At 31.9% G+C, this 60,948-nt stretch overlaps 5 protein-coding genes across 6 annotated transcripts in view; 2 read left to right on the plus strand and 3 right to left on the minus strand.

Annotated features, from left to right (window-relative positions):
• The window catches only part of LOC142618090 (protein RETICULATA-RELATED 4, chloroplastic-like), a 4,324-nt gene extending 3,061 nt beyond the window's left edge, over positions 1-1,263 (minus strand). The window contains exon 1 of the mRNA XM_075791086.1: positions 398-1,263. Coding sequence (XP_075647201.1) covers positions 398-982 — 585 coding nt within the window. The 5' untranslated portion in view covers positions 983-1,263. The remainder of the gene's footprint in view (positions 1-397) is intronic.
• A 6,420-nt stretch (positions 1,264-7,683) lies between these two features.
• LOC142617600 (large ribosomal subunit protein uL1c) lies at positions 7,684-14,061 on the plus strand. Of its 2 annotated transcripts, XM_075790507.1 has the most exons (9): positions 7,684-7,705; positions 8,005-8,098; positions 8,302-8,752; positions 10,025-10,204; positions 10,318-10,372; positions 11,095-11,222; positions 12,330-12,413; positions 13,469-13,594; positions 13,690-14,061. In XM_075790507.1, the coding sequence occupies exons 3-9, from the start codon at positions 8,369-8,371 to the stop codon at positions 13,825-13,827; spliced, it is 1,095 nt and encodes a 364-aa protein (XP_075646622.1). In that variant the 5' UTR covers positions 7,684-7,705; positions 8,005-8,098; positions 8,302-8,368; the 3' UTR covers positions 13,828-14,061. The 2 variants fall into 2 exon arrangements, with proteins under 2 accessions (XP_075646622.1, XP_075646621.1); XM_075790506.1 differs by lacking the exons at positions 7,684-7,705; positions 8,005-8,098 and having other exon boundaries at positions 8,260-8,752.
• A 19,468-nt stretch (positions 14,062-33,529) lies between these two features.
• Positions 33,530-34,156, minus strand: LOC142615196 (putative defensin-like protein 184). The gene is made up of 2 exons (XM_075787903.1): positions 34,065-34,156; positions 33,530-33,795 (listed from the first exon to the last, which is right to left on the minus strand). Exons 1-2 carry the CDS (start codon positions 34,117-34,119, stop codon positions 33,623-33,625), a joined length of 228 nt encoding a protein of 75 aa, XP_075644018.1. The 5' UTR covers positions 34,120-34,156; the 3' UTR covers positions 33,530-33,622.
• Positions 34,157-36,094: 1,938 nt separating this feature from the next.
• LOC142617601 (structural maintenance of chromosomes protein 5) lies at positions 36,095-53,633 on the minus strand. The gene is made up of 30 exons (XM_075790508.1): positions 53,424-53,633; positions 51,780-51,957; positions 51,539-51,692; positions 49,739-49,812; positions 48,517-48,666; positions 48,311-48,415; positions 48,085-48,230; positions 47,223-47,334; positions 46,960-47,115; positions 46,401-46,522; positions 46,184-46,328; positions 46,040-46,105; positions 44,424-44,552; positions 44,188-44,286; positions 43,873-44,038; positions 43,632-43,777; positions 43,407-43,470; positions 43,195-43,319; positions 42,950-43,027; positions 41,636-41,708; positions 40,418-40,521; positions 40,142-40,258; positions 39,983-40,060; positions 38,917-39,016; positions 38,670-38,724; positions 37,524-37,572; positions 37,355-37,442; positions 37,198-37,270; positions 36,471-36,574; positions 36,095-36,386 (listed from the first exon to the last, which is right to left on the minus strand). Exons 1-30 carry the CDS (start codon positions 53,459-53,461, stop codon positions 36,325-36,327), a joined length of 3,156 nt encoding a protein of 1,051 aa, XP_075646623.1. The 5' UTR covers positions 53,462-53,633; the 3' UTR covers positions 36,095-36,324.
• A 3,458-nt stretch (positions 53,634-57,091) lies between these two features.
• LOC142617555 (RNA polymerase sigma factor sigD, chloroplastic) lies at positions 57,092-60,507 on the plus strand. Its single transcript, XM_075790461.1, has 5 exons — positions 57,092-57,569; positions 57,894-58,124; positions 58,199-58,339; positions 59,094-59,294; positions 60,067-60,507. The coding sequence occupies exons 1-5, from the start codon at positions 57,132-57,134 to the stop codon at positions 60,346-60,348; spliced, it is 1,293 nt and encodes a 430-aa protein (XP_075646576.1). The 5' UTR covers positions 57,092-57,131; the 3' UTR covers positions 60,349-60,507.
• Positions 60,508-60,948: the final 441 nt, after the last annotated feature.

Below are 60,948 nucleotides of genomic sequence, written 5' to 3' on the forward strand. Positions count from 1 at the left end.
AAATTTCATTCATTCTTTCCGATTAAATGATTGAATTCATTGTTTTCTATTATTAACTTTTTAAATAAGAGGTAGAATTGAGACGAGGTTTGAACTTTGGACCATTTGATACCATAATAAATTACTAATTATCTTAGCCTTTTCATGTGAAAGATTAGAAAAAGGTTAGAACTCAAGACCACTCACTCCTTTCTATGATAAATTACGTATTGTCTAAAGGTTTACTTTGCTAAAAACCATGAATTTAATCATATAACTATTATTCTAATAGCTTTTGGAACAGGTTCTAATTTATTAGAACACGACAAAGAAAGCTAGAATCTATCATTGGTGGGTATAAAAACAAGCAAAAGAGAATGGTAGAGCAGTGTGAAGAAGCAGAAACAAAAGCAAAAACCTTGGTGAAGATGCCAACACCACACTCTATGGCAACCTTTGTCAAGAAAAGGTCATCAGCAAGCAAACGCTCCTTAAACCCACCAAACTGAAGCAACCATCGGAACAATACCGACTTTTCGAGCTCAAAGTACCTCTTAACAATCGACCCAGGTAGCCTTCCAGCCTCGATAGCCGCAGCCAAGTCCTTTGGCACAGTCTCCACTGACCTACCAGCCTCTAACAAGGCCATCACAGCCTCTTCTTTATTCCTTTCCTTGTCACCATCATCACTATTACCATTGTTATTATCATCATTACCACTATCTCCACCTCCTCCTCCTCCTCCTCCTTCTCCACCGCCTATGCCGCCGCCTCCGCCGGTGTTGAAGGTGGAGTGAGTGATGGTGGTGGGACGCTTGTGAAAGGTGGTGAAAGTAATGAGAGAAGGAGTGAAGAGGCGTGAAGTAGTGGTGGTGGTGGTGGTGGTGGGGAAGCGGTGGGTTGTGATGGTGAAGGTTTGAGGTGAAGAGGGATGATAGTGGTGAGATGGGGAGGAGGGAAGAGTGAAAGGGTTGGTGGAGAAGTTGGAGAAAGTGACAGCCATGAGAGAGAGAGAGAGAGAGTTGAAGGAAGTTTGGTGTTTTTTTAGAGAGAGAGTTTGAAGGGAGTTGGTGTTTTTTTTTTTTTTTTTTGGATTTGTTTGGTGGTGAAGAGGGGGTAGATGATGGGGGTGTGATGAATAAAATAATGGCAGAGAGAAAGAGATGGATAGAAGTAGAAGAAGAGACTGACAGTCGCCACACACTTACAAGCAGGTACGTGGAGTCTTTGGAGCTTGGACACTATCTAGTTTCTAGTCAGACCGTTAACTGGTAATTTTGGTGGGAGTTTTTTTTCTAGATCAAGGGATTATATACTATCCGTTAAAATAAAATTTTTAAAAAAAAATCTCTTCAATCTTTTCATATATTTCTTTTTTGAACTTGAATTTTAAAAATTTAACTGTTAAATTTCATTTCCTTACATTCTTAACATGCATATTAAATTTCGTTCAAATTTAATATTATTTATTATTCAATCAACAAACTTATAAAATTTGAAATTTTTTAATATTTGTTTGATGACATAACAATTAATCTTTGAACTTCTTGAAATTTTACAAGCATGAAAGATATAATAAGAACATATAATTCAACAGTTAGATTTTCAAAATTCACACTCAATATAAAGATATATGAGAAGTTTGAAGGGTTTCTCTCTAAACTAATTTGAAGAAAAATTTTGTTTATTGGCATAATAGTATTTAGAGTAAAGGATATGAATTTCAAAGTTTTAGTTAAAGTTATTTGTTTCAATAATATAAACTAACTTCTTCTTTGTATGTTACCATAAAATTTACAATGAGTCCATTTAGCTTTGCATTAACTAAAGTTTTTTATTTTTTTGTGTCACAAAAGTTTTGTAATTTAACTTATATTTCTTGTTATTTTCAATAGGAACTTTTTGAACCCGTATTCAAGCACCACAAGTATGGAAAACACTCATATTTCCCTCAAATTTTAGGGGTCTGTTTATTTAAACCAATTAAAATAATATATAATTTTGTTTTAAAGAATTAGGGATATTCTCCAACTTCATGCTAGTTTAGATTATTACATGCTGATAAGAAAATTTTATCACTCTAAAGTTTCACAACACATGTGAATGATTGCACCTAAGTATTTAGGTGTTGGAATTTAATTTAGAAACATAATATACTATACTTAAAAAGAATTATACTTAATTTTTACTTTTTCAACAAATTTGGCGAAGAAGATTTTAGTAGTTTGTCATTAAGACTTTTCAACGGAGATCCACATGTACAAAAGATTGGTAAAATTAGACATGTACATGTGGATAACATTAATTCCCACTAATTAAAATTTTTTTTTCTTCCTATTTAATTCAATTGAAATATTAATCGCATGGTTACAGAGAAAAGAATTTGAATGACAACAATTGCCTCAAAACAGACTAAAGATTAGAGAATATAAATGAACTATCAATGAAGATGGGACCCAATCACCCCATGACATGTTAAATTTGAAATTTAGAACAAGAAAACAAATCTCTTAATAAAAGTTGCATTCAGATTTCCACAAACTTGTAAATGACTTTGTGCCCCCTTCTTCAATAGAAGCCACAGAAATTTCAGAATTTAATAAGGACCATTATCTCATACAAGCCATTCGCTGCAAAACAAAACATGGGTCCATTATTCACAACTGGAAAGTGTTAAAATTTTAGTTTGGACTGTGGAGCTTTTCCTACTACAAGGAATGAGCGTGTAGGAATTGTTTTGCCAAATTAGTGACCAGTGATTAAGGGTGTGTGGCACGCACCATATAGAGGAATAGAATCTCTTGAAAAAAAAAAAAAAAAAAAAAACTTGGAATCTAAACCTATAGATAGATACTGAGACGAACTAAAGGAAAATAGGAATTTTTACGAACACATATTCGAAAGTAGGCTGTCTCGCTTTCAAAAAAAAAAGTAGGCCGTCTTATTACAAAGATTACCTTCTTCTTCTTTTTTCTTTTTTTTCTTTTTTACAAAATGTCTGGTTGAGAAGTGTCTTTAGAGTATTTGTTAATGAATCATTTTATAAAAATTTTGATATTAATATTTAGGAGGAAATCTATAAAACTGTAAAAAAAACAAATAGTGTTTTTCTCATATTCTATAATATTTTCCAAAGAAATGCCCTTATGTCTGATAACAAAATCCATTTTTTCCATTATTAAGTGCACTGAAATAAATTGAAATGGTCCAAATTAGACCAATGTGGACTAAGTAGATCGAATTGGACCGAATTATACTAAAATGGACTAAAATAGACCGAAGTGGACTTAGACCAAAAAGAACCAAAAAGAAAAAAGTAAACCAATTTAGACCGAATTAGACCAAAATAGACCAAATTGAACCGAGTTAAATTCTATCGTATTTAGATATTAATAAAAAATAAAAATAAAAATAAAAACCTCAATGCAAGCAAGCACGTTGAGGTTTTGGAGTGGGCATGTTTTTGAAACATTTTAGCAAACTAATATCTCGAGTTTGTTAAACTCGATTTCAGCGAACGAAATCGAGTCTCACGCACTCGATTTTGATGCTCTGAAAGGCTGATGTGGAGATTTTTATACACGTAGAACTCAAGTCTCATGCACTCGATTTAGTTTTACTGATTTGAGAAACAAAAAAGAAAAATAAAGAAAGAAGAACGAAGCAGAAAGAAGGAAAAGAAAAAGAGGAAGAAGAAGAAGAAGAGACCCATAGCAAAACCTAACCCACTCTATGAAGTGACCTACAAAACCAAATCCACCCCTCTATTGTCATCTCTAATTGCAAAACCAAACCCACTTGCAAAAAAATCTTTCTTCTTCCTCTCTGTGTTCTCTAGATCAAATGTGTAATATTTTATATTTCTTCTCCAAAGCATAAATCGAGTGTATTAAACTCGAGATCCACATGTACAAAAGATCCACATTAGCCTCTGCCAAAGCATAAATCAAGTGTATTAGACTCGATTTCCTTAGTTGAAATCGAGTCTAACAAACTCGAAATGTTAGTTTGCTAAAATGTTTTAAAAATATGCTAACTAACGAGATTGTTGCTAAAATGATGCTAAATGGAATAAAAATCTCATTCTCAATTGTTAAACTCTAATCATATTCATTTCATTTCTCCGGAGGAAGACCAAGTGAGGCAATTCATTCAGCAAGTATTGCCAATTGGCTCCAAGATATCAGTTAATGCCTACAGTTTCCGAGGCACTAGATGATTGGAGTAATTTGAATTTTGAATGTCTTTGTTTAAACTTTGAAATACTAGAAAGTATTAATTGAATGACAAAAACTTTTTCACAATGCATCATAATATTAAAGAATATATAATAATAATATTAATAAAAAATAGCAAATAATCTATATATATATATATATATATATATATATATATATATATATATATATATATATATATATATACTGTGCAATATTTCATTAATTTTTCAATTATGTAATCCATCATGCTCACTAGGACATATCGCAAGGTTCAAATAAGTTCAAAAATCACAGACTTAAATGGCTCTTCAGGCCTCTACAACTTACAAAATTTGAATCCCTTTGAATCTAAGTGTATTCTTTAGTAGCTGTTTAAGGATACCGGGCAGTATTTTCTTCTCTTTTCTTACTTTCTTTGAATTCTAACAGATTTTTCTCATTAATTCTATTCTAATTTACTGTTGCTGAATGCCTTCTCACTGTTGGCTACTTCTCCCTTTTATAGTGTCTCTCTAGGGTTTCCGGGATACCACTAATTCCCCCCTTTTGCATCCCTAGGTACCAGAACCAATGTTGTGCCAGCAACATTGGTAGTTGGTCTCTTCCTTATTTCTCATAATTTTATTCTTTTGGTGTTTCTTCCTCAAAAGTTTCCTGCTACCTTTCCATCCCAGTATGTCTTGAAGAGTTGACCTTGAGTTTTTCTGCTTTCAAGGCTTCTAGTTCCCACTTTTTTCAAACTCAGCTTTTGGCTGCCTTTCCCCTTGTCATTTTTCCCAAGTGAGCTGATTCCTTCCTACTAAGTTGAAAGTTTCCCAGCCACTTCCCTTCATGGTTTTTCTTTCTAGGTTCCCCGAAGTACCAGCCCCTTGTTCATGAATTGTTGGTTCCCAAGTTTTTTGATTCCTTTCTGCATCATTGGGTGTTGATAGGGACATATCTGTTCTCGTTCCTTGTGTTTCTTAGCATCCCCTTTGAACTGTCTTAATCCAACTCTGACTTTGCTGCACGTCCCGAACATCCTGAGCTCCTGGCAGTCCCCAGGTATCCCGGCCCAGTTCTCACCACTGGCCTCCTTAGCGATTTTCTGACTTTGGCGAGCTGGGCTTTTCCTCTTCCCTTCATTTCATGGGTTCTAAGGCTCATCTTTTCGCGGGTTTGGGTTCCTCTTCAAAACCTTAATGGATTTTGGGCCTATCATCTTTTTCCTTTATTGCAGGCTCAAGTATTATTTTATTTTTATAGAGTTCAATCTTCTATGCCATCTTGGACCTTGGTGTAACTTCGTGACTTTTTAGACCTCAACAATGTGTGTGTGTGTGTGTGCGCGCGCAAAGTTTAAAGAAAGTTCAATTAGAATTTGAAATTAGAATCCAATTTTGCGTCATGTGTCCACTTAAGTTTTTTAATCTTTGTGCTAAGTGAGTTAATGAGTGCAAAATACTAAGAGTCTAATATTAATAAACTATGAAATTAAAAAAAAAAAAAACTAATCACATACACTCAATAAAAATCATCACACAACAAAGATCATCACACATTCTATCTTATTAAAAATTATTAAAAAAATTATTATAAGTAGTATTAAATTGAGGTAAGAATTTTAATATGTGACTAATTACATTTACTTTAAAAAAATTTGACTAATTATTTATATTTTTATAATAGAAATGTGTTTAATTTTAAACATATCTATATGTATGCATATGTTACATGCTTTTAAAAAAAAAATTGGCTAATAATTTATATTTTTATAATAAAAATGGTGTTTAATTTTAAATGTTTCCATGCGTTTGCATGAGTTATATATTAGTAATAATAAATGTGTTGTAAACACCGCACACCATTGGTGCGATGGTCACTCTACAGGTATAAGTGTTTGTTGGGGGGGGGATAAGGGCTGAGGTTCAAATCTCCAAGAAGGAGCTTCATACACATATACACTTAGATTATGTTAAAGTAGAATTTGAAACTTGTATAAAATAAATAAATAAAATAATAAGAGTGTTGTACTTGGCGAGACAAATATTAAAATGGTTTTTAAAAGATAATCAATTTTATGGTTTGTAGGACTATGCCAACCATTTGAAATCTTATTAAAAAATAACACAAATTTTAAAAACACATAAATGTAAACTAGAGATTAGATATTTCATATACAATCTTATCATTTTGTAAAAAATTTGGCGAAATTTTATAGGGGCACACTTTGTTACATTTCTTTAATTTAACATAAACTCTAAATTTATTTACAAATTTCTTTTAGATTTAACACTTCAGGTTTCCATATATTAAAACAAAACAAAGCAAAATAAAATAAAATTTAATTATTCTAATATTTGAACCCCAATTGAGCAAAGAAAAAATTATTGGAATAACCTTTTATATATTCAGATTTAGTGCTCAATAAAAAATCTTATTATTACACGTAAATATTATTCAAACTTAATCAGTTTTAATAATACACATTGAATTGTGCATGTATAGATGAATCAGGTTAGATGGTTTATTCAATCGAACGCAATCCATCACATGTCTAGAAACCAACACAACCTACACGGATCAAGTTGAGTTAGGGTGGTGGGTTGTGCGTAGATGTTTCATTTCTTGTAAAAAAAATTAAACTTTCATCAACTATTAAATCAAATTTTCAATAATTCATTACAATTTACATAATATTTCTTTAATTGTATTCTGTGTCTGTTTGAATACCGCTTATTTTGTTGAAAACTGAAATTGAAAACATTATAAAAAAAAAATTACTGTTCATTGGTCGGGTACTGTTCATTGGCCTAAAACTCGCAGGAAACGCAAATGCACGCCCTTTCAGCCGGATCCAAACGCTGCTTCTATATTCATAAAAATTAAACTCAAAATACCAAAAAAATCAAACTAAAATAAAAATAATAAAATAAACGTATATATACAGTGAGTTGGGTTGGGTGAAATGGGTTGAGCAAATCATCTACCAGAACTCAACCCAATTCGAGATTCAAAATAAAATTTCAAGTCAACCGAAATTTACCAACCTGTAAAACCAACCCGACATATTAGGATGAATTTATTTCGATATTAGTGGGTTGGACGAAGACCAATCTTTACTTTTTCATTCAAAAAAATTTCTAAGTAATTATTTTTCACAAAATCAAACACGCTATAAAAGAATTAATTATTATGTTTGGTCTAGTAATTTATCCTTATTTTTTATTAGTTATTTAATTATTATTTGTTATATACTTCAAATAATTAATAAAAAAATATTTACGATTGTCCTTTCATACATTTTTCCAATAATTATTTCCCATAAAACAAACCCACAAAAAATATTAATTTTTAATTTAACTTTACCGATTTACCCTTTTAAAAATTACGAGTAAATTTCACAAACATACTTTGAAGATTGGGTTAATATCAAAATAGTTCAAAACAAAATTGATCAATTTAGTCCTTTTAACCCTAACCCTATTTAGCCCTCCGTTACTCATCTTTCTTTTTCTCTCAAACGTGTAAGTCTCTCTCTCTCTCTCTCTCTCTGATCCTTCTGTGTTCCAGTGGCCGTTGGATCAATCCCACCATAGAAGCCCACATCATAAAATACCCAAAGAAACTCTGGATTGCATGCACCCCCAGTTGGGGTTGTTTTTCTTTGGCTATCCATTTGTTGTGGGTTTGGCTGGGGGGTTTTTTGAATTTGTTGATGCCGGCGTGGCCTGTCGTTGCTTGTTCTAGTTTTGTAGATGGGTTTTGTTGATAGTTTTTGTGGGTTTTGCTGATGCCATTGTTATTGTTTTTGCTGGGTCTGTAGGTTTAGCTACTGGGTTTGTTTTACTAAGCATGTAACGGGCGTTACAAGCCGTTTGAGGATAAGGACTGATTGGTACTATTTCCCAAAACCTCGGGTATGTTTGTAAAGTTTACCCAAAAATTATTTATCTTAATGAAAAATTTGCGAATAGCACATAATAACAACGGTCTAGAATCCACAAAGGAAAAGCTCTGCTACACACGCTGACACTACACAAGTGAACACCTCTTATCTTTCTCTCTCTCCATTTTTTTTTATATGGATAGATAGATAAGCACAGGCTTCTTTCATTCCCAGAACACAACAAACAGAACAGAGAGAGAGAGAGAGAGAGAGACAGAGAGCTCTCCAAAGCCAGAACACCATGGCTACTACATGTTCTACTGCACCTTCATCCCTGATGCTAACACATGTTGCCTCATCAGTACACCCACAAGACCTCACTCCTTCCCTTCTCTCCTTCAAGCCCAAATCACTCTGCACCGCTTTTTGTGTCCACCCTCTGGTGTTGAGGCCTAGAGAGAGACGAACAAGTAGGTGGGTCAATGTGAATTTGAACAAGGAAGGTAAAACTGGTGGATTTTACCATCGTGTTGTGGTTGCTGCTGCTGCTGTGGCTGCAGAGGTGGCTGAGGATGTGGAGGAGAAAGAAGGAGTGGAAGGGGTTGATGGGTCTTCTGCTGTTGGTACTGTTACTGTCACAAAGCCAAAGAAAGGGAAGGCTGCATTGCCTTTGAAGAGAGATAGGGTATGTGTAACAAAATAAAGTTTTGAGCTTTTTGTGGTTTTGTTGGTTTTTTTTTTTTTTTTTTGTTTTGTTTGTGTGTGCGTTTTGATTAGTGGGTTTTGCTTGGTTTAGGTTTTTGTTACTGCAATGGGATTTTAATTTCAGAAATTATTGCCTCTTTATACAGACGGAGTATGCCTTATGTTTTTTCTTTTTATTTTTGGTGAAATGTTAGGTCTAATGATTTTGTTGTTGTTGTCATGAATTATGTGTTATTTAGTATTTTGATTGATGGGCTTTGCTTGATTAGCCTCTGGCTTAACTTTTCTGAATAGAGGCATAGTTTTTTTTATTTTTTGTTACCATGTTGTTTGCTAGCTGATTTAGTTTTTAAAGTTGTGAATTGATTGAGTGATTAGGGTGTATATGAACGTCCTGAGGAAATCGGTGCTTATGTACAATAATCACTTGAAATTATGATATGTTGAAACATGGCAGCCATTAGTAGGATTTGTCATCAAAACGTGGCCATGGTTGATGTGTGTTGCTATCAACCATCTTTGTTGCCTGTGAACTATGTAGAGAGACAAGGTTCCATAAGCTCATCCACTTCCCTTCTTATTCTTCATTTCATTTGTTTCCCATAAATTGTGTCTGTATTGAGTGATTTCATAATTTTCATTGTTGAGTAATTTTTTTTTTTGGTTATATTAACTATTATTTATTTTTTCAATTTAAATAGGTTTCCAGAGTTAATTGTTTGATTCATTTATATTATACTTCCATGAGTCATTTACTCAATTTTGACAGTGATACTCTCGTTTGGGATTTTTAACAAATTTTCCCTGCATATATATATATATATATATATATATATATATATATATATATATATATATTTGCACCTTCTGATAAGTAAGTTTTGGTCCAATAGGGAAGGGGAAGGGGAGATCGGAACTATTTTCCTCCACTTCATGAAGTGTGGCCCTCAATTGATTGTGTTTTCCCTTTGGAGTTTTTTCCCTGCTTCCTTTCAATCTACTTTGCTCATATGAGTTGTTTCATTTTAAATTACGCTTCATTAGATCTAGCTTTGGTCTTAAATTCTAGTTGTTTTCTCTCTTTTTGGGTTAGAAAATTCCACTTGCAAGAAAATCTCCTGATTGTTTCTATTAATACGTAGTTTGATTGACGTGATCATATTTGTTGTTAGATGTAGTCTCCCAATGTCATATGCCTTTCCTACTTACCAGATTTTCCAAGAACCTAAACTTGTTTTGTTGTAAATGTCAGAGGAGGTCTAAGAGATTCTTGGAAATTCAAAAATTAAGGGAAAACAAAAAAGAGTATGACCTGAAGACAGCAGTATCGTTGCTAAAACAAATGGCCAGTACAAAGTTCGTGGAATCAGTTGAAGCTCATTTTCGCCTAAACATTGACCCAAAATATAATGACCAACAGCTGAGGGCAACTGTGAGTTTTCTATTCTTATGTTGATTATGGGAAAGTATGTTACTGGTCACTTAAACTTGTGTTTTGGCACCTCATTTTCTCCTTTTCTTTCTTCTTTTTAAACTTTATTTTAGGTAAGCCTGCCCAAGGGAACTGGACAGACTGTTAAAGTTGCTGTACTTACTCAAGGTCATTACTTTTCTCAATTTCCATTCTCATATCTATTTCTGCTGTATTGAAGATAAGTAGTTTATCGTTGTGATTTTCTCATTAGTACAATCTTTTTCTGATAAGTGAAAAAAAGGTTTTCCTGTTGTGGGGATATGTGTGAAAGGAAATGAATTGATTTGGGCACCACTAAGATAAACTTAGAATTTATGGATTGCTAACTTTTGAAGTATTGAACATAGTAGTAGTGGACAATTACCTTGCAAAATATTTCTGTTTTCATGGTTGTCAACAGGTCATATCATGCCTGATATTGTGATTTACATTTTTCAAAGTCTACCAACTTAGGTTCTTCTTCTCTCTCTCTCTCTCTTTTATTTTTGTGTGGAAAATTCTTGTTGCCTATACTTTTTACCATTCAGTTTTTCTTTCTTATCTATACATATCTTTTTCTTCTAGGAGACAAATAGTGTGTTACTAGTCGTTGGGAAATTATTTTATATGTGAATATATACCCATAGAAAGAGATATTGGATTAAGTCTGTTGAATATAATGAGAGAATTTGTTACTGGACAAGTAGTATGTTAAGAGAAATTCCTTATAGAGTTTTTTTCCCTTTTAATAAACTATAAAACTTTAGATTGTGCCAATTCTTGTTGCGGTATGCTTTTGATACCTATTGTTGTTGCTATTTCCTTTTTGTGTTATCTGGCTCTTCTTAAAGTACACTTAATATCTACAGGTGAGAAGTTTGATGAAGCAAAAAATGCGGGAGCTGATTTGGTTGGGGGAGAGGACCTGATAGAACAAATAAAAGGAGGATTTATGGAATTTGACAAATTAATTGCTTCTCCGGATATGATGCCTAAGGTGTAGCTCTGATTACATTGTTCTAGTTAGTTATGTTAATTGCTGTTTTACATGTGAAATATTCAGAAAACAAAAATTTCTTACTAATTTCTTTTTCAAAGTAACTAAGAGGAAATTTTTTCATCTTATTTAAATGAAAATCAGTAAATAGCCTGATAATAATTTCACTTGTAAGTATTTATGGGGATTAGATGAACATCATGATCCTTTTGATATGTGTATGCAGTATGCTTCTGTAACTTTTTGTAACTTAAGTTTTGTAACTCCCCCCAACTCTCTAACCTCTCTATGAGCCCACCTTCTCCCCCCCCCCCTTTGGTGGGTTACTGTTACATTATACTGTCTCTTTTGCCAAAACTTTGCTATCACAATTGTAAAAAAAGTCATATTTAATGTACAAAGCTCCCACATGTGCGGGGTTTGGGAAAGTTGAGTTGTATACAGCCTTACCCCCATTTTTTTTGGAAGATGCTTATTCCCAGACTTAAACTCGCAACCTAGCACTTTTGTTGGAAGGCACTTGCTATTGCATGAAGACTTGACCTCTTTTGCTATCACAGTTGCAACACCAATTTTTTTAATTACCTACTCTACAATAAAATGGGAATTCTATAGTTTTCTTCTCCAATACTAAATTGCCCCTGGCACATTACCATTTAGCGACTTTATAATTTCTTGTCCAGTGGTTATGGCATCCTTTGTGATGCCTCATGTCTGTGGTTCGAACCCCACTTCCTCTTCCCCCACTATCTAGCTATCTCAAAAATTTCTTGTACTGTTCTTTTTTTGGTAAGTGTCTTGTTGTTAAGGCTAGGTAATGAATGCTTGTTAGGATGGTAGATTATATTGTTATAGTAAGTACTAAGGTGTTCATTACTAATTATTAGCAATATAAAAAAAAATGTTAAACACCACCACCACCTTTCCTTTTCTCTTTCTTTAGTTCAGTCAACTAGATTCTTGCTTAATTCTTTATGATGATTGAATCTGAATTCTTTGTGAATTTGTTTTGTTATTATGTATGTGTTTAATTTGAAAGTCCTATTCTGGCTAGAGAACATAATGACATAGCTGATTTCACTTACATTGCCTTGCTGTTTATATCAGGTTGCAAGCCTTGGAAAGATTCTGGGACCCCGAGGGCTGATGCCAAATCCGAAAGCCGGTACCGTTACACCTAATATACCTCAGGTATGGTCTAAATATTTTTGCTTTCATTTTCTTTTGGAAAATTATGACCAGAGTCTTTGTTTGGTTGCTATTTGCAAGAGGGTGCTCCTAATTATCATGACCTTTTTATTGGTCTTAGATAGATAACATTGTTCTTTCCATCTAGTGACCTTACATGGCTAGCTATGATGATTAAAATTTGAAACCTCAATTAAGTAAATTAATCAGGTGGACTTCTGTGAGTGCTAGACCACACAAGGGTGCAAATGTGCTGTTATGGATGATGATATTGATGGTCCGTGATGAAAGTTGTTGGTTGATCATGTCAATTTCGGTAGTTGTGGATGTGAGGCTGATGATAAAGGATTTGAATGGAGGCCATGGTTGATTGAAGATGGTTAAGTTTTCCAACTAAATGCTCGGTGCTAATAAAAATGGCTAACATTCTGTGTTTTTGTTTATGAATTCCCAATGGCAAAAGGTGCCCCTTTTGAGTTTAAATGGTTCCCCAAATAAGGGACAGTATTATCCCTGTATTCCAAAGTGCTATTTCTATCATAAACCAAGCGACTATTTCTACTTACTGAACTTGCAACCAACATATGTTTTTTTTTTTTTTTGATTAGACAACCAACATATGTTGGAAGTATTGAAACTTAGATAGGGAATTGAAATGTAATTTTCACATTTCTGTTTACATTTGCATTTATTTTCTGATTTCGGACCTTTAACTGGTATTTAACAATTTTCTATAATGTCCTCATTAATGTATGTTTACATGCATATGGAAGCAAGTCTCTAACAAAGTGAGAATAATGGAATGGAAAGGAAATTGGAATCATCTGTAATTTGCACGACATAATAAAGTATGTGCGTGAATGGCATGATAAGAACAATGTAATTGTGCCAAAATGGAGAGTAAAAAGAAAAAAACAACCAAGTTGATCAAAATCTCTGACATTACAAATTTTTTCTTGCTTGTGAAAAAGCAGCATCACAAATGATATGGGTTGTTTATTAGCTTACAATTATAAATTTAACTAAATGAAGGTAGTTCATTCTATCATCTATTTCAGGCTATATCAGAATTCAAGCAGGGGAAAGTTGAATACAGAGCAGACAAAACTGGGATTGTTCACTTACCTTTTGGAAAAGCTGACTTTCCTGAAGAAGACCTTGTTGTTAACTTGCTTGCTGCAGTAGTATGTTCTTCCTCTTCTTCCCTGTACTCCATTTGTGTATGAAATGCATTTACTCATCATACACATTTCATTTATTTGTTTCCCTTATCTGACAGAAATCAGTAGAATCCAACAAGCCATCAGGTGCAAAAGGTGTATACTGGAAAAGTGCACATATTTGCTCATCAATGGGGCCTTCTATTCGGTTAAATATAAGGGAGATGCTTGATTATAAGCCTCCATCAATGGTTTAAAGAACACTATACTTTGTAAATGTTGTCTTCATTGTTTAATCAGCCCCCTAGGTGACTGTCAGATCTTGCCAATGTTTAGTAAAGATGGTAGGAGAGCAACTAATATGAAACGAGGGAGACTATGATGGCTTGGAACTGTCACATAAATGTTCTCACACAATAGTCTTCTTCTACACTGACCTGGAAAGCCCTTGTATGGTTGTTGTGATCAATATTATCAAATTTGCTATCTTATTTTGTTTTGCAATCTGGAATTTTTATTAGCATAGAGCATCTACGAAAATTGTGTTTCTTATTTGGGGACTTTGGCATAGATTAGGAAGAACTTCAACCCAGAACAACACAATTCACATGGTCTTCATGCTCTTAACTATTGCTCGGTTATGTTCCCTTCTCTTGCCAATCGGTGCCCACTGTGTTCGATTCAAAGGACTTATTAGCTCAAGCGTCACATATTCTGAGTTTGAATGAAAGGATTGGTTAGCTATAGCTAAAGTATCCCAACATTAACTTTTCCAACATCAGAGTCAAACTTGGATTGGGTTGAATGTAGTTTGCCCAAGTCGCATCTTAAGGGAAGTGATATAATTTCTAGTATCATTGATTTGTTTTCTATAGCATTTGATCTTCTATTAGTTGAAGTTGTGATTTTACTGTGAAATTGGCGGTATATCAAAGACTTGCCCACAAAAAAGAAAGGTGTACCTCACATGGTTGTGGAGCGCACACACCATGAGAGGGGGAAGAATATGTATCTCCAATACATGAGATAGATAATTATTGAGTTTGTGTACTAGCTGAGGAAGGTGAATGAATAGTAACTTGCTTTTGCGTTCAAAGTAAAGAAGCATAATATAGGACACTTGTTGCACTCTGTGGAGATAGAAAGATATCTTAAACTCAACTGAATATTGAGTTTATGACAACTCAAAAGTCGCAAATGACATTCCCAATAGTCATTTTTCCCCCTTTCTTCTCAATATTCCCAAATCCAAAAAAAGCCAGAAATTTTTTTTTTTGGCGGGTTCCATATCCAAAACTCCACAGCTTTTTTCCATTCTTTTCTACAATCCTTTAAACAAATAATTTAAGTTCATTCAGTCATTGTCTCCCCCCCCCCCCCCCTCCTTCATTACTAGTTTTAAGTGTTAGTCCTAATCTCATCTTAAAATAATAAGATAATTTTCTAACAAAATAAACTCAATACAATATTTAAATTTTCTAATTTAAACTATCTATATTTGTTATTTGAAAGTGTTTTAAATTTTTCAAGAAAACATAATGTATTTTACATTAAATTAATATATAAAGCGATTATTTTGTAAAAAAATGTTAATGTGGGGTTGGAATTTGTTTCTAGTTTTTTTTACAAATGGTTCATGTTCTATCTATCTTGTATGACCTAAAGAGAAAGCAAATATAAGTAAATCTATCACTTATATAAGAAAACAAATTCAAGACTTTAATAATACAAGAAAAATGAATTTTATCAAGAACCTACCAACATTAGGTTGAGATTGTAACATAATTATTAATGAAACAGCTCCTCTTTTTTCAAAATCCTCTCATCCCAAAGTATCACCAAAGTGGACTAAATGGACCGAAATGGACTAAAATAGACTAAAGCAGACCGAAATGGATTGAGTTGACCAAATGTTATACTGATGTGGCTCAACATGAGTGTAACTACAATAAATAATACGTTTTAGTTATTATAAAATAGAATTAAACTATCTACATTTGTTATTTGAAAGTGTGTGTTATTTTTTTTTAATTTTGCAAATTTTTTTTCAAGGAAACATAATGTATTTTACATTAAATTAATATATAAAGCGATTATTTTGTAAATAATGTTAATTTGAGGTTGGAATTTGTTTCTAGTGTTTTTTACAAATGGTTCATATTTGATATGTCTTGTATGACCTAAAGATAAAGCAGATATAAATAAATCTATCACTTATATAAAAAAACAAACACAAGACTTTAATAATACAAGAAAATTGTAATTTTATCAAGAATTTATCAACATTAGGATGAGATTGTAACATAATTATTAATGATGCAGCTCCTCTTTTTACAAAATCCTCTCCTCCCAAAGTATCACTAAAGTATACTAAATAGACTGAATGGATCGAAGTGAACCAAAATAGACTAAAGTATATTGAAATGGACTGAGTTGACCAAATGTTATACTGATGTAGCTCAATATGAACGTAGTAATAATAAATAATACACTTTAACTATTATATAAATAAAATAAATTCATGGTGGGGTTTCATTAGTCATTAACTCATGGATTTTCCTCCCCTTAAACCCTCATTTTCCGTCTCCATTAGTGGTGGAGTCAAGAGTTTGGCTTGGGGGGGCCAAATTGTGGTATACATAAATCGGTCTAGATAAATTCAAAACATATACATACTCAATTAGATTAATAAGAACTCGCCATCTTCCTAATCTTTTTTTTTTTTTTTCTTTTTTCTAAATGAACATAATCTTTGTAAACTCTAATGAGTATATTCAAGTTATGTCGCATCGGTTGTTACCCTCAACCTTTAATTGTTTTGCTTTTATCATGAGAACCATTTCCTCACCTATAAAGTCACAATAAACATTTAATTAATCATAAAGCAGCTTGATTAAGTTATGATTTTGGTTTTTCACTCAAAAAAAAAAACTAATATAACATATTAGTAATAATTTTTTTAAAAAAAATTATATGACAAATATATATGCACTTGATTGATTTTATCAATATTAAGATTTTTTTTTTTTCCTTTTGGGTGTTTGAGAATGGGGAGAAATGTAGGGCTTGGAATCACTTACAAAGGGGAAATAAATCATAAAAGTTAATTTTTTAAATATTTAATACAGCTAATCACTAGGAGAAGAAGAACACAGCAAAAGGTAGAGAGCTTTGCCATCTCTGAGTTGAAGTACGAGGATTAAGCAATTCCATACTCTTTTATAGGGCATTTGGGAACCATACAATCCTTATTTCCACCAAAACCAAATTTCATGTTATGATGCAATTATGAAGCAATAGTCCTTCCATTTATTGTTGTTAATTATGAATTTATAGTCTATCCTTATATTATAATGAAAAATTAATCACAAAGTAATTGTCCTTCCTTATATTATAATGGAAAATTAATCACAAAGTAATTGTCCTTCCTTATATTAGTTATGTAATAATCTATTAATTAATGCAGGGCTTTACTTTCAAAAAAATAAATGAGTAATACTAGGGACACACCCAAATTCACACCCAGCTTAGGTTTTAGCTCTTAACTGGAATTTAACACTTTCACATAAATCACATAAGTAAGGTGTAGATTTGAGTGTGGATTGGAGTGTATCCCCTAGCATTACTCTAATTAAAAAAAAGCAAAGAATACATGAGTGGTATTGATCCCTTAAAGGTCAAAATGAGTGCTTTTGATCCTTATTAATTGCTTAATCTGCCCCTTAGGTGACTGTCGGATGTTGCCAATGTATAGTAAAATGGTAGGAGAGTAACTAATACGAAAAGAGAGAGATATGATGGCTTTGCCTTGGTTGAAACTTTCGCATAAAAAATAGGTGTAACCCACATGATTGTGGAGCACACACACCATAAGAGGGGAAGAATGTATATCTCCAATGTATGAGATAGTTATCGGGTTTTTTTTGGAGGGGGGTGGTTTAGAGGGGGACTTCACAAGATATATGCGTCATCCCTTTATGTGCATAGTCAGTGGAGCATTATTATTAATTTTTAAATTAACGGGTATCTAGCACTCTTTCAATACCTGACTATTTTATAGATGTGCATAATTTGTAGGACTTTATTTTTGTGTAGGCCCACTCTTAAATTCAGGTTGTTTGTGTATTGGCTGTGGAAAGTGAATGAATAGTAACTTGTTTTTGCATTTAAAGTAAAGAAGCATATATGATAGGATAGGACACCCGTTGCACTGCGGAGAAACAAAGTTATCATAAACTCAACTGAATACTGACTAGAGCGTATAAAATGTGTTAAATTGTTGATTTACATGTACATACAATAGCATTTAACAAAATAATCCACATTATTCCAAAGAATTTTTGAGCATAACATTCTCAGAGAAAATGAGTTTTTGTCATTTTTTTTTTAAATATCCAACATTTTACCTTATTTATGAAACTATTTAGAGAAATGCCCTTACTTTGAAACTCGATTTTTGGACAATCGAGTTATAGCGAACTGAAAATTAAAAAAAAAAAAAAAATTTCCAGAACTCGAGTTCCATGTAAAGTACTTGAGTTAATGGAACTTGAGTTCGTTGAAAAAATTCAAGTGGAACTCGAGTACTTCACATGGTACTCGAGTTCCAAAAAAAAAAAAAAATTCTATACATTTGAAACTCAATTTTTAGAAAATAGAGTTTCAAAACATGGCATTTTCCTAATTAGTTTCAGACATGGGGCATTTTGCTAGAAAATTTGTGAGAAAGGGGTAAAAGCCCATTTTGGCCTAACATTCTCAATAGTCATTTTTTCATTTTTTTTCTTTTCTTAATATTCCCAAATACATTTCACAAATACAAAAATAAGCTAGATTTTTCAATTTTTCTAATAAGACTCATCTTCTATATGTTTTGTATAACCTAAAGAGAAAGCAGATATAAGTAAATCTATCACCTATATTAGAAAACAAATACATGACTTTAATAACATAAGAAAAATGTAATTTTATCAAGAACCTTATAACATTAGGTTGAGATTGTAACATAATTATCAATGAAGCAACTCCTCTTTTTACCAAAATCTCTCCTCCCAAAATATCACCAAAGTGGACTAAATGGACTAGATGAACCAAAGTGGACCAAAATAAACCAAAGTAGACTGAAATAAACCGAATTAATCAAGTGCTACACTAACGTGACTGAACATGAGCATAGTAACAAAAAAAATTTACACTTTAGATTTATATAAGTTAAATAAATTTGAGGTCACTAGTCATTAACTCATGGATTTTTTTTCCTCCTTAAACTCTCTTTTTTCATCTCCATTGTTAATTTCGAGATGATATCTCATACACCAGGCAAGCACAAAACTGTCATGTTAATTTTAGTGTTAACAGTTATCACAAAAAATGTGTATTTCACTTCTTCTTCTTTTTTTTCTTTTTTTTTTCTGGGTGGTTTTATGACTAAGTTGTGGAATACCAAAAAAACGTGTTATCACAAAAGAATCACATTGTTGGGTTTTTTTTTTTTTTTTGGTTTTTATAAAATGTATGGCAAACTTTGATTGGTGGAGTATATTGTGATGCTCTTATTGTGGTTTTCTCATGAAAAAAAAAAAAAAAGGACTTCCAAGTATCTTTTTGCTAATGGAATTTTTGAAGCACGTCTCTTGTTCTCTCTCTTTTTTGGGGCAAACTAGATTTAGTGGAACGCAGCAGAAAACAAGATTTTTATTTCAATTCTCCCATCCCATAAAAACCAAATAATCACGACTAGATGCTTGGTAGATAGGAAGAGTCAAAATCCACGAGCTGCGCATATATCATACAAATCATTCATATATATCTTGAGGAAGAAGAAGAAGATAACTCATATAAATCATTCTTAAACTTTGACATAAATAATCCATAACCATAACCATAGAATTCAATTTATTTTAATACCAATATTTTCAGTACATTTTGCATCATCAACATGGGTACACACAAAAGCATTGCTTAAGAACAGAAGGTGCAGTGACTAAGGGCTTGTTTAGATCACTATGATTTTGAGTGATATCACTCCGTTTTCATCACTGAATTTCCAAAATATGTGGGTCCTACTGAAATTATTTTGTTTGGCTTGGTTTTTGGGCGATATTTCCATCACTCAAAACTCAAAAATTTGAGTGATGGATGATGGAAATTGAAAACAGAATTTTGGTGTTTTCAGTTTCTGAAATATGAGTTACGGTAGCAAAAAGTGAGTTATGTGACCAAACAATAATTTTAGAGTTTTTGAGATAAAGTGAGGTCTGGATTATAAGTTATGAGTTTTGAGTTTGAGTTATTAAAACTGAGTCATGGCCAAACCAAACAAGCCCTAAGTCACACATTCCCATACCCTTGAATTGGTTTTGACAATCCGCCCGGCATTGGTCATCACCCTTACAATTCCAAGTTTTGTTGCATTGTTTTGCTTCTATCATGGGAACCACTTCCTCACCTACAAAGTCACAATAGACATTGAAAGAATCACAAAGCAGCTTGATTAAGTTAAGACTTTGGTTTTTCAATAAATATACTAATATAGCATATTAGTAATGATTTTAAAAAAAACTTAATATGACACATCTGCACTTGATTGATTTTATCAATATTAAGATTTTTTTTTTCCCTTTCGGGTGTGTGAGAATTGGGAGAAATGTAAGGCTTGAAATTACTGGAAAAGGAGAAATAAATAATAAAAGTTTAAATTTTGAAGTATTTACGTACAGCTGATTACGAGGAGTAGAAGAACATAGCAAAAGGTAGAGAGTTTTGCCATCGCTGAGTTGAAGTAGGAAAATTATGCAATTCTACACTCTTTTATAGGGCATTTGGGAACTGCACCATCCTTATTTCCACTAAAACCATATTTCATAGAGATTTGGCTTACTTTAAATATTTTTTTAATTAGAATTTCCTTTTGTTTTAATGAGAAACTGTCATATCATCCACTAACTAAATAAAAGGTGGAGATTAAAACCCACTATCACTTGCCATTATGTATTTAAAACAAAAGAGACCTCTATTTAATTAAAAAAGTACTAAAGGTAAGTTAAATCCATTACAAAACAATAGTCCATCCATTTATTGTTATTAATTATGAATAAATAGTCTATCCTTATATTAAAATGGAACATTAATTATGAAGCAATGGTCCTTCCTTATATTAATTGTGAAGTAATAGTCTATTAATTAATGTAGGGCTTTACTTCCAAAAAATAAATAAGTAATGCTAGGGAAACACTCCAACCCACACTTAAATTTACACCCTGCTTATGTGTCAACCTCTGATTGGATTTTAATAGTTTCACATGGATCCACCCCTTGTGTATTTAAAATAAAAGGAGACCTCCAGTAAAAAAGTATTGGAAGAAAGTCAAACTCAATACGAAGCAATAGTCCTTCCATTTATTGTTATTAATTATGAATTAATAGTCTGTCCTTATATTATAATGGAACATTAATTATGAAGTAATGTTCCTTCCTTACATTAATTGTGAAGTAATAGTCTATAAATTAATGTAGGGCTTTACTTCCAAAAAATAAATAAGTAATGCTAGGCACATACTCCAACCCACACTTAAATTCACATCCTGCTTATGTGTTAACCCCTGATTGGATTCCAACAGTTTCACATGGATCCACAACTTGTACTTGAAAATGTTGAAATCTAATCAAGAGTTAACACATAAGTAAGGTGTAGATTTGGGTGTGGGTTGGAGTGTATCCCTAGCATTTCTCTCAATAGAAATAAATAAACAAAAAAGCCAAGAATAAGTGAGTGATATTTATCCCTTTAGTTTAGGGTTTTGAATATTTGAGATATTGAGATATATTTTAGTTTTGAATGATTATTTGTGATACAGTTACTTATTACTTCTGAGTTTTATATTAAAAAAATTATTTTTTTGGTTTTTCATAGTTTAGATAAATTTGGTTAATACTAAAATTTAAATATATTCTTTTGCTTTGATAAAATATGTGGGTCAACACGCTAACTCATATAGTGTAATAAACAGGTTGTGATAGAATTGATGAATTTTGACCCATTTAATAAAAGTATTGGATTAATGTTGACTCATATAGTCATATACTCATAAGTAAACATGACACGAACCCTACACACACAAATTACCACCCCTAACGCAAAGTGATTGTCCTTCCTTATATTATTATAAATCATGAAGTAGTAGTCTTTCTTTATATTGTTATTAATTAATGTAGGGCTTTACTTTTCAAAAAAGAAAAAAGAAAAACCAAGAAGTAAGTGTAACTTATTAATCTCTTAAGTTTCAAACATTAGTGCTATTGATCCTTCTGTTTTTCTTTTTTCATTTTTTGGGGTGGTTTTATGACAACAAAAATCTTCAAATGTATTTCACATTTTTTTTGGGGTATATTATAACCAGTGATATACAAGACTCTACCATTTATTATATATCTAATATAATTTTTAACATAAGTAAAGCAAAGCCTCTTCTAAAACTCTACCATTTGTTATTCTTGGATCACTCACTACTACACGTAACGTGACACACAATTATTGGTGCATGTCGATATATTTGACATGTCTCAGTAATTTATTCAAGAAGTCAAAAAACAATAATATTGTACATGAGTTCAAATTTGATATGGATTGGGTTTAGTAAAACGATATTTTACACCCACCAATAATAGAATGCCACATAAAATGTTTTAAACTTAAGTAATAGATTGGTTCACACCAAATTCTGTACCTCTAGTTTTGGGGATACACATTATACACACACTATTAATAATAGAATTCCCTCTTTAGGTTAATTTCAACTTTTTACGTACTAAAATACCCTCACACAAATTCTTAAACTCTTCAAAATACCTCTATTTTTTAGTTAAATAATTTTAAATTAAAAACACAAATTGGTTAAAAGAGTAATTTATTGTTCTTACGTTTTAGACTTTTTCCTTTATTTTCTCCATTCGGCTTAAAACTTAAGACACGATCTCTATTTCATTTTTAAGCATTATTCCACATTACCTTACCTCTTTCTTTATAAAAAAAAGAGCATTATCGTATAATGAGTCTAGTATATAATTATATATATATATAATTAGATTGATTATAAACTATTTAAGGAAAGGAAAAAGATACCTTTACAATGGCAAAAAGAAGATATAATTACATGCCAAAAAATAATAATAATAAGGATCATTTTATACGCAACCATCTGAGATGGTACAAAAAAGTGTTCCTTCGGATGGATACAATAGCTGCCCTAAATTTTCTTTAAACAAAAAATCCTTATGTGAGGGCATTTGAACTTGAGATTGTTATTTCAGCATTGATTTCTTCCAACCAAACCTGTGACAAATCCCCAGCTATCTCCAGTGCTCCACACTGAATTAACAATACACAAAATTGTGCCAGTCAGTTGCTTATAAGCAAAATAAATAAATAGAGATTATCTGGTGATAACATTACCTTTTGAGGGCTGATCAATCCAAGGCCCATTTATTATATTCAAAATGCTACATGTCTCACTGTACTCCAAATCAGGTAGCAACAAGCACCTGCATATTTTGATGAAACTAATACTTCAGCCATCTTTGCATTTTTGAAAGAAAGTTTTGATCCTAATGGGGGTAGAAAGCAAAGATTTGAAGTATAGACTAGTACCTTCATGAGGCATGGTCCTCACCCAATTGTGCTACACCTGAGGTGAGATAAAGAAAAATAATATTAAAAGCTCTGGGTGTATATGTGCTGTTTCAAACAAAAGTAATAGCCAAGTACTACTACCAACACCAAACACCTAAACTAAACTCCTTAACCACTTGAAGTTACACCATCCTAAAAGCCTTTAATATAACCACCATGAGACAGACATGCAACTGATGTCCACAAGCTTGCCAAATTATATGCAGACAGAAATTATCAGGTTAAACAAGTGTTCTTACTGTGGTGTGTTCAGTTGGCTGGCAGCTCTCACTAGTTTCTGGAACATGTTTTATTCATTTATAGGGTCCATCCTTGCTGAATTTGGAGGCCAAAATAAATTCTATGAGCTGTATTAATGTAGTAAGAATTTGTAAAACACTTGATACAGTGACTAACCCTGATTTATCTCATCAACAACCCTAAATGGGCAGTTTGTAAGATCTTGGAGAGAAACAAGATATAGAATGGTTGATACCGACCGTTCCTAGAAGATGGAAATTTTACTCATCACCAGTGGTCTATTTTTCATGCCACGGATTGTCCTTGATACTGTTAAGTATTATTATTTGCTATTTTAATTTAAATGATAAAAGGATTGCTATGCAATTTACATTAAATAGTGATGGAAAATTTCAAGATTTGGATATTCATAGAGTTCATGTTGTTGCTAATCTTGATTGGAAATATTTCTATCAATTGACTTTTTCTTTTTTTTCAATAATTTCTTTAAGTTTTTTGAATAGCTTCATGTGTTAAAATTGGTATTCGATGAAAATTAAATAAGAAATCAATATATATATATTAGTAGAGACCTCATATGAGAGTGTATGAGATCCTGCTATATATGTGGTACTCTAAGCTTCCATTTAGTTTTTAAAACCTTTTTCATTAAGTTTTTAAACTATTACCTAATAACTTATAGTAACTTATTTTAACTATTAATTATTGATATAAGCCGTTGACAATTAGATTAAATAGATGTAATTCTCTAAAAACAAATCATTACCTTCTCAAAATAGACAAAAAGCCTAAACTCAGCCATTATGATTTATGACCCAAGTATGAACTCTCCACTCACGTGTAGCTCAAAACCTACAAGATCTGACCTACTCCCACAGTTGTGTACATCAAAGGTTAAACTTCTGTGTTTGCCGTTTATCCTCAAAAAAGCTTAAAGCTCTGTGTAGCTAAATTTTATATTATTAAGTGGATTATAAATATTTAAGATAGTAATTAGTATTTAGAGTGTAGATTGTAGAGTAATTTATCTTTATCTTTTTTTTTTCTTTTTTATGGTACTTTACTTTCAAGAAATAAAATACTAGGTAAATATATATATATATATATATATATTTTTTTTACATTTTTTTTTTGTAAATTTTATATTATTAAGTGGATTATAAATGTGGGGAGTAAAAAGACCTTGATGAGAATATGGGTCGTTGGGCCATGCTAAGGAAGGCCGACCTGCTCTTGGGTTTAGGACTTGTTAGTACTACGGGTCGGCCCATACGCCGAGGGTCCGAGGATCCAGCCGAGGATGATTTTTCCCTTCGGACTGACACCGAAGAACCCGGGACTTCATGGTAAAAGTTAGGAAAGGACACGGACAAAACCAATGGTTAAAGGGAGTGAACCCTTGAATGTCCTAGAAGCACCGATGTTGGGAAAATGTCAAAGATAAAGGCTGCTACCTCCACATTAAAGACCCTGCACCTACCACCCTGGCCGCATTAATGGGGAAGTGACACTTGAACAGTGGAAGGGAAACTTCTAGTTACTGTTCAAAGGCACTAAGAAAAGAAATATCTAGGCTAAGGGAGGAGTTGGGGCAACACGTGTACAAAGTATTAAAAAGAGGAGTATTTAAGGGGGAACCTGGAACAAAAACAAGGACGGACTTTTTGTAACCTAAAAAGAAAAAAGACAAGGAGAAAGATATAATATAAGAACAGCTCTCGGCTTACATCCGAGGAGGCCGATTTACAATATTCCTTGTTGTTTCCAAGTACTTGCAATCTTTAGTTTGTCATTTAATCCCCACACACTTCTAACCTGGGTTTCAAGCCCACACTCTACAAATTCATATTGTTTAAGGCTCATTGGGCCTGGGCCCATAACTGTTCTTGGGACCAGGTGCACTTGTGCACTTACAATAAATATTTAAGATAGTAATTAGTATTTAGAACGTGGACTGTGAAGTGATTTATCTTTATCTTTTCTTTTCTTTTTCTTTTTGTATGGTATTTTAATTTCAAGAAATCAAGAACTGGTAAATATTTCTTTTCACTTTTTTATTTTGTAAATTTTACATTATTAAGTAGATTATAAATATTTAAGATAATAATTAGTATTTAGAGTGTAGATTGTAGAGTAATTTATCTTTATCTTTTTTTTTCCCTTCTCTTTTTGTACGGTACTTTACTTTAAGAACTCAAGTACTAGGTAATTTTTTTTTTCACTTTTTTTTTTCTTTTGTAAATTTTATATTATTAAATGGATTATAAATATTTAAGATAGTAATTAGTATTTAGAATGTAGACAGTGGAGTGATTTATCTTTATCTTTTTATTTCTTTTTCTTCTTGTACAGTACTTTACTTTCAAGAAATCAAGTACTGAGTAAATTTTTTTTTTCATTTTTTTTTTTACTTTTGTAATTTTTTATTATTATTAAGTGGACTCTAAATATTTAAGATAATAATTAATATTTAGAGTGTAGATTGTGGAATGATTTTTCTTTATTCTATTTTTTTTCTTTTTGTACGGTACTTAACTTTCAAGAAATAAAGTACTGGGATTTTTTTTTTGTAAATTTTATATTATTAATTTGATTATAAATATTTAAAATAGTCATTAGTATTTAAAAGGTGGACTATGGAATGATTTATTTTTATCTTTTTCTTTTTGTATGGTATTTTACTTTTAAGAAATCAAGTACTAGATAAATTTTTTTTTTCACTTTTTTTTTCTTTTGTAAATTTTATATTATTAAGTGGATTATAAATATTTAACATAGTTATTAGTATTTAGAGTGTGGACTGTAGAATGATTTATCTTTTTTTTTTTTTTTTTTTTACTTTTTGTATGGTACTTTACTTTTAAGAAATCAAATATTAGGTAATAAAAAAAAATCCACTTTTTTTTTTGGTAAATTTTATATTATTAAGTAGATTATAAATTTTTATGATAGTAATTAATATTTAGAGTATAGACTGTGGAGAGATTTATTTTTATCTCTTTTTTTGATGGTACTTTACTTTCAAGAAATAAAATACTAGGTAAAGTTTTTTTTTTTTTTACATTTTTTCTTCTTTTGTAAATTTTATATTATTAAGTAAATTATAAATATTTAAGATAATAATTAGTATTTATAGTGTGGAGTGTGGAGTGATTTATCTCTACTTTTTTCTTTTTATATGGTACTTTAATTTCAAGAAATCAAATACTAGGTAAATTTTGTCTTTCACTTTTTTTTTTCTTTTGTAAATTTTATATTATTAAGTGGATTATAAATATTTAAGATAGTAATTAGTTTTTAGAGTGTGGACTGTGAAGTGATTTATCTTTATTCTTTTTTATTTCTTTTGTATGGCACTTTACTTTCAAGTCTATAGAGTGATTTATTTTTATTTATTTTCCTTCTTTTTCTTTTTTGTATGGTACTTTACTTTAAAGAAATCAAGTACTAGGTAAAAAAATTTTCCACTTTTTTTTTTCTTTTGTAAATTTCATATTATTAAATGGATTATAAATATTTAAGATAATAATTAGTATTTAGAATGTGGAATGCGGAATGATTTATCTTTTTCTTTTTCTTTTCTTTTTGTATAGTACTTTACTTTCAAGAAATCATGTACTAGGTAAATTTTTCTTTCACTTTTTTTCTTTTATAAATTTTATATAATTAAGTGGATTGTAAATATTTAAGATAGTAATTAATATTTAGAGTGTGGACTGTGGAGTGATTTTTTTTTTTCTTTTTGTATGATACTTTACTTTCAAGAAATAAAGTACTTGGATTTTTTTTTTTAAATTTTATATTATTAAGTAGATTATAAATATTTAAGATAGTTATTAGTATTTAGAGTGTGAACATTGGAATGATTTATCTATATATTTTTTTCTTTTTTTTGTGTGGTACTTTATTTTTAAGAAATCAAGTACTGAGTAATTTGTTTTCACTTTTTTTATTTTGTAAATTTTATATTATTAAGTAAATTATAAATATTTAAGATAGTAATTGGTATTTACAGTGTGGACTGTGGAGTAATTTATCTTTATAATTTTTTTTCTTTCTATATGATATTTTACTTTCAAGAAATCAAGTACTTGGTAAAAAAAATTTCACTTTTTTTTTGTAAATTTTATATTATTAAGTGGATTATAAATATTTAAGATAGTAATTAGTATTTAGAATGTGGACTGTGGAGTGATTTGTCTTTTTCTTTTTTCTTTTTGTACAGTACTTTACTTTCAAGAAATCAAGTATAAGGTAAATTTTTTTTTTCACTTTTTTTTTGTAAATTTTATATTATTAAGTAGATTATAAATATTTAAATAGTAATTATTATTTAGAGTGTGGACTGTAGAGTGATTTTTCTTTATTCTTTTTCTATTTGTATGGTACTTTACTTTCGAGAAATAAAGCATTGAAAATTTTTTTTATTATAAATTTTATATTATTAAGTGGATAATAAATATTTAAAATAGTTATTACTATTTAGAGTGTGGACTGTGAAATGATTTATCTTTATCTTTATTTTTCTTTTTGTATAGTACTTGCTTTCAAGAAATCAAGTACTGGGTAAATTTTTTTTTTTCATTTCTTTTTCTTTTGTAAATTTTATTAAGTGGATTATAGATATTAAGATATTTTTTAGCATTTATAATGTAAACTGTGGAATGATTTATCTTTATCATTTTTATTTTCGTTTTTTCTGTGTGGTATTTTACTTTTAAGAGATCAAGTACTAAGTAAATTTTTTTTCACTTTTTTTTTCTTTTGTAAATTTTATAAAATTAAGTGAATTATAAATATTTAAGATAGTAGTTAGTATTTAGAGTATAGACAGTGAAATGATTTATCTTTTTCTTTTTCCTTTTTTTTTGTATGGTACTTTACGTTCAGGAAATCAAGTACTGAGTAAATCTTTTTTTTCACTTTTTTTTTTCTTTTGTAAATTTTATATTATTAAGTGGATTATAAATATTTAAAATAGTAATTAGTTTTTAGAGTGTGGACCGTAAAGTGATTTATCTTTATCTTTATCTTTTTGTTTTCTTTTTCTTTTTCTTTTTGTACAGTACTTTATTTTCAAGAAATTAAGCACTGGGTAAATTTCTTTTTTCACTTTTTTGTGTAAATTTTGTGTTATTAAGTGGATTATAAATATTTAAGATAGTAATTAGTTTTTAGAGTGTAGACCGTGGAGTAATTTATTTTTATTTTTATTTTCTTTTTATATGGTACTTGACTTTCAAGAAACAAAGTACTGGATAAACTTTTTTTTCATTTTTTTTATTTCATATATTATATATTATTAAGGGGATTATAAATATTTAAGATAGTAATTAGTATTTGGAGCATGGACCATGGAATGATTTATCTTTATATTTTTTTTATTACTCTTTTTCTTTTTGTATGTTACTTTAATTTCAAGAATTCAAGTATAGGGTAAATTTTTTTTTTCACTTTTTTTTTCTTTAGTAAATTTAATATTGTTAAGTGAATTATAAATGTTTAAGATAGTAATTATTATATATAGTGTGAACTGTGAAGTGATTTATCTTTTTCTTTATCTTGTTCTTTTTGTATGGTGCTTTATTTTCAAGAAATAAAGTATTGTGTAATTTCTTTTATTTTTTAAATTTTATATTATTAAGAGAATAATAAATATTTAAGATAGTTATTATTATTAGAGTTTGGAGTATGAAATGATTTATCTTTATCTTTTTTTTTTCTTTTTGTATGGTATTTTATTTTCAAGAAATTAAGTACTAGGTAATTTTTTTTTCACTTTTTTTTTTTTGTAAATTTTATAATGTTAAGTGGATTATAAATATTTAAGATAGTAATTAGTATTTAGAGTGTGGACTGTGGAGTGATTTATCTTTATCTTTTCTTTTTCTTTTTGTATGGTACTTTACTTTCAAGAAATCAAGTACTGGTAAATTTTTTTTTTCTTTTGTAAATTTTATGTTGTTAAGTGGATTATAAATATTTAAAATAACAATTATTATTTAGAGTATGGAGATGGTGGAGTGATTGATCTTTATTCTTTTTCTTTTTCTTTTTGTATGGTACTTTACTTTCAAAATTCAAGTACTGGGTAAATTTGTTTTTTTCACAATAAAAGGGTGTTAGCATCAGGTCATAACAAATCTGTTGTTGTCAAGAAGCTAGAAAATATGGTGAGGAATTTAAAACGGAAGTTATTGTGATTGGCCAAAAACTGGACAATCTCAAAAATAAGGTGTTGAAAAAAAAAAAAAAAACCTGTTTAGTGTCCGAACGAAAGTAGCAACACCAATGCTGCAAAGGCATGAACATCGTTTTGTATATCCTCCTTGAGTGTTTTGAGCAGGGATTGGAGAGAAAGGCCTGGTGATTGATCTTTATTCTTTTTCTTTTTCTTTTTGTATGGTACTTTACTTTCAAAAATTCAAGTACTGGGTAAATTTGGTTTTTTCACAATAAAAGGGTGTTAGCGTCAAGTCATAACAAATATGTTGCTGTCAAGAAGCTAGAAAATATGGTGAGAGAATTTAAAACCGAAGTTATTGTGATTGGCCAAAAACTGGTCAATCTCAAAAATAAGGTGTTGAAAAAAAAAAAAACCTGTTTAGTGTCCAAATGAAAGTAGCAACACCAATACTGCAAAGGCATGGACATCGTTTTGTATATCCTCCTTGAGTGTTCTAAGCAGGGATTGGAGAGAAAGGCCTGGTCATGAAGGATAGGCTGTGGAGCACAGAGAATAATACTTTGACTGAGGACCTCACTGGAGGAGAAGGTGAGGGTCGAGGAAGGGAACAAGAAATGAAAGAGAGAAAAGAGGAAGTTGAGGAAGAAGGGTGAGTATTGGTGCATTTCTAAAGTGACAATGTGATCTATTTATAGAAGAGAAAGAGCAAGTAAAATAAATGAAAATTTTGGGCTAAACCTCACAAATGATTTTTTATAAGTTATTGTTGTGACCAAATTTTTATTGGTTTTTATAGCCAACCACTAGCATTTTCTAAATAAGTTAAATGATTAACATATAATAAGCATGAGTAATGCTATAAACACAAAAATTTTAACAACATTTTTACACAAAGTTGATGTGAAAAATTTTTATTGATTCTCATTTGAGTTCATCACTTATATTATTTTTTTTTACTTACTAATAATCACTCACAATATCAACTATTTGTAAAAAAAAAAAATTGTTTGTAGCTCTAGCACTTTCGATTAAACGTTGATGCCAATTGCCTCAACAAATCTATTGAATTCATCAAAGCCTTAAGAAGTGAGGATGAATCTTTAGCCTTCTAAACATTTGCTTACTTGTGCAAAGTGCTTTTCAAATACCTTTAGCGATGTTATTTTCTCACATATCATCAATTGGAAAACTTTGTAACTTATAATCTAACTAAATATGCGAGACATATTAATGATGTGGATAGAAGATCTTCCTCCACATGCTCATGGTGTTAAACCTAACTAAACTTAGGTTATTTTTTACTTACCAATAATTTTATACGCTATTAATAAGACAAATTCTTTTCTTTTTTTTTTAATTTTTTTTTTAAATTACAAATATAATTTCATCTACTTTCAACACAAAATTTTCGAATAAGCCGTTTACCATCGAATTCTGCCACTCATTGAGGTTTCTTCTTCATAGTATTGTCAATGTGGTCACATTGTTTTGTACAAAGACTGTCTATTTCAGGTATTATTTCATTGAAACCTACTGCATCTACTTCATCCCTTTCACGTTTTTGCAAAGTATCTTGAATTCTAATTACTTTCTTTTCAATCTCAGCTCTTCCCATTCAGCACAACTTGCAAAGTATTTTTTGTTATAATTCATTGGCTATAACACAACTGCTCTCATTTTACCTACAAAGAATTTATGTACTCAACTAATCTCTCAAGTTGAAGTTAATGTTGTCAAGCTGATATTTATGAATAAAACTTTTTGATTTTTGTTCCCTTCACTTTAAGTACAAATAGTAATTATAATTTCTAGCTATTGCCATTGCTATGTTATTGAATACCACTATGGCAGAAGCAGCATATTGATGATGGTAAGTGTGGCAGTAGAGATGGAGGCTAAAAAGGAGAAAACAAAAGTAGCATATTCTTCTTCTTCTTCTTCTTCTTCTTCTTCTTTGTTATTATTATTATTTAGAATACCACTATAGCATAATAAATACATAGAACAAGCCTTAGGTTTACTTCTTCTTCTTTTCATTTATTATTATTTGAGTATCATTTAAGCACATGAACATCAATTGTCTACTATTATCAATAAATTGACATTTTAGTTAGAAATTAGCAAATTAAATGAGATATGAACTTCTTCTCAAAAAAAAAAAACTTATAATTTTAAATGTTTTTAATAAATGATATAAATTTTGACTAATGAATATACAAATAAATAATTTATGTGTGTATGTGTGTGTGTGTGTATATATATAATTAGCGGTAAACATAAAACAATACACCTTGGTATCAACCGATATCAAAATATTTCGTCTTACTAATCAAACCGAAATAGCCTTTGGCATAGTATTGACTCCATTTACATTATCTCATAGTGGTTTGTCCATTTGAAAATGTTATCCATTAGTTTATCACTTTATTTTCATATTGTTCTCTTATTCTATTGTAATAGTTGCACCATAACTTTTGAGATTTGCATTAGCATAGTATGATAATTTAATTATCATGTGATCATTAACTAGGCACACAATTCTATCATTTCTTATTCTAAAACTTAAAGCATTATCCGTACATATCACGCACGCAATTTGCTAGTGTAATGAGTATTTGGAGTTTGTTTCTACTGCTCTTTACAAACAATTTATCCTTTTATACGATTTGAATGACCTAAAAATTGAGCAAATATAAGGAAATATATCGATTATATTAGAAAACAAATACAAGACTTTAATAACATAAGAAAAATGTAATTTTATCAAGAACCTACCAACATTATGTTTAAAATATAGCATAATTGTCAATGAAGCATAATTGTCAATAAAGCAGCTCATCTTTCTACACAAACCTAAAAAACATCACCAAAGTAGACCAAATAAACTGAAGTGGATTGAAGTGGACCAACTGTTTCACTGATGTTGCTCAATAGGAGCATAATAACAACAATACTACACTTCATATATTACATAAATAGATTCATCGTGGTGTTTCACTAGTCTTTAACTCATGGCTATTTTCCTCCTTAAACCCTCTTTTGCCATCTCCATGGTTAATTTCAATGTTAACTGTTATCACAATAAACGTGTATTTTACATTCTTTTTTTCTTTTTTCTTTTTTGGTGGTTTTATGACTAAGTTAGGGGTGTGTAACGAACCTGTCAAAACTGATTTAACCCAACCCAACCCATCGGGTTGGTGGGTTGGTTTAGGTCATGAATTTTTTTTTTACAGTAGGTCGGGTTGGGTTCAGGTCATGAGATTTACAAATCTGCCTAACCTAACCTGACCTATCTATATTTAATATATTTTTAAATTTTAAAAAATATATTATATAATTTTCTTATTTATTTTTTGCCCCCTTTCTTAAATAAAACCCAAACCCTATGTTCTTCTCATATACTTTGTGTTTGTTTGATGTTATACTCATGATTATTTTGTTATAAATTTCTTCTTATTTGTGGTAGTGTTGTTCTAATGCTCAATTTAATAATAATAATTATTAAGAAAAGAGTCCAACCCAACCCAACCTATCCACATGGGTTGGGTTGGATCCCATGCACATCTAAGATATCTTTTTGCTAATGGTTTTTCTGAAAGCACATCTCTCTCTCTCTCTCTCTCTCTCTCTCTCTCTCTCTCTCGGTGAATTAGATTCAATGGAACACAAAGTAGAAAACAAGATTTTTATTTCAAATCTCTCATCCCATAAACACCAAATAATCATGAGGGTGATCCCAAAGGATTGACTGGATGCTTCATGCTTGGTAGCTAGGAAGAGTCAAAATCCACAACTTGCACATGTAACATAAATTATTCTTTTCTTGACTCATCCAAATCATTCTTAAACTTTGACATAAATAATCCATAATCATAACCATAACCATAGAGTTCAATTTATTTTAACACCAATATTTTCAATACATGTTGCATAATCAACATGGGTATACACAAAAGCACTGCTTCGGAACCAAAGGTGCGGTGTATGCGTCACATATTCCCTTACCCTTGAATTGGTTTTGACAGTCCGCCCGGCATCGGTCATCACCCTTACAAGTCCAAACTTTGTTGCAATCTTTTGCTTCTATCATGGGAACCATTTCCTCACCTACAAAGTCGCAATAAACATTGAATGAATCACAAAGCAGCTTGATTAAGTTATGACTTTGGTTTTTCACTCAAAAAAATAAATATACTAATATAGCATATTAGTAATGATTAAAAAAAAATTTAATATGACAAATATGCACCTGATTGATTTTATCAATATTAAGTTTTTTTTTTTTGTGGGTTTGTGAGAAAGGGGAGAAATGTAGGGCATGGAATCACTTAAAAATGAGAAATAAATCGTAAAAGTTTAAATTTTGAAGTAATTACCACAGATGATCACTAGGAGGAGAAGAACATAGCAAAAGGTAGAGAGTTTTGCCATCTCTGAGTTGAAGTACGAGGATTATGCAATTTTTTTTTTTTGAGTTTATTTTTTGTGAATAAGGGTTATGCAATTCTGTACTTTTTTATAGGGCATTTGGGAACCGTACCATCCTTATTTCCACCAAAACGATATTTCTTGGCATGATGCAAATATATATATTATTAAAAAGCAATAGTCCTTCCATTTATTGTTATTAATTATGAATTGATAATCTATCCATATATAATAATAGAAAATTAATTATGAAGTAATAGTTATTCCTTATATTAATTATGAAGTAATAGCCTATTGATTAATGCATGGCTTTACTTCCAAAAAATAAATGAGTAATGCTAAGGACACACTTCAACCCACACTCAAATTCACACCCTGCTTATATGTCAACTCTTGATTAGATTTTAACACTTTCGTATGGATCTACCGCATGTACTTGAAAATGCGGAAATCTAATTAAGAGTTGACACATAGGTGTAGATTTGGGTGTGGGTTGGGCTATGTCCTTAACATTACTCTAAATAAATAAAAAAAAATTTAAAAAAAAGACAAGAATGAGCGAGTGATATTGATCCTTTAATTTTCAAAATGAGTGCTATTAATCCTTATTAATTATGAAGTGATGGTAATTCCATATATTATTATTAATAATTATGCAGTAATAATCATTCCCTATATTAATTATGATGTACTATTTTTTCTTTATAGAGAAATGTTATGTCCACAACACTTTCACAACAAATTCTAAGTAGCAAATTTTTACGAGTTGCAATTGGTGGTGAAAAAAAAGTAATTTCAGTGATAAGTTCAAATTAGAATCAATAACAACTAATTACTATAATTTATTGTAAAACTATTGTGACTTCCAAAAAAAAAAAAAACCAAGAAGTGAGTTTTATTGTTCTCTTAAGTTTCAAACAAGAGTGCTTTAGATCATTAGATTTTTTTGGAGGGAGAGGGGGGGGGGGGGTAATTTTTATTATTCTCTTAAGTTTCAAACAAGACTGCTATTGATCATTAGATTTTTTTGGGGGGAGAGGTAATTTTATGACTAAAAAAAGTCTTCAATGTATTTCACATTATTTTTTTTCTTTTTCTTTTTTAGGTATATTATAACCAATGATATACAAGACTACCATTTCTTACATATCTAATCTAAATTCTAACATAAAGAAAACAAAGCATCTTCTAAAACTCTACCATTTGTGATTCTTGGATCACTGTATTGTGACAAACAATTATGGTGCATGTCCATATATTTGCCACGTCTCAATAACTTATTCAAGAAGCCGAAAAAGTTGTGATTGAGATGACTTAAAATTCTACTCAGGCGAGAGAGAGAGAGAGAGAGAGAGAGAGAGAGAGAGAGATATAAATATATATATATATGTATATGTGTGTGTGTGTGTGTGTGTGTGTTTAGAAAGAAATTGCAGTATCATTAAGTTACAATAATTAATTCTTTTGAAAATGGTTACCTAAATAAATTTATTTTTTTGCTTAGAATTGTCGTAGGTGTTTGGAGTTACTCATAAAGACCTCAACTACCAAAAGATATAGTAGAAATATAATTTTTTATTTTGGTGAGAGAATCCCCAAATAGAGTTTTTTTTTTCCTTGAGAAATAAACACACAAGGTTCTAACAGAAGACACCTCACAGGCTCTACTCAAAATTATGATAACTTTGAAAGAATGATGAGATAAGTTATACAACACACAACCCATTAAGAGCCCTTTTGAGATTAAAACTCTATTTTTTTAGGAGATTTTTTTTTCCACAAGCGAATAAACTTGCATATTTCAATTAAGTACAAAAGAATATTATATTGTAAATGACTTCAAATTTGATACGGATTGGGTTTTAGTAAAACTATATTTTTACATCCACCAATAGTAGAATGCCACATAAAATGCTTCGAACTTAAGTAATAGATTGGTTCACACACAATTCTATTCCTCCAGTTTTGGGGATCCATCTTTTATAAATATATAAAAAATTAGATTGATTACTAACTATTAAAGGAAAGGATCATCTATACAATGGCAAAAGGAGAAATAATTACATGCCAAAACTATTATACATAACCATCTGATATGGTGCAAAAAAATGTACAATTTCTGATGGATACAATAGCTGCCCTAAATTTTCTTTAAACAAAAAATCCTAAAGTGAGGGCATTTGAACTTGAGAGTTTGATATTGTTATTTCAGCATTGAGTTTTTCCAACCAAACCTGTGACAGATCCCCAGCAATCTCCACTGCTCCACACTGAATAAACAGTACACAAAGTCATGCCAGTCAGTTGCTTATAAGCAAAACAAATAGATAGAGATTATCTGGTGTTACCATTACCTTTTGAGGGCTGATCAATCCAAGGCCCATTCATTATATTCAAAACGCTACATGCCTCACTGTACTCTAAATCAGGTAGCAACTTTGGAGTCAGTAGAAAACACCTGCATATTGATGAAACTAATACTTCAGCCATCTTTGCATTTTTCAAAAGAAAGTTTAAGAGACCTACAACTTGTTTTTGTCAACTGCAAGAAATGAAATGACAATTTTGTTGCATTAAACATTAATGGTTCAGTACATAAATATTTTATTTAAGCTCTCAATCTTATAATCCTCATGCTTTACATTCAAAGAGAAGAACTGCCATTTCACCAGAATCCAAGTGAAATTGTTTCCTTTGTAGGAAAAAATGACAAGTGTCCCTCCAAGCAGATTTCAGCAGCCACTGCAGATTGTGTGGGACACGGTAGGCTCATTAGCCCCACAAATTTGACATAGAGAACAATCAAGTTTTTTTAATATGCAAGTTTGTCCCTAAGGGAGTACAAAGCAAAGATTTGAACTAGACTAGTGCCTCATGGAGGCATGGTCCTGACCCAATTGTGCCACCCTTGAGGTGAGATAAAGAAAAATAATATTAAAGCTCTGGGCGTTTATGTGCTTTTTCAACAAAAGCAATAGCCAACTACTACTACCAACACGAAACACCTAAACTAAATTCCCTAACCATTTGTAGTTACACACTCCTAAAAGCCAAATTATCAGGTTAAACAAGTGTTCTTACTGTGGTGTGTTCAGTTGGCTGGCAGCTCTCACTAATTGCTGGAACATCTTTCGTTCATTTATAGGGTCCATCCCTGCGGAATTTGGAGGCCAAAATAAATTCTATGAGCTGTATTAATGTAGTAAGAATTTGTAAAACACTTGATACAGTGACTAACCCTGATTTATCTCATCAACAACCCTAAATGGGCAGTTTGTAAGATCTTGGAGAGAAACAAGATAAAGAATGGTTGATACCGACCGTTCCTAGAAGAAGGAAAATTTAGAACACATCAAAAACAATTGTCACAAAAGCAATCAAGACATAAATACAAAAAGATTCAATACCCCTCCAGACTGATGATGAGCACTGAGAACTTGGAGCTGTCCTGCTTGCCTTAAATGCAAAAGGTGAAACCAAATGAAAGCGTGAGCCTAAGTGGCTCGATATGATTCAAAAGCAAATTTAAAGAGCACAAAACAAAGAAATTATAAATGAAAAGAATGCATGTCAACATTATAAAGAATAAATTTATCTTTTTTGATAAGTAGTTTAATGAATAAATTTATCTCTAAATCACAATGGACCATAATATTTAAATCCTTTATATTCATATTACCAAAGGACCTTTAAGGACCTTGTTCAAACACCATTGGCAATCATAGAATATGGTCTTGACTCTTGAGGCTTTATCCACATTCGTAGCTTTGAAAGCTCTACTTCCATCATCTTCATCAAACAGTCTCAACCCAGATTGTCAGATGCCAGACATCTTGGGATGATGAATGATACTTCCTTAGTACTGTTTGTATATCTTTTGACACATTTCTATCAGTATTGTAGCATCATGCTAACTGTGTCTTTCTAACTGGATTGGTAATAGCACATCCAAAATGTTATAAAGAGATCTGATCCGCCTTTTTCCATGCTATTTAGCTGGTAAGCAGGAAGTAAAAATGTCGAGAGCTAATCCACAATTTTTGACATATTGCAAGTCAACAATTTCAAAGTTTATGTGCTTGGCCTTCAAGGTAAAGTTGTAATTAAAGGCAGTAACTACTGAATATCTAAAGTGCATACTGGCTGACTACATGAGATAATATTCAGCTCATAATTATCTCTCTTTACTGTAATTGTTATTAAGTACATATTTTGATTAAATTGATTCTAGCTTAACAATCCAGATCCCTTGTTCAAAAGGCAGGTTTCTATTATAGAGAAGTTTACCAATAACACCCAAATGAAACTGCCAGAACTCACACGTTAAAATATAATATATGTACTTAATATATATATACTTTTTATTCATTTTGGCCCCCAAGGAGAGGGGTAATGGGAGCTTCGAAATAGTGACCTCCAGGTCCTCCACTTCACAAGGTACGGTCCCCAACTAATGTGCTACCCCTTGGGGTGTGCTTAAAGAAGCAAAATGCCCAGTAGCATATGAAATGTGCTTTACTAAAAATATAAAACAAATCCAAAGCTGCAGTTACCTGAACTTGACTTTTATAAGTATTCCAAATTGATCAAAGTCCTTGTCATGCTCATCTGAGAAAAAGAAACATTAAATAAAATAATTGAGAAAGAATACTATAATGGATGGAGGGAGAGGGAGGGGGAAGTAGAAGAGAGTTGGCCGGCAATTGCCAATTTCTGGCCAGCTCTACTCTACTCCCCCTCCCTCTCCTTCCATCCAAACTAGCCATAAGGTACATTCTCTATAAGCAAAGCAATGAATACCCAATGAAACTTCTCCTGCAACAGCCATCTCTTGAAAGTTACGACTGAAAGTCTCATTTATCCGAGCAACAAGATTTCTCAATGTTGGAAGCCAATTTTCCTGCACCAATTTAAAATTAGGAGATTGCATAGGAAAAATTAGACCACATAAATACATATCAATATCAAAACATATAAATTGAGGCAGCTAAGCAAATATGTGACATACAAGAAAGTAACGAGAGGAGATGGGGAAAAAACTAAAAGCATACAAGATTAATAATATGATATGATAGGATCAGATTATTCTTTTTATTCTTTTTGGCAAGAAAATTATTCAGTTTATTCATTCCCTAAAATTTTGACACAACAAGTGAGGAGCAAAATTAGCTTGAGTTTGGGAACATGCTAGTTTCTTCCCATCTAATAATTTCTAGCCATGCATGAGATTCATGTATACAATGAAAACAATATAAAAACCATACGATTATATCAATCAATTTAAAAGGAAACCAAACAAATGGACCTTTTTTTTCAAAAACTAAACACCAGGACTTGTTTAGGTTTTAATTGAAACCAAAAGTTACCCAGATGAATTACCAAATAATTTAGCCAGCCAGATGCTATGATGATTAAGATCAACATTTCAGAAAGAGATGCAAAATAATTTTACCCTGATTTTAGTCATCTAGATAATATTCAATTGACTACTGTTACATGGAAATTCTAGCTGAACTAAAACAATTTCAAAAGGAGGAATGATAAAAGAATAGATTGATTTTATGATTTGTGAATTCACTGGTAGGGAAGCTGAGAGAACAAGAAAGAGGGGGTGAGCTGTGCAATAGTTAATCTTTTTTAGCAACACGTGGCAATCCATGCACATTGTCTTCCCTGTCCTCTCATGATTAAAGTAATAGTCTTTAGCTTCAGTATTAAATTATGCAGAGAATATATGTTTTATTGGCTTATCCCATTTACATTGACTTTGATCACAGGATGATGACTAGTGAAAAGGGATTGAAGGAGAGAAATATTAACTTCACAGAACCCTGCCTATGTAATGAGGCAACTAAACTTCACTCACCTTCAAGTAATCTATTTCAGCTAAACACCTCCTCAGCTCCTTGTTATCTGCTTCAAGTTTTTTTGCAAGATCTTCTATCTGTGACATGGTTTTAATTATAGTTAAAATAAAATATAAAAGAAACCAGTACAAATTATACTAAAGATGGCAGAACACTACCTGATTTTTACGGTGTTCATATTCTTCCAAAATATTGTTGTTTAAAAAAAGCATAGAATTAGCCTGTGATATATTATCTTGAATGGCAGCCTCCAATTCCTCAATAGTAGTAGGCATCTACATGTCGACACAGAAGAATTAGAATGTTTCTTGAATAAAGAGCCATGAAGATATGAAGCACTGAAGAAAACAATACATTCTTAAAGTGAAACTAGTCATGAGACTGGCATATTAGACAATGTTTGACCTGTTTCAACTTTAAGCCATAATACAAACCTCAAGAAATTCCTTTTCAAGTTCTGGAGTGATCGTAGCTATTGATTCTGCTTGCCTCTTGGCAGCTGAAAGCTGCTGTCTAAAATTCTCTACCTCCTTCTTACCTTAACAAGAAGTAAAATGGTATATAGTCAGTTTCACAAGAAATATAGTTCACATAATTTGATATCATGGCTTCCAAAATATACAACTTGCAATCCTTTGAGGACAATATAATACATGGGAATTCTTATTGAGAAGACATCATGACAAAAATATTGTTAGTCTCAATCAGTTTCTTACAGTCTTGATAGCTATTGCCGAGATGATAAATGATACCAACTCACCAATACCTCACTAAGACATCAAAATTCCATTACTCAGAAGAATGAATCAAAACTTTGGTGGAACTTAATTGAAAAATACATACATTGACAAGTTAATAAACAAATTTTATTAAATTGGAAGAAAACTTTCAGCATAAAATATTATACAAAAGGTTGTGGACTAATTATGCCAAACTTCTTAAACTAATACTAAAAAGCCATTTGGCACACAATTCTACCTATAATTACTTTCTAGATTTGGCCCTATCTCATAAACAGGATAATATATTCAAAGACAGGCTTCTCCTTATTCACTTAAATACACATTATATATAAAAGTATCTCCAAGAACATTTTCGGTTTCTTGAGCCACTTTAATGATACTAGCTCCAGTGTCAAAATCTTCACAAAGATCCCAAACTGGAATCACACAAGAAATTTTTTAACCAAGCCACAAACATATTAAACTATCTATGAAGCAATTATGATAATATGATCTCCTTCAAAAACTAGCATAACCATAATATTAACCGACCTTCAAAAATCACAAGTGTAAGCTTTCTTTAAAGGAGAAAAAGCTCCTGAAAAGAAAGGACTACAAAGCAAAATTACTTTCAAGATCTGTTTATTTCTCAATATGTTGTCACCTGCTCACTCGGTTTATGTAAGCAGTGCCAATATGGCCAGTTTAAAATTATAACTTTTACAAGCAAAATGAATAAAAAAATATAACTTTTTTTTTATAAGTAATAAAAAATGGCAAGGCCCTAGTTCATGGGAAGTATACCCAAGCTACACAACTAAATGATTTTTCAATAAAAGGGTCACAATGAAAGTCCATGAACAAATGAAAAGATTTTTGAAAATTTTCTAGCCAAAGAAAAAACAAAATTACATTTTAGTAGCAACTTACAATATTCGAAGTGCAGTGATGCTTGCATAGCAAACTTTTCATGCTGCTTAAGATCAACTTCCAAATCTCTAATCTAAAAGTCAGAAAACCAATACATACATATCAGGAAAGTGATCAGACACTGAAGATATATTTAGTGGGGTCAGGTATGCCATGTCTTCAACAAAATAACAGAAAAAATTGTGCATAAAACATACAGAGATCCTACAAACAAAAGAAAACTTCATCAGGAGACTTGCAGGATGCTATGTGAATTGGTTACAAACATAAAAAAGGAAGGCAAAGAGCGTACGTAATGGAGGGGGAATGGGAATTATTGTCATTGTATATGTCAGTTAAAACAGAAAGAAAAAGAAGAAATAATATTTTAACAGAATTATTAAATTTATAAATTTCTACGCGATTTTTATTTTTAAAAAATTCAAATCTCCAAGACAAATTCAAGAATTTAAGGACACCCTTTTTTAATAAGGGATTTTTGGTTCTAAGTGGAGGAAGAATGGGAGATTCAAACTAGTGGCCTCCGCTTCATGAGATAGGACCTTCTTGAAAGGACTCCACCTGATTTTGAAGTATGCCACGTATAGAAAAGGAAGACCAAGAGCATACATAATGGAGGCTGAAGGAAGGTCCACTTGTCTTGTTTAAAAATAAACTCTCATTGAAAATTTTGATCATGTGAACAAAACTCCATGTTGAGGAGTAATACACAATTGCAAAAAAAATTATTTTGACTCTTTCAAAAAATAAGCTAACTAAATTTGTCCATAATATATTAAAGAATAAGAGTATTTTTTTTATTCTTATAACTAATAGTATTAAGAAAGAGGTTTTAAAAAACACTATTAATTATCAAGTGTTAAAATTGTTAATTATACAATATAGAACAAAGTTGGCTCCTCAAACAGTTATAAGAATAACAAAATGATCTATTCACTGAGATAAGGATATAATAAACAGAAACAATATAGATTTCAATTTTTTATTGTAACTTTAAATATAAGAGGGTCAACTGTGTGAGTGAAAGTCTAGTAAAATAACAAATCATGGGATTCTGGAGGAAGACAGAAAACAACCATGTTAAATAAAGTTTTGGAGAGGTCCTTCAGTTGGTACAGAAATAAGACAAAAATAAAAAATAAAAAGTGACTCACAAATACAAACATGATCTTTTTCAGCCTATAGAAATTAATTTTACACCCTCATACTAACAATTTTTTAGATTCATTAATAGTATAAGATGGGTATCTAATACATTTCAATAAAGCTTGTATGAACTTCTAGATCAGCTTGACAATTAATCAGAAAAAGTACCTTGGCATCAAATTCAATGGATGCCATATGCACTTCTGCAAAACTCTGCTTGAAAGAAACAGCCTCAACAAGTAACTCCTGTAAAACAGGGGAAAAAAGAATGAAGCGATTGAAAATTTCAAAATATGTATCTCTATACTAGAGATAGCTTATTTCTTAATTCTGACATAAACCAGCAAGCAAAGTCACAGCACAGCATAATAACTAAAAGGGGGCAAAAAACCTAAGCCTGAAAGTGACTTCACCTTAACTTCCATTGCACAATGGAATCGCTGAATGTTATATTTTGCAGCTTGATCGATAAGCTTCGCCATAAGAGTATCCAAATCATCTTCCTTGTCCAAAGATTCTAATTTTCTTCTCCTTTGATCTAAGATCACCAAAGAATATTTATTTTCTAAAGTAAATGTAAAGATTGAATGTGGCACTTTTCTATGTAGTAATATTTTATACTTACCAATTAGGTTTTCAATTTCACGCCGTTTTTTCTTCTCATGCTGTAAAATCTTGATAATATCCTCCTACAATTTATATCCAGAATGAAGTCCAAATGCAAATTTGTATTTTTGATCAACTCCAATAAGTTATGAATCAATAATTATATTTGGCAAGACAAATATACAGCAGTCACAACAGTCAGGAATTAGTAAAAACTTTGGAAACTTGTATGTTTTCAGCATACCCGCTGTTTATGAAATTTCGCAGCTTCTTCCTCCAAGTATCTTAGATCATTCTTAAATGACCCAAGGCTTTCCTCAATCACAGAAACTGATTCTTCGAGCTCCATTTTCTTAGACCTCATAACTTCTATTTCCCCAACATCTAAACCTGGAAGCAGAGTAGAGATGAGAATTGGCAGCATATGCAATTGTAAAGATTTAGATTAAACACTAATCAAGACTAAGGGTTTTCTAGAAACATACTACACAGAAGAAGACTTGAGCGACCCACGGCGTCTACACTAGCTGAAAAATGGTTACCATATCTAGATTTAGACCATCGATAGTGATTTTCTGGAGTCCAACAATCCAAAATATCCAACTTTAGAACCTCATCAGCCTTTTGATCAGTTTCCTTGGACCCTATGTACTGAGAAAAGTTGAAAAATAGATAAGCTCCTGATATCAAACATGATCATAAACCACATTTTCAAACTCCCCAACTTCATGAGGCTCAGCCCCTCTAACTGCCCACAGTCAAATACATCACAAATTGAACAAGGAAGCTAAGGAGCTTACTGAACGATCCAAACCAAATTGACTAGTCAAAACCTCCTTAACAGCATTAGGAGCATTAAAAACTTGGTCAAGCCGAGAATAGATACCAATCAAATGCATCTGCTTGGTATCAAAAAAACAAAACAATGATAAGATGGTTACTTATCAAATAATAATACTAATAATAATAACAAATTTGATGATAAGATGGTTGGACTATTCAACTGCAGAACATAGTTGGGGCCCAAGTCACATACCTCCCTAGTTAGTTGAAAGGGCAAGGGTGCACGACCTTCATCCCCTGTATAATTTAGGACCGGGATATCAAATGACTTCAAATTTTTTACTAAAAAGTCCCGATCCCTAGGATCTTGAGTGATGAAAGACTGCAAATCAAGGAAAAAAAAAAAAAGAAAAAAGACTAGAAATTTAGTGTCAAAAAAGAACTTTCCTCACCACCCAACAAAAATCATGTTCACATAACATGATTTTATTATAAAAATAAAAATAAAAACTTTATGCTTCATAAACAACATAGCATTCCTTAAAAAGAATTTTAAAAAGTACAAAATAATTACACAAGCTTGGTTAATTCAACCATACAAATATGGGGAACGAGAGAATATAGCATAAGTAAATAGAAAAAAAAACAATAGGGTCTCGCTGAAATACTCATGCCTTTTGATTCCAAAAATAGGTAAGAATTATTCATATACCCAGCTAACGTAAAGGATCATAGTTATAAGCACTCTAGGTCTCAATCCTATGTGCATCCATCCAAAAACATTGCAGAAAGACTGAGAGTAAAGCACCTGGGATGTGCAGGGGTCTTTCTGTTTTCTCTTACATAATGTTCATATTAAGGGTCCATTTGGATAAAGCTTATTACTGAAAACTGAAAACACTATAACAAAATACTTTTCAAATGTGTAAATAGTGCCGTGAGACCCATTTTTAATTAAAAAAATTCTGAAAAGTGAAGTTTGTGGGTCCCGTGAACAGTACACGAGACCCACAGATGTGCTAAAAAGAGCTGAAAGTCAACAAAATGCGGCTACTGTTCATGAACAGTAACATTTGTCCCCCCTGACACGTGCAACAGCAGAAGAAGAAAAAAAAAAGCAGAAAACGCAAAACACTCCAAACGCAGCCATTATAATCCGTATCCAAACAGATACTAAGTATAATTTGGTTTCTAATAAATTGTCATTGATTTCAAAAGCTTAAGTGATAGGAAGAGGTGAATTTAAACATTTAATATTTATTCAAACACTCCCCATCACATGTGGGCCTAGAAATCCCCTAGAGGCCGAAGGTGGAATATTATTTTTTAAATGGGAGGTAAAGTGGTGACAAGTGATAACATCCAAACTTAGGAAAACCAGCTATGATACCAAGACAAATTACCACTTATTACAAAACCTTAAGCTATTAAGAAATGATGAATTAATCATTTAACCATTATTCTAATGATTCATATAAGGTTCAAATACACGAGAGAAACTGATACATAAATGTTCATATAATCCATTTGTCTGGAACATACTAGCATTTTTTTAATTTAATAAGTGACATACTATGACTAGCATTGTCCTGCATTTAACTAATTTAATAGTCCTTCACTTTGATGTCTTATTCAAGTTTATCAAAATCTAATGGGACCTTATTCAAATCATAGGCTAACAAAATCTTTCTACCACCTTTGTCCCAATTTCCTTTTAAGTAACTGAGATCTCTAAAATAAAAACAAATAAAACCAACAAGAAGCTCAGGTACCTAATATGATCTTCATCCAAGTCTCAAATGAAAAAATAGTACAGAACTTTACTCTTTTTTTTTTTTTTAATGTTTGATACAGATGAAGGACAAATACCTTCCAGATATAATAGGGGACATGACCTTCTAAATAGTTTGCATGAACCCGATCAGAGACATTAACCTAAACACAAAATTATTAAAAAGTAAGTGAAAGAAGAATTAATTCATAAAGCAACAATCCGAATTACAAAATACATACCTCAAGCAAAACAGGACCATACACTTCTTTATTGAACTCATTGCGATGTTCTTGCACCCAACGATAAGCCTCAAATATCCTCTCAGCTCCAGATTTCACTAATGCCTGAAGACATTTGTTGTGTGTATTCTCCATATCCTTCAACCTGTAAAAATCATCAGAAAGATATTAAAAAGGTAAAAAGCATATGAAACATTTAAATCTCATTCAAATTTACCTGTCCAGGCAATTCCTGAGGCTCATTTTCTTTTGAGCTAGAAGTCTTTCCTTCTCTGACTTTTGATTCCTCTTATTATTAGCTGAAACTTCTAGCTCCAGGATTTGAGCCTTTAAATTTTCCTGGTGTAGAAATGTTTTCAGTAATAACAGTGAAGGTATCAACCAAATCAAAAGAATAGCAACCAAACAGTAATTACTGACTTTCATGAAAGTGATCAGGTAAATTATCATCAACAAAAAACACACAAGTTCAAACTAATCATTGTTTACCAATTTACTTATAGGAAAACTAGCGCATAAAATTTTAGTAGATTATACTTGCACCAATACAACCGTCTCTTTTTTCTTTTTCTTTTTTGGATAGGTACACCAATACATTTGATGATAGCAAAATAAGAGAAACCATAACTTTTTCAAGATAATTCAAGACAATTAACCACAAAATCAGTTCCATATATTGTTAGTGGTTGAAGTCTCCAGTGACCATATGTCGATAAACTCACATCATAACCCACACCACCAGAAAAAATCAATAATTGGCTAGAAAAGTTACTTACAAGTTCATCTTTTGGAGGTTCATACGGAGGCAGATTTTCAAATTCTGCTTCAGCCGCAGCAAGATCTTGTTTAGCTTTAATGATTCTTTGTTGACGATATTCTTCTTGCTTCTTTAGGTCTTCCATTTCTTTATATTTTCCTCGTACTTGCACCCCCTTTAGAAAATGTTAATGAACATTGAAGGCAACAGAAGAAATACAATTGTGTGACAAAATATTAAAGAGACCAAAATACTAAAAGAAAGATCGCGAGCTGTAAGTACCAAATGGCTTTCATTTGACATTAGTTCTGTAAGTCTTTTTGAATTTTCATTTATGAGACGGCCAGCTTTTTTACATTTAGCATCCAAGAGTGCCTTCTCTTGCTTTTGTTTCCTGCAAACAATTGATTGATTAATGAGTAAACTAACACTTTAGAAGATGAAACATGACATATTGCAACAGTGATTGATCTCAAAAAGAAGAAAGGAAAAAAATGCAAGCAGTAACATGCAACCCACACAATCAGTCACTCACTTTTCACAACAATTATATAGGTTTTCCTATGTCCTTAGTATGGTATACCTTTGATAAAACCTTCCTATATCACCCCCCACAAAACCATAAATGAAAAAGAATTGTTGAAGTTTAGCCAAGCTTAAACCCAGATAGCCAATGCATGGACCCCCAAGACCTCACATAGATCATAAGATTGACCACATTGTGGAGAAGTCCATTCAGTATAATATGAAATAATTGCAAAATGTCACGGCAAACTTGGGCATGTTAATTATCAAAAATCTACCTGGAGAAATTCCATGAGTAGCTGTCTCTGGTACAAAGATAGCATATCTAATGTCAACAGATAGAGAAATAAAGATGTGCCATAACCAGCACAGAGACATGCTACTATGTCAGCACATCAATGGCCACATGATAACACATTGTCATTAGCATATTATGAAATCAACATGTAATCAAACTCAGAGATAATAAATTCACATTAAGCACTACACAAGCTTCAAGTGTATTGAATTTACTATTGTAAACGCATTGTACTTTTCTTATCAATAAAACTTTTATTATCTGTCAAAAAATTTATATTAAGCACTACACATCTAGTGATCCAAAGATAAGTCATCCTACTCAATGGGTTCCTTAAAGTCATTTAAGGTTTTTGCAGCTTCATCCAACTTCTTCTTTGCATCTTTTTCCTGCTCCTTAGCTTCCATATATTCAGCCTTCTTCATGTCATACTTCAGCCAAGGTAATTTTTTTTTCATGGACTCAACCTGCAGCATGACAGAAAAATCAACATTTGAAATGTTATCAAGCATAGAAATGATCATGAACAAAACCTACAAAAGCTAACCTTTGTTAAAAGTTCTTCTCTTTGACGAACACGCTCAACATCTTTCTCTAATTCAGCATTCAGTGCCCTCCATTGATTCAAAGTCTCTCCATTTCTCTCAACAGACTAAAATCAGTAGAAATTGTTAATAACAATAACACCATATAAAGTGTTAAGTGTACGGTTTTAATAATTTTAAATCTTTAACACTATATTTAGAAACTCACTAGCTGAATGTTCTTCAGCTCACGGCTTTTTTCTATAAGTGCACGATGTTGGATAGGAAGTTGAGGATCACCAACAGCCTTTTCAGTTTCTTCTAGAAGTTGCACAGGAGTTAATTTGGCAAACTCACAGACCCGGTCTTGTGGTAAAAACTACATCAACCCCCCCCCCCCCAAAAAAAAAAGAAGAGAGAAAAGAAAAAGTAAATTTAGTTTAAAAGGCATGTCTCCTGCTGTGAAATCATAATCAGCTACATAACATATAAATAGTGTCACTGTAATATTATGAATATCAATTAACACTCATGTTATACGTAAAGGAGATGGGAAGGGGAGGAGGCAAGCAGCAGAAGAAGAGGAGAAAAGAATCTATAGATGGAAAAAAAAAAAAAAAAAACCACCAAGTAGGTACAAGATCAAAGTGATCATATAAACTTTAACTAGAGACATGATTAAGATGTATTTATCAATATCCACAGTCATCTAAATCTAATTAGAGAAGAAGGGGGACATGTCCTCTGCAAATCAAGTATTTAGAAATCATGAAATGCACAATTTCAGAATACAAGAGGCCTATGCATGGCTTAAGGCCCAAACATCCAAATGGACCAATCTAAGCAGCATCTTGAATGCTACACAAAGGATATGTTCACAAGAAAAGTTTACTCGATTTTTTCATTTGGGAAAGCACCTAATGGAAAGTGGCATGAAAAAAAAGGAGTTTTACAATAAACCAGAAATTCATATTAAGAAAAAAAATAACAAAAAACACGTAGCTAAAACATACATCTAATAAAAGAAACAAAATATATTTGTTTCTTATACATTCACACAATCGTACCACCATGCTGCAAAAGAGAAAGCACCCACTTGAGGAGAAAAAGGAACTTCAACAGGATCCCAAATTGTAGAAAAGAAACTACTACCAGCAGATCACAAGGGCCATGATGACACTCAATCAGAATAACTGGTATATGAGGTTAAGGACAATGCATAGGTACCATATTAGATAAACATTTCTGAAGTGTTTCATACCAAATGCAAACAGACATGCATAAGTGTGCTTTCAGGCAATGAGCTCAATTTCAATTACAAAACCATTCTTCATGATAAGAAATTGAACATATATAAATATATATACGCACGTAAAAGAAGCAGAATCGCATTTATTAAATTATGTTTTATAGTTGATGTATGCATCCTAATCTAGATCCTTCAAACTTACTTGAGTCAAATTGTTGACTTGGATGTTGAACCTTTGAATGACTTGAAGTATATCTTTTTTAGGCACAGCCTTTCCTGAAACCAACAAATGATGGATAAGAAATGGCTAGACTGTTAAGCTTTCTTTGTTCTTATTATAAAAGCTAAACCACTCTTCTTATTACAAAAGCTAAACCACTCTCCTTTATAAATGTATCATTAGAGAGAGAGAGAGAGAAACTTGGCAAACAGATAAAACTCAGGCTAGATCCTATATTTCTTGCACTTAAACAGCTAAAATTTTCAAATTTTCAATCTAATGCAGGAGAAATGCAATTAAAAAGGGGTTTTCAGTATTTTTAATTATTTTTGTTTATACCAAGTATGTACAGCTAGGAGAGTCCAAATCTTCTGTCCCACTTTTCCTGCTCCACTTTATACTCCACCAATAAAAATTTGTCACGTGTTCACCTAATTAATTAAATACTACTATTAATTAATAACGGTAGCATTAATAAGTCAATAATAGTAGTATTTAATTAATTAGGTGAACACGTGGCAAGTTTTTATTGGTAGAGTATAGAGTGGAGCAGGAAAAGTGGGACAGAAGATTTAGACTCCAGCTAGGATGAGATTAATTTCATGGCTAATATAGGTTGCTTGTAAATTTTATGAGATTTTGTTTTATTATGGTGAAAACATTACAATGACTTGATATTAAATAAAATGCCCCCTCCCCTTTGGTTTTTAGTTCTTTTGGGGCGCTTATTACTTAAAATGGCACCTAAAGTGAGGTTTCCTCAATATCTTCATCTAAGAAAGGCTTCAAAGGAAAGTTTAAGTACGCTTTCACATTACAAAACAACCCTCATGAAATCAAAATCTAACAAAAAAAGTAATATTTGGCAAAACTTGAACATACACATTTATAGCAGGTAATAGGGATGTCATTAATGAGAAACAACCCCCAATACTTACCGCTTGAATGCAAAAAAATATAATAAAAATATTTCCAGCAACTAAAATTGATTGAAAATATTAAGCATGCAAAAGAAAAAGATATAGTTCATTGGACAACCAGTCACTACATGCTGATAACATTCATGTAATGAAATGTTCAACTGGTCATTCAGAAGATCCTTCTTTATGAGTGAGTGTGGATAAATTAAATTCCTAGTATCAGGAAAACCAAAATGACTCTTCATCTTGTAGTTAGGATTGGCTTTCAGCCAGGTGGCCCATGGAACCTGCCTGGTTCAAAATTTTGGGCTTGGGCCAAAAGTTTTGGCCTATAGAGTCTAATTTTAATATGTTATCCTCAACATGTATTAACTTTAAATGTGATTTGAATGTGGGATGTTTGATATGAATGCCTTGTATTTTAGCCATTTTAGCTCCAATGTTTTGTACTAACTCTATCCCAAATTGTTGGTTCCCTATTCCATTTTGGGATGTCCTAACATGTAGTCCTCTTTAAAAAGTTAATAAATAAATTTCCTAACTAACGCTTTAATTTATTTAAAAATAATGTCATTCTTTCACTTGAGTTTAAATCAACTAGGGTAGTTTAAATTTTGTACCATTTTCACTAAAAGAGAAGGCATTGAATGATGTTCCCTTAAAAAATTGAATTTTCTAAACATGACATACAATATGGGATGGAGGTAGGAATTAAAAATAGGGGCGAAAGTAAAAAATGAAGTAGAAATGATCTACACAAGCCAGGGCAGCTCTAGGCCAAGACCCAACCGCGGCTCTCTAGGATTGTCCAAAGCCCAGGCAGGCCAGGCTCAGTCAATACTTAAAGTACTAAATATCTTACCATTAAACAACCACTCAGACTTGTTACGTGTATCAATTTTACGTGTAATGTTAATCTGTTCATCTTTAGTGTCCCCTCTCAGTGAAATTTTAATATGACCAGATTCCTCTCCACGCTTCACATATGCTCCGACGCTCGTCGCCCTCCCAAGCAGCTGCATGAAACGAAATTCCCCCATCATTATATAGTATGAAGAAACATAAGGTAGGGTATTCAAATAAGGCATCAGCCTTTAACTAACCTGAGGCTCACCACCTAAACCAAGTGCAATGGCACACACAAGAGAGCTCTTCCCAGATCCATTTGGCCCAATTACAAGGTTCAGGCGCGATCCCGGTTTGCATTTCAGGTGATTGAAGGTCATGAAATTTTGGAGCTCAATCTCTATTATATTTCCAGGCATATAATCATCTTCCCCTCTGAGAAAGAAAAGTTTAAAAAACATTGATCCTCCAATACAACACTAACAAAGTAGAATAAATAATTGGACACAAAATTTTGGAAAACAGGTTCGTGCAAGCTTAATAGTAGTATTAATCTCAAATGAGTGGATTTGTTTGTTTCTACAAGTCTCATTCAATGAAAAGTTTAATACTTTTCGTTAGAATTGGAACCCAAAAGTTTAACACTATATATATAAGAGCAGCAAGTATAACAGTGCACAAAGAAGCTTCCTTTTTAGCAAAAAAAAAGTTATGAGAGAACCAAAAATGTGATAACAAGGATTTGACCAATAAAAGCTAAAATTAATTTGCTTTAAAATACACAGAAAAACTTTTATTTTAAAAAAAAAAATCTTCCATTTGAATGCTTATTGAAAATGAGTAAAAAACATCTAATTCAGAGTAAGAATTCATCAATTCTATTTCATTTTCACTTCCCCTACATTTTCTCAGCAACCAGACAGTCCTTTAAGCTAATAACCAACAAGAAAATTTAAAAAATTTAAAAAAACAAAAACCCTAACGCTGTGCAGTGTTACACCAAGGACAATGTCACCATCACAGAGCATCAAAAACCTCGAATTCAGAGTAAGAATCCATCAATTCTATATCTTTTTCACTTTCCCTACATTTTCTCAGCAACCAAACAGTCCTAAAACTAAAAACCAACAAGAAAATTTTCAAATATTTAAAAAAAAACAAACAAACAAAAACCCTACTCTGTACAGTGTTACACCGAGCACAATGTCACCATCACAGAGCATCAAAAACCTCGAATTCAGAGAAAGAATTCATCAATTCTATTTCTTTTTCACTTCCCCTACATTTTCTCAGCAAGCAAACAGTCCTTTGATTAAAAACCAACATAGAAAATTTTAAAAATTTTAAAAAAGAAAAAGAAAAATCCTAACGCAGTACAGCGTTACACCAAGGACATCGTCGCCATCACAAAGCATCAAAAACCTCAAATTCAGAGTAAGAATTCATCAATTTTCTACTTCTTTTTCACTTCCCCTACATTTTCTCAGCAAGCAAACAGTCCTTTAATTAGAAACCAACAAAGAAAATTTCAAAATTTAAAAAAAAAAAAACAGAAAAACCCTAACGCTGTACAGTGTTACACCAAGAACAACGTCACCATCACAGAGCATCAAAACCTCAAATTCAGAGTAAGAATTCATCAATTCTATATCTTTTTCACTTTCCCTACATTTTCTCAACAACCAAACAGTCCTCTAACTAAAAACCAACAAAGAAAATTTCAAAAATTCAACAAAAAAAAAAAACCCTAACGCTGTAGTGTTCACACCAAGTACAATGTCACCATCACATAACATAAAAAAAAAACACACCACAGACTAAATCTTGGACTTCAAAACGCTCACAAGAACTAAGACAGAGATATAAATATAGCTGAGAGAGTGAGAGAGAAGTGTACGGACCTTTCGATTCTTGCTCGCTTGGCGCGAGGCTCGGCCATTGAGGAAGATTGATCAGAGTGTGTGTGTTGTGTTGGAAAATCGGAGACTTTGTGAAACCCTAGGTGGTTGATTTGGGGATTAAGGACAAATGGGAGTGAAAATTAGGGCTTAAGAGAGGAAAGAAGAGTGTGAGAGAAAAAGAGAGAGAGGCAGTAGGTTCGAGAAAGAATTGGCGCCAAACGAAAAAAAACATCATATATATTCAGGGGTTGTTGGACCCGGGTCCAGACTCGTTAAGACTTGAGAAGATTGACTTTCTAAAAGAATAAAATATCATAAGGGTAAATTTCACTAACTACCCCCTTAGATTTGGACAAATATCAAAGAGGTCCAAAAGTTTTCAAAACTAACATTTTTAGTCATTTAAGTCTAAACGGACCTAACGCCGTTAACCTCTCTTATCTTTATTGGCTGATAAAAATAGAAACTCTCCTATATATTTCTCAGTAAACAAATAGGAAAAGAAAATGCTTGAATGAATCCAACAATCAAAACGTAAAACACACAACAAAAATCACAAATCCATCAAGAACTGTGACAAAAAAAATCAACCTCTCAACTCAAAATCCTAATCCCAAAACCAAACCCAATAAATCAAAACCTCTCTTAACCAAAAACCCAAAACATCTTCTCAAATTCACAAACACTGCTCACTCCATCACCAAAACCCCTTACCAATGGCTCTCAAGCTCAGCATCTCCATCAGCAAAGAAAAAATCTTTGCTCAAACCACAGTAAACCGACAAAACCTTTGCTTAAACCAAAGCAAACCCACCTCGCAGATCCAAACCAAAATACACAAACCTCCACCACCGACCCAAACTAAAATCACAAACCTCCATTACTGACCAATAACCATTCCAAATCAAAACCACACCTCTGCTACTGACCCACAAATAACCCAAACCAAAATCCAAAAAAAACCTTTACCGCTTCCGCACCAAAACCCACGAACCACTACTAACCCACAGCACGGCGCCACCGAAAGACCACGAGAACCATCACCGATCCACACCGAAACCCATGAATGCTGCTTACCCACACCACAGCGCCATCGCAACCACGAGAGAGAAGAAAGGGACAAGAGAGTTAAGGTAGTCAGAAAGATTGAGAAGAAAGAGGGATGCAAGGATTTAGAGAGAGTGAGAAGAAAGAGGGATGAGAGAAGAAAGGTTTGAATGAGTGTGAAAGAGAGAGTAAAAGTTAAATAACGGCGTTAGGTCCGTTTGGACTTAAACGAGTGAAAGGGTTAGTTTTGAAAACTTCTGGACCTCTTTGGTAATTGCCCAAACCTCAGGTAGTTAGTGAAATTTACCCTAAGTCTTATATATATATATATATATATATATATATATATATATATATATATATGTGTGTGTGTGTGTGTGTGAGTGTGTGTGTGTGTGTATATATTCGTTAATAATCTATTTTTATGAAAGTTTTGACAATAGTTTTATGGGATACGAAAAAAAACTGTCAAAATATTAATTGTTTTTTTTTATTTTTCCATAAAAATTTACTCTAAATGGATTATTAATCAATGTCCTAAGGGGCATTCGCCATTCGTTAGCTATATATATATATATACACTAACCTCATTGTACATGCTCCCGTGGGCATGAGGCTCTTTTTTAGGTGAGGTCTTTTTTCTTTTCTTTTTTGAGAAGTCTTTTAATTTTATATACATCACTATTTGAAATTTAAGCTTATGTTTAATCATATTATGCATTTGAGGTAAAAAATCAAAAATCAAAAATCAAATTCAACGTAATGAGAATAGGGAGCAAGGGAAACCGAAAATTAAAAAGGTAAGTCTTGATAAAAAGCAAAAAATAAAAATTGAAAACATGAGTGAGTGTGCATTTGACATTGGCTTAAAAATCTAACTTTTTTTACTATTTAGTTTATTTTGCTACTATTCAGTTTATTTTTTGTACTCTTTATGTGTCTTATTACACTTTTTGGTACTATTCATGAGTTCTACAATACTATTTCTGTCAAAAAATCTACAGTGTTTTCAGCAAAAAAAATTCAGTTTCAGCTAAATAAGTTATTCCCAAAAAGACACTAATTGAAGGAATATAGGAGAATTGGAGCATTTTTGAATATTGAGTTTGAAAACTAATAAAAGAACTATCCTATTTTGCAGGCTATGTTTTAGGTGGGAGCTAAAATTTAGGAGTTTTTAAATTAGCAATTTTACATATATAATTCTATTATTTAAGCTTTACGTACTAATATTCTTAGGCATCCGTTAACTTTTTTTTTTTTATTATAAAGTTTCAACTTATGACGTCCACTTCCAATAATTGTGCTATTTATCATCACACTCAAACACAAAATTGATTTTTGATGTAGATGATGATTGAACCTCATATTTCTTATTCTGTACTATAGAGATTTTACTAGTTAAGTATACAAGAACCCACTATCCATTAACTTTTCTTATATATCATTATGGGTAAAATACAATCAACTCCTTAGGAATAGACTAATGTCAGCTAATGTCTTGAACTAGGTTTAAGCTAATGTCAATTTAGATCTAAAACATTTCAAAACTTACCAATATGGTCCCTAATCACATTAACAATGCAAAAAAATGAGTAACGGTTTAGTTTTAATATTTTTAACTTAGTTAATATTAGCCAAAACTTCAAGGGTATTAACTATAATTTATCCTTACACTATTTATTACTTATTTTTACAAGAAAATTTGTAATAAAACATTTTTAACGAATAACAAAAGTGGTGACAATGGCATGTAAAAGAAGGTGGTGTCAATAATAGATTCATGCAAAAGTGATGCATCATAACTGACCATTTTAAATTCACTAAAAAATAGTCATGTGTTCTATGAGTTCTAGACATTCTTATTAGGAAAAAAAAAAAAAAAAAAAAAAAAAAAAAAAAAAATTCATTAACAAATAACAATATTAAGGAAATTACTTTTTTTTTTCTTACCACAAGTGTGACGGGGTTATCTTGTTCCCGTGAAGAGAAATACAAAATACTACTCCCCTTCACCTATAAGACTCTTAGCCAAAATAAAAATAAAATATTTGTTATTTGAGAAATAAAAATAATATAACTTTTTTAACGAGAAAAATGGTGCATCTAAGTAAAGTTACCTCATAAAGTATCGGGCCCTCTTTATTATTATTTTATAAAATAGAGCATTATTGTTTTGGCTTGATTGTTATGAGCAATTATCATCAAACATAAGATTATTATAAAAAAATAAAACACACACACACACACACACATATATATATATATATAAAACTTGGACTAAGAGAGGAACCGGAAAGGAGATAAAAAAGTGTTCCAAGAAGTTACTAGAATTTTATAAATAACTGGAGTTTTAAATGTGTCTATATTCTGTTTCTAAATGCAATATATATTTTTATATATTAGACTACTTTAAATCCTAGAACTAAATGAACAACACCTACATGGCTACATAGCCAAATGAGTCGTATTATCAATGACATCCACACATAGAGTGCCATCACTCCCTTTTATCTTATCTGCAACAATGAAACAAACAGCACATTTGTCCAGCATGGCAAGGAAATAAATATCTCCCAAAAACATCTACAAACTCTAATGTTCTAATTTAAAGTCTAAGCTTCCACTCACTCACTCACTCACTCACTCAATCTACTCTTTATGGCCATCACCACCATATGCTCATCTCCAACTCACTCTCCAACTCTCCCAACCATTTCTTCACTCAAAACCCACCACCCTCTCCAACCCCAGTTGCATGTTTCTACATCTTCTACTAAATTTGGTTCTAACATAGTCTCCAACGATGCATTAGTCATTGCTGCAGAGGCAGTTGCACTGGCACATGCAGCAGCTCAGGCTGCTAGAGATGCTGTGTTGGCTGCAGCTGAGATTGGTGAGGTGTGGTGTGACAGAGAGAGTGATAATGTATTGGTGAAGGATGGGAGTGGTGGCTTAGGAGTGAGGAGGAAGAGGAGGAGGAGAAGGAGAAATGGGATGGAGGAAAAAATTGGTGAAAGTTGGAGAATTTCATCCGGGTCTGTTAAGTCTGGGAATTTGAGTCCAAGGGAGGAGGCAGAGCTTTGTTTATGCCTCAAGGTAGGTTTGCTAGTAAAATTATAGAATGGCTGCTATTTACTTATGGTATTATCGAAGTGACTTTAGTATGTCTTGTGGGGTCTGAACTTTGAATTTTAATTTGTTAATAACCTCCTTTACATAATTTGTTTACAACCTCAAGAATTTAAACTCTAATTGCTTTGCTAGTATATTCCAATGGTTATGTTGTGAAATTTTCAAATGTTAAGGTAGTTTGTTCTAATAATAACAATCACTTAATCAATAAAAGTTTAAAATTTGAGAATGAGATTCAGTATTATCTCCATCAAAAGGGGAAGAAAATAAGTGTTTGCAAATTGACAGGAGGGAGCAAGGCTAGAAGGGATGAGAATAGGAGTCAGGGAAGCTCGAGGCTGTGAGCCAACCTCAAAACAGTTGGCCAAGGCCATAGGGATGAAAAGGAGGAGTGTAGATAAGATTTTGTGTGATGGAAGAGAGTCAAGACAGAAGATTGCTCGGAGCTACCGTAGACTGGTGGTTTCCATTGCCAATGGTTATCAAGGCAGAGGACTAAGCTTCCAAGACCTCATTCAGGTTACTTACATTTTTCTCTTAAACGTTGGTTCCTACAGTGTGCTGATGTACAATGTGTTTTGCTGTGTTTACAGGAAGGGAGCATAGGCCTTCTTCGGGGGGTGGAGAAATTTGAGCCTGAAAGAGGAAATAAGTTGGCAACATATGTTTACTGGTGGATTAAGCAGGCTATTATTAGAGCCATAGCAACTGACACAAGATTAGTGAGATTACCGGTGAGGAACCGCATATATTAACAGTATATTTACTTTCACTGCAACTTTTTAGTTCAGCCAGTCTAACTGCCGACCATTCTCTTCTGCTCAAAATGACTTAAATCATTTAGGATTCTTCTTTGAGAATCTCTAATTGCTGCATGATAGTTCTTATAACTTTTTAGAGGGTCACTATGCTTGTTAGTTTTAATATGTGCACATTAGCCTGAATTGGACTCTTAAGACTGAATGTTTTCCACCTTTATTGTTTAACATATCAATAGATTGAGGTGTTTTAAATCCTAATGGTATGTCTGACCGGCGGAAGTAAGTAAATTTTTTGCATATGTATGTAAAAATGGCTAATGATCTAAATTTTTGCCTTTGTGATTCTTCCCTTTTATTGCTTCCTTTTTTATTTCTTTAATCAGGATGCTGCTAACTCTAAGAAGGTGTTCACATAGAAGTAGAACCCTGCCTAATTTATTTATTTTTATTGTTGTTCTATTTTGTGGTTGTTGTAGATTGTATTTCCTAGAGTTGTTCTCAGATAGGATGCCAGTATTTGTGACAGTTAGTACTAGTACCGATGTTCATGTTGAGATGTTCTATTCCAATAGATTGTTTAAAATTTGTCAAAAAATTATTAAAACTAAGGCTAGATTTCAAAAAAATAGTGATTTTCTTTCCCTTCACAATCTTTGCTTCACTCTATATGAGTTTTGGGGAGGTAAACTGGTAGTTAGTGAATGTATGGTTAGCTTGTTGTGTGTAGGGAAACGCGAGCAGGATGGTGGCGAAAATTGCAGAAGCTAGCAACATCTTGACTAAAAGATTAGGGCGGCAACCATCCTATGATGAAATTGCTGAAATGCTCAATGTGAATATTTTGACAGTGAAACTTGTTTCTGAGAGGAGCAGACCCCCAGGGTCATTGGATCGAGCAGTAACTGATCAAGGTCGCATGACTCTCCAGGTTCTTTTCTTGAACTTTATTCCCAACTTTAATGAATGATCAAGTTCTTTGATCAAAACGAAGTTTATTGCTCTTCAATAACAAATGTACACACTGTCTGGCAGTATTAATGTTCAAACTCAAGCCATTCCTTGTCATGTGAGTTAAGGTTATGAGTCCCGCATTTCCTATATTTGAGATTTCTGACCTTTGAAGATCGTTCTTAAAAATCCAAATCTCCAGTTGGATTCTAATCCTACAAAGCATTGAATTTTTTTGCCACCTGATAACAAGGTTGCAGGATTAGATGAGATTGAAAGACTGGACATGACAACAAGAGGCTATACGGCGCTTTTAAATCACAAGAATTCAAATATCTTCTTGATAGTTGAGACTAGAATTAGTTTCATACCTAGATATCTCAAACAAGGTTCAGAATCAACATGATTGACTCAAAGACAGCCTGATGAGTTGATAATCCAACTTGGATAAACTTATACAACAATAAAATATTACTGTTGTTCAAAAATAATTAGATAGGTGGACTTTTTTTTCCATGAATAAATAGATTGAGAAACTTGAGATGAGGAAATTCACAGTTAATGAAACTTTAATGTAAAAAGCCTAATCTGTTATCTGTAAACTAATTTATAGCAAGGTTAAGTGCAGGCGCCTTAGATTTCTTCAATGTCTTTGTGTCTATGCAATAAGAGCTTATTTAAAATATGAAATATCACTTAGGACATATACCCCATTGACTAAATCTAATTCATAAGTTCAAAATCTGTTGCAGGAGATCATATCAGGACCGGATGAAACAATGCCAGAAAAGATGGTCAAGAAACAGCTAATGAAGCAAGAGGTGGATAAACTTCTCAAGACACTTAACAAAAGAGAAGAACATGTATTGAGATTACGCTTTGGACTCAATGGAGAGCCGCCTAGGTCCTGTGAAGAGATAGGAAGAATATTAAAGCTGTCGAGGGAGAGGGTTCGCCAGATCTATGTTATTGCATTATCAAATTTACGACAGAGAAGTATGAAAGACAATCTAGTAGAATTTTATGTTTTATAGAAGTTCTTGATTTGATTAATTGAATTAGAAGGTAGGAAACAAAATGAATATGAAAACTAAGATTTGTACATTTTACCATATCATTTTTTTAATCTGTAATAGACCAAGATATAGGAATTTTACATTCCTATGCTCAATGCTTTGGTTATTTCCCATTTCCATTAGAGATGAAATAAGTAGAGATGATTTGTGCTAAGCACGATATGATGGTAAAGCTAAAGCGAGGCACTATATCATGCTTGTCATGTGCTTTGTTCCTTGTCATGCACCCAAACACAATGCATGAGCTAGACAAGTGACAATAACGCGCACCCAAAAAAAGATCACCTTGTAAGTGTGCAAGACCCTAGTAAATTTCAATAATTATTCTCTAAAAGGGATTTAGTAACAATTATAAATTATACGTGGCGATTTATAAGACTATCATGTGAATTATTTAAACAAATTAAATGACTCGCTAAAAAATCATATAAATAAAACTACATGTGGATGGTTTTTTCAATCACCATATAATGGGTTAAAAAAAATAGATGCAAACCAATTTGTAGCTAAACTTTTTCCCATCACAGTAGTACAACTACAAACCCTTCCGCCACCTTG

This window comes from Castanea sativa, chromosome 11, assembly GCF_040712315.1.
Source record: "Castanea sativa cultivar Marrone di Chiusa Pesio chromosome 11, ASM4071231v1".
NCBI classification, from domain to species: domain Eukaryota; kingdom Viridiplantae; phylum Streptophyta; class Magnoliopsida; order Fagales; family Fagaceae; genus Castanea; species Castanea sativa.

Excerpts from the sequence above, each read along its gene's own strand:
- LOC142615196 (XM_075787903.1), bottom strand. The coding sequence starts at position 34,119 with ATGGCAAAACTCTCTACCTTTTGCTATGTTCTTCTCCTCCTAGTGATC. Across the intron at positions 33,796-34,064 it reads CCTCCTAGTGATCATCTGTG|GTGAGGAAATGGTTCCCATG; the intron begins GTAATTACTTCA and ends GCGACTTTGTAG.
- LOC142617600 (XM_075790507.1), top strand. The coding sequence starts at position 8,369 with ATGGCTACTACATGTTCTACTGCACCTTCATCCCTGATGCTAACACAT. Across the intron at positions 8,753-10,024 it reads TGCCTTTGAAGAGAGATAGG|AGGAGGTCTAAGAGATTCTT; the intron begins GTATGTGTAACA and ends TGTAAATGTCAG. Across the intron at positions 10,373-11,094 it reads AGTTGCTGTACTTACTCAAG|GTGAGAAGTTTGATGAAGCA; the intron begins GTCATTACTTTT and ends TAATATCTACAG.
- LOC142617601 (XM_075790508.1), bottom strand. The coding sequence starts at position 53,461 with ATGGCCGAGCCTCGCGCCAAGCGAGCAAGAATCGAAAG. Across the intron at positions 51,693-51,779 it reads GTTTAGGTGGTGAGCCTCAG|CTGCTTGGGAGGGCGACGAG; the intron begins GTTAGTTAAAGG and ends CGTTTCATGCAG. Across the intron at positions 48,416-48,516 it reads AGCTGAAGAACATTCAGCTA|TCTGTTGAGAGAAATGGAGA; the intron begins GTGAGTTTCTAA and ends TACTGATTTTAG.
- LOC142617555 (XM_075790461.1), top strand. The coding sequence starts at position 57,132 with ATGGCCATCACCACCATATGCTCATCTCCAACTCACTCTCCAACTCTC. Across the intron at positions 57,570-57,893 it reads AGCTTTGTTTATGCCTCAAG|GAGGGAGCAAGGCTAGAAGG; the intron begins GTAGGTTTGCTA and ends GCAAATTGACAG. Across the intron at positions 58,125-58,198 it reads GCTTCCAAGACCTCATTCAG|GAAGGGAGCATAGGCCTTCT; the intron begins GTTACTTACATT and ends CTGTGTTTACAG.